This window comes from Chaetodon trifascialis, chromosome 16 (genome assembly GCF_039877785.1).
Source record: "Chaetodon trifascialis isolate fChaTrf1 chromosome 16, fChaTrf1.hap1, whole genome shotgun sequence".
Classification (NCBI taxonomy): domain Eukaryota; kingdom Metazoa; phylum Chordata; class Actinopteri; order Chaetodontiformes; family Chaetodontidae; genus Chaetodon; species Chaetodon trifascialis.
In genome coordinates, this window is record NC_092071.1 from 17,853,425 (window position 1) to 17,910,851 (window position 57,427).

At 41.9% G+C, this 57,427-nt stretch overlaps 1 protein-coding gene across 1 annotated transcript; it reads right to left on the reverse strand.

Annotated features, from left to right (window-relative positions):
- Window positions 1-10,593: 10,593 nt before the first annotated feature.
- fgf11b (fibroblast growth factor 11b) lies at window positions 10,594-46,884 on the reverse strand. The gene is made up of 5 exons (XM_070983005.1): window positions 45,842-46,884; window positions 31,166-31,276; window positions 29,349-29,452; window positions 17,264-17,462; window positions 10,594-17,172 (listed from the first exon to the last, which is right to left on the reverse strand). The coding sequence occupies exons 1-5, from the start codon at window positions 46,032-46,034 to the stop codon at window positions 17,036-17,038; spliced, it is 744 nt and encodes a 247-aa protein (XP_070839106.1). The 5' UTR covers window positions 46,035-46,884; the 3' UTR covers window positions 10,594-17,035.
- Window positions 46,885-57,427: the final 10,543 nt, after the last annotated feature.

Genomic DNA, 57,427 nt, shown 5'->3' on the forward strand with positions numbered 1-57,427 from the left:
ACATCCTACAAAAAAAGCATTGTTATTCTGATATTACCCATTGTACTCGATTTTTGCTTTACATATTGACTGTAAATAACAGCATGTTTGCTGCATATCTTTGTGTATTTACAACCCAAAGCTAATTCTAAATTTTAATAGGTCAGAGTTAGTCAAGTGTTGCTTATAGTTAGTTATAGTTAGTCTCCAGCAAATGAAGTGTGTATATTGTCCTCAAAAGTGATGGGAAAAGGGTGGGGGAAGACTGGGGTTAGGGTTAGGGAAAGGTTAGGGCAAGTCTCCAGGAAATGAATGCAAGTCTATGAAATGTCCCCGTAAGTGATGGAAACTTAATGTGTGTGTGGTCAGCAGAATTGAACTGAACTCCACTCTGCCAAGGAGGAGGCACCTTCTGAAACCAGGAAAATCAACATACAGCAGCAGGAGTGGCTGGCTGCTGCCCACACAAGCTTAATGTTAAGACAGGTGAATGTGTTAAAGCAACAATTGTATGAATGAACACTGTGTATTGATGGATCTTGTTGTTCTGGAAACATTCAGTAAATCCATTTCATAATAAGTGCATCGCATGTCCTGTTGACCTTCAGCAAAGCTAACCTTAGTAATCACTTGGAAAGCAGAGTGCGAGACAGAGAGTCTGCTCAAGCTGTTAACCAATGCCTGATTTTGTATTGACTCAAATTTCAGACTACAGAATTTAAACGTTCCCTTCCAAAAGTGAATGAGATAGACCAAAGTGTCCTGGATCACAGCTCTTTCCAATATATCTACTCACTGATTAATAGAGTGTGTTTTCACCTGTCAACGTAACCCCAACCCTCAGCCTCCTTATAAACACTTTTCTGGGCTGGTTCTATTTATGTGAGCATAAATATTACCAGTACAACAAAAGATTTCCTTCGAATAAATATCTATCTCATGACACACCAGCCAAAGGTGGAGATCTAAGAAGTAATCCAGGAAGCAGAGACACTGAGTTTTATTCTCAGGAGCATTGTGCCCTGAGGGAGAGCAGCTTCCAGATGACAGTTTGCTCTGACCAGTTCACTGTGACAGCAAGAGAGGAAATCCCGGGCCTTTCATGTTAGTTTTCAGCCGGCTAGAGATAAAGTGCTGTACACCATGTCAGATTTACTCTGATTTTTGCTTGAGAATTCAAATGAAATCTTTCTTATGTACAGTGTGAACATTACATGTGTATAATTATGAAAACATGAAGCTGGGTACATGTTAATCTGACTGAATGGTGCCTGTGAGACTCAGTTTCTCTTTTGATCATGTTGTACAGCCATGTTGTGATCTAACAACAGCGGCTTCTGAGTTACAGTTTGGGTTGATTCTGTAGCCTCGCCTGTCAAGCAGGTTTTTTTGGAGCAGCTGCTGGTATCTAAGGAGTTCTTGGGAAAAAAAAAAAAACAAGTTCCATGCAAAAGCAAATCTAACAAGCACAGGCTTGGGAATTTCTCACACACTTTTACTACGATAACATTTAAATATAGATCATACAGTGACTGTCAGGTTTCGAATGATACTTGCGCAACATTGAGTATTTTCAGATTGATACCTGCAGTCACGGTCTGAGTCATCATGTGCCGCAAGTAAGAGTGGAGTAAATATCTTATGCCTGTCAAAAGTTCCTCAGCCTGTCAAATGACTCATCTAAAGAGAAACAGATGACACTGAATGCAACACTTTGTTATGCTTTGCAGGGCATGTCCAGTCTTGGTCAGCTCCTTCACAATTTATTCACAATTTTCTTGAAGGTAAACCCCCAAGTTAATGACAAAAATCATATTTCAAAGCTTGATTTTGGTGGTTTGTACTGCATTGTTGACTCTAGAGCCAACTGAGGAGCAGTTACAGCCTTAAAGTAACTTCTCAGTTGGATCATGCATGGGCAACTAAGGGCAATGTAATTTCACAAAATTATTCTACAATTAAGAACTATTAACTCATCAGTATTTAAAAGTTTTTTGTTTTTTTTTCCAGAAATGCACTGAAGCTAAATCTCACTGGGCAATGTAAGTTATTAGCCACCTGGAAATCTTTCCCCCACATTCCTTTGATATTTTGTGTCCTAATTTTGGGTGGTTGACATCTTTTTTTTCCCCCTCTGATCAGATGTTTTCCAATTAGGATTTAACCTCGTCATCTGACGCGTGTGCTGATGTTCCCTTAATGACTCACTGTAATCCCTTCACCCTGAGTGTGTATGTTGTACCATCAGTCTTGGGAGCAGGCTGTTGGACACGAGGCGAGATGAAACGAGAGTAACTCTGAAGTGCAATGCTGCCACCTGGTGGTTACTGTGAATATAGAACAAAGCTACAGACCGGCCTGTTTTAGCTCTGGCTCAGGGGCTGTAAGTAAAGCATCATATACGCTGTCTCTGCAGAAGGACTGTGCTTATGGCAAATTTTAAGGAGATTTCTGAAACCATCTATGCAGCTCTGAAGTCCAAACTTGTCATGATATCATTCCTTTGCTTCTTTAGAATGAATAGGTGGTTTCTGGCTGAGGTTTGCGTGGACTTTATCAGAATATATTCTCAGTAGTCTCTTATACTAATACATACAAACTGTATGTTTGAAATATTAAAGACTTAACCTCACATAACTCAATTGGGGGCAACTGAAATAAATAAAGTTAAGTCACACAAAATAGAATTAAAAAAAACAACTAGACCATCAGTTTTGCACAAATCCTATTTAATGTCTCTTCTCGGTTTGTTTGTAATGGAGCAACATAATAAAATTCATGAGTTACAAAAAGTAGCAACAGGTCATGGGACACAAATAAAACTCCTGAACAAAGAAAAATGGAGGTTGTTTATTTAATTTGATTGTACTTTTCTATTACTAATTTGAACCATGATTTTCTCTGTTTCGCCCATATTGAATGTTGTGAAAAGAACAAACAAATGCATTCATCCCATCAGCAGTCATGAGAGACAGTGGTGGATAAAACTGTTGTCACCTGTCAGAAATTATACATGTATACTGTAAGCTAGGCTCATCAGCAACAGTAACACAGTTATAAGTGAATTTAAGTGTTTGAATTCTAAATTGGCACGTCTTTAATTCCTTTACTGCTATTTAATTATACTATGTATAAAGGCTTAATTAAAGCTTCAGCTGTGCAGTACTTGAAATAATCCTTTACTCATAGTATATTTCAGGTAAGCAGAAAAACTGCAATATTTGCATTTTACTACTAATAATGTTTCAAAAAGTGATAGAGTTTCACTCTGCCTTCTGCCACTGACTTTTGCTTCCATTATGTGAAATGATTTGACTCTGAGATGCAGGCACTCTACATGTAATCAGTCAAATGATGGGTTATACCTGTTCCTTTTATTGTCACATTTGTTCCTGTGATTTCTCTTGAAAATATATGATGAAATACCAAACAGTTTTTGTTCATGGTCTCAGCTGTCAGTTGTCTTGCTTTGTATAACAATAGTCTTTTACTTCATGGCAATTATCAATACTGAGATGTCATTTTCATATTTGTTACCCTAGCTTACACGTGCCTCTGTTGACTTTGTTCATCATTTCATCGTTGTTCATCCAGCCATCTGATGTGGCGGTATTGATATTAATATCAATGAAAGACCAGTTGTATTGTGTGTGCTCACAACAACATCGGCATTCGGTGTTTGGAAAAACATAATTAAATGCAGCACATGCACTTCAAACCTCCAAGGTTGCAATTTTCCCATGTTTGTTCAAATTTAGCATGTAGATGCCTATAAATGAAACATGCACATACTGAGGGTAATTGGTTCCTTCAGCTATCGTGAGAACTATATTTGGTTTAATGCCTTAATCCTTATTTGCTGAATTAAGAAGTATAAAGCTCCATTCAGTCTGCGAGCAGACTGCTCCTCTCTGTGTGGGTTTACTGAGAATAATCTTATATAAATGCACGAGTCATGCTTCCATGAGATTTGAGATGCCCCAGTAAAGCACAAGGAGGATCAGAGGAGGGAAGAGGACTGTCTGACCCTGGCTGAGGTCACGTCTCAAAGGGGAACTCGTTGTGAAAGTCGGTGACAGCCCAGAGCACACAATAATCTGCTCCCATCAGATGCTGCTCAACTTCAGCTTCTTCTAGAGTATGACTTGTAGCTTAATTATCCCAGTCTGTGGGACATGAGCCATCATCCATTTACCACGGCTCTCACTGAGAGATTGTAATGGTTAATTGACTTCTGGGTTGTGAAATAGAAGTAATTGCAGCTATTCATCCTCCTGATACATTTCAGTTAAATAATCCTGCTTCTTTCAAACGACAGATGACTCTTCAGTAGATCAGACAGATGGAGGTTTGTTAATCTCAGACAAGATGAACGCTATATTTTGTCTGGACTGGGTGTTGAATGCTGTATTTGGGTTTTTCAGCGCTGCAGATTTACATCAGCTTTTTCATACGTCATGTCAGTTTGCCTTATATGCTCCACGGATGTGTTAGAAAATGGAAATGTGAGCTGTCACTGTTACTCTGTCACACTTACCATTGACATATGTGGCAGATGACCTGTCTGTTTATCTGTTCAGAGCAAGTCATGCTTGATGCAAGGGAAGGGAGATGCATAGAGGAGTGAGTGACAGATGGCTTTTGTGAACGGTCATGAGCCGGATTTGAGCCTTCTTTTTAGAATTGATGACAAAATTAAGATTATAGCAAGTACAATTAATAAGTAACTCTATGTATTAAATCTTTTTAAGTTTATGGATGCTGTTTTCTGTCTCTGCATGACAATCCCCATTGTTCCACAAATATTGGTAGACAGTACTACACTGACAACACATAAATACACCAGTAAGAAAGAAGAAAAAAAATCAGTTAAAATGTTTTTAACTGCAAAGTTCTGATTTTAGCACAATGATGTGTGATTGTGGGTGCAGCAGAACGTTTCCAGGGTGGGCGGGTCGACACAATAATCTCCTCTGCAGATCTTCTTCACTGTCCATTACAGTCTGTTCTTCTCTTGGCCAGTCAGACTGTGATGGGTGCACAGAGAACAGGCCGAGACCTGTTGGTGTCCCACGAGTCCAGGAAGATTGTAGGTGAGGATTCAACTGCTGACACAGAATGACGTAGAGGGTGTCTTCATCATCTCTGTGGTTTTGAGCATGTCAGTACGGCTGATAGCTGTCAGAAGCCAGCATGACTAAAAAGCCCATCAGCCCATATTAATTGCACATGACACCACATAATGATAATCATTATAAATGAATGCTTCCAGTACAGAGATAGGGATGTGCTGCCTTCACTTGACTGGAAGACTGGAAGCAGAGGGAAAACTGCTCGCCCAGCTTTGTTAAAACTGAAGATGAACGCTAAGATGGCACATTTTAACCCCATTGTAACACGGGCACTCCCTTTGTTTCATACCATGAGGCCGCTCTCTGTAGTAAGAAAAATGCAAGATTCAAATATTTATTTGTCAGATAGGCCTCCTCATAATTTGGTGGTATACCCAAAGGGTTGAGCTAAAAGTCTGGTGCAATAATAATAACAACAACAATTAGAATTAGAGTAAGAAATAAGAATTAGAAAGGAAAGGATATAACTTCAAAGATTAAAAAATGATATTATGTACATATTTGTGTAAAATCTACTCTCATAGACAGATGCTCTGGGAAGGGCTCATCATCCTGACGGTCTGAGGGACAAAGCATTTTCTGCCTGTGTTGGCATTTACCTAAGCATAGAATTTGGAAGTCCATTGCAGGGGTGGTGAGGATCCGTCATAATCCTGCTAGCTCTAGTTATGCACCTTCTGATGTGTAAGTCCTGCAGGGTGAGGAGTGTAGATCTGAAGGCACGCTTGCTGAGCTCACCGCTCTCTAGGGCTCTAAGGTCCTGAGCAGAGTAGTTCTCATGCCAGTTGGTGATGACCCCTTTTTAGGATGCTTTCCACAACAGAGTAGAGGGACCCCCAGAGAGACTGTGGATATCCTAAACTGTAACTTTCTTAGTGATGAGTATGTTGCCGGTATCTGAATCCACTCACCCTGTCCCCAGTTGTTCCCAGGTTAACCATCCACGTCCCTTAGTTAGCTGGCAAGGAGGAAAACGAAGGCGTCTTAGAAGTCCACTCCTCTGCTAGAGTAAGTGCCAGCTGTTCCCTGTCTGCTTCTGTCCATTTCTACAGCCTGTCATAGAAAAAAAAACCTCAGTGAGCTCACTTTGTGCATTTCACCCAAGAGGAGAGGAGACACAGCCGAGGGATCATGTTACAATTCTTTCAAGGACAAAATGAAAAACACAAACGGCCTAAATCAGCTGTCCCGACTCCAAAAGTGTGTGAATGTGCTGTAGCAACCACGGATGCGGACCACATCCAAGATATTCTCAGGGAGAACAGGAATGGTGGTGGTGTTTCGCTCTCCTCTGTCTTTGCATTTAGACTGTTGGAAAGCATATTCTAAGTTAGAGCAATAACCAAAAACTACATTCTTCAGTTCACCGGTGTCCTTGCTTACAGAGCACAAAAGGGAGATCAACCCATGTCTCAGAGGAGGAAATATCAAGCTTGGGAAACAGTGTAGACAGCTTATATTCAATATATTCACCTGCTTGGTGCACCCAGGGAATTGATTTACATCAGTCAACCTGAAGGGTGCATATTTTCATATCCCCATTTCTACTTCAAACAGGAAATACTTGAGGTTCACATTTCATGGCATGGCATACAAGTACACTGCCGTGTGTAGCACCAGGTTCTCTCATTTGGCCTGCCATTTAGTCCGAGAGTGTTTCTGAAAATGTGCTGACACAACTATAGCTGACATAGGTTTTGTTGTGTACACAGAAATGTGTGTGTTAATACCAAGACAGGACGTAGCCTTTCTGGGACTGATATTGAATTTGGTCCTGTTCTCAGCCTGCCTGTCACCCACCCGAGTGGACTCTCAAATCAACTCTTGTACAGTTTGTCAGGAAAATGGGTCACACACGATCTACGTCTCAGGCTGTGGCCATTGACGGACTGGGCAGGCTGTAAAAAAAAGATATTCAATGCTGGGTCTCCCAAACTAGACCCCATGTGCCACCAACCTCATAGGGTGAATGTGGAATGAATGCACCATGTCCACTGTCTTCCCCTCTGCACAGTCCACTGGGAGTGGAAGCATCTGAATGTTTCCTCCTTTAACCTTGATTTCTCTCCAGCACTGTCTAGACTGAGGCAGAATCGTATTTCAGCCAGTCCAAACGGCCTGGCTCTATAGGCCTGACCCACAGGTTTCATTCCAGAACTGCTAGGCTATCACAAGCTTTATTAATACTATTTAAAACGCCAGAGCATCATCCCCCAAACCACTTAATGACTGAATGTAGAGAGTTCTTGCTGTGTTGAGGCACAGACTTAGTGTAAGAGTCATAGTGTACTGTCAGTTTTGATGGAAAACTGCTGTGGTGCGTACTCTGGTTTATCACTTCATGAAAGAGCCACAGAGACTATTAGCAGGTTTCAAGGCAATTACACAATCTTGGGATCTCACTTTAGTTCTGGTGGCCCTCACCAGTCGTCCCTCTGAGCGGCATGAACATAGAAATCCCATCTCTCAAGGTGGCTTTGCTTTTGGTCTTGGCAGATTTCAGAAAGACAGATTTCTAAACACATACTCATGCACTGATAAAAATGTCGACCAATATTTGATCATTGCCAACAGCTAGACCATTAAAGCTCCACAAACTTGCAAAAAAAAACAAAAACATATATCAATTACATTTTAGAATCGCTCAACATATCCATAAACACCATTGAGAGTAACAAAGGCTGAAAAAAAGCCTGATCAGACTTTTATTCACACACAGAAAAATAATAATATGGGCAAATAACAAAATGCACCAAAGCATGTTCCGTATTTTTAAGGAGTAGATGAAGATGTAAGCTTTGGCCAAGTCCCCATGCGCTTCCTCTCCCCGCCACAAGGTGGCACTGTCAGATGCATATGTTGTATCGTGTAAGACACTTATCAATGGCGGGCTAAGCAAACTGAAGTTAGTGGACAGGCTACAGAATTGACACATCTTCTGAGGACGACCGCAAATGACAGCTACAGGCTGAGGCTGATGATGGAAGCAGAAATTTTGAGGACGACGGTGAAGAAAGTGGGAGTAAAAACGTGAAGGAACTCACGCTATGAGTCACTTCGGAGTAGATACTAGCTTATTTTAGCTAGCTCCGCAGCTGACCATGACCCCAAAGACCTGCGACACCAGCTATGTTAACTTATGTTTGGCTAGTGTCTTACTTTAGATATGTGCAGTTTCTGCACAGAAGAAAAAGAAGACGCATCTGGTTTAAGGTAAAATAGTTTGCTCTGCTTTTGAGTGAAATTTTTATTAGCTGTGCAACAGGTTGAGTGAGTGACGTGATGCCTGTCTCTAAGGGTCTGTGCACAGCTTAATGTAAGTGTATGACTTTCACAGTGGTGATTGATATGTGTCCAGAGACATCTCCTCAGATGTTCCTGTGCGGCTGATAATGTTTTTCTAAATTACTGATTAGATCCTTAATTTACACGTGCGGGTGTTGATGACTGAAACTTGGTATGCACACAATGCAATCATCTAATATTACTGCATGTACTTCTGGAGTGAGTATGTAAACACAGACGGGTGTGTTGCTCTTAAGATACAGCATGAGTTTCATGCAGGCTGTAGGTGTTGTGTTGCCTCTGAGATGAAGTGGACATCAGAGGAGCTGAAGTGTGTGTTTCTGCTGCAGTTGTGTGTGAAAGCAGGTCATTCTCAGGTTTACACTGAGCTAAACTGAATGATTCCATTTCCTGCTGTTAAGTCACTCATTTATGTATGTTTTTAAAGCAGACTGCAGAGACTGTATTTACCTTCTGTAGGCCCTCTCAGTGATTTGGTTTTATTGTATTTTAATTGGTGGTAAAAGCTTTATGAACACCTACAATCTTAAGGAATTAGTCATAGTGTTACTGTCCAGTATCAGGGTCATAATCCAGAGGGACAGTTTGAATTAGACTGATTATCGAACACAGTCTCTGTTGAGTGGAGTTGCAGTGTGTTCACTGAAAGATTATGGATTAGTTTATCATTTTAATAAATGTGTTAAGAGCTGCAAGGATGAGTTGATTATTTGTCAATTATTAAACAAATTGACTGCAATTCTGATAATTGATTAATTGGTTTGAGCAACTTTTTAAGGAAATGTGGATATTTCTAGTTTCTTTACTCCTGTATGACAATAAATATCTCGGGCTTATGGACAAAACAAAACATAAGACTATGTCGTCTTGGGCTTTGGGAAACGTTGATGGACTTTTTTCACCATTTTCGACTAATCAAGAAAATAGCAGATAGATTAATCGACAAAGAAAATAATTGGTTGCAGGCCTCAATGTGATTTAAGCAGCCTCTTCAGTCAGTTCTTAGGAACGTTGTAACATTGCTTTTGAGTAAAAGTATGACATTTTTTGAATTACGTGATTATCATTTATTTTGATCTCCATGTGACTGAATGAATAAAGGTGATACACGGAGATATATGAGCTTCTCTCTCAAGCCACCCCTCCAAATACTTACAGCTGCTGCAGCACAACGTCCTGAAACCAACACTGCTAAACTTAATATTTAACCTTCTTGGAAACTGCTCACACTGACTCTGGGAAAATGAGGGACAAAGTTCAATCCCACACCCCCTTTAAAGATACTGCATGTAGAGGAAGGAAAGAAAGAATCGGGGCAGGTCAGCTGGTTCAGCCTACCCAGCTGGGACCCTTCGAGCCACCACCTTAAAACACTGACATACTTGCTAGTACAGTAGCAATCATGGCTTTCACTTTGGTATAAGACCATCAAAAATGTATTTTCTCATTTGAATCTATATTTGCTGATGTTATATTGTCTAGACTGTTAATTTATTATAGCATACAGCCCAAATAGAGGGAGGGCTAATATGAAGATACTGTAACCTGAAACACCTTCATCAAAAAGGAAACTAATACAGCATTTTAGGAGGACTTGAAAGGAACTGGGGGAAAAAGAAGACAAAACAGCGAAGGGCACTGCTTACAATCATACAAATATATGTTATTTTATTGAATAATATTCCAGAATAAGACATCTCCTTTCAATTCATGTAGGAGGTATTGTAGAAATGTACACAGGTCTGATGGCAAACATGGAGAGAGGGTGAATCGAGGGCTTGTGTCTGTAGATACTGAGTGGGAGTCATCCCTAATGAGCCAAAGAACAGTGACGTATGCATGCTTTGCAAAAAAAACTCCCATGTCAGTCTGGACAGTTAGCAGTTACAGTGTTATTGCAGACCCTGGTCGCCTTTGTAGCCTGCAAATCCTGATTGTAGTTTGTTAGCCCGTTGAATTCCCTTCCTTGAGTGCAGGCTGGTACTACTCATTGCATATTGCTGGTGTCCATTCCTGTTTGCTTCCTGAAGTGGTCAAAAAAGCCAAGATGTTCCTGCTGCTTGCCTTTGGCTCTTTTTGTATGGAGTCCAACATGTGTAACACTCTGGAGGTGCCTGAGGGTTCAGGCCTTCTTCTCTGTGGCTCATCAGTGCCAAGGCCCATTTTTCTTTATGGCTTTTTTTTTTTTTTTTGTCATTTTAATTTTTTTTTTTCATTGTCAGTTTTTCGGAAGACAAGAAAGGTGCTAAACCAATAAGAGTCGGAGAAACAGGTTGAGGGAACTTTCTGGAAGACTTGCGTGACCGTAACTCTGAGACCAGCAAGCTTGTTCCTGTGTATGACAGGACACACGCTGGCTTTAGGAGTTGTTGTCCTGCTGTTTGCTCTTAAATACATTGCATCTTTCACAAACACACAACTCTTGCGCACAGTGGGATTCAGTTTGGGTGAATTTCACTCGGGGGGACACATCAGTGTGGATACAACAGTGCAGACCAAAGACAAAAACACATCAAATAGGGGGGAACATTTGGAGAGCAGAAAACGATTCTTCCCCCGTCTGAGGAGTTCGCTTTAGAAAGGATGACAAAGTAGAGCAACTGAAAGACAGTAAAAAATCATCAACACAGACTATATAAGTACATATCGGAAAAAATAGACCTGACATGGTACATCAGATATACACGATCTGTATCACTGACAGAACATACATGTAAACTGGCAGCATTCCTCACATTTAGGCCATCCGGACAGGCTTTGTCGTCTGGATGCATGCTGCTATGTTGTAGAGAGATTAAGGGGAACGTTTTACATCCTTCACATTTTTAGCATTCCTCAAAGAGGCCACTTGCTTAAACAGAATAAATATGATGCTGCTGCAGCAAAAATCCTCCAAAATAAATGGCTTCTGGGTTGTGCCGTTTAATACGAATTCTTATTTAATTAGGGATATTCAAACACAGCGATGCAGCCAAGGCTCAAGCTTTTTGAGGAATCATGCTTTCGATAGGAAAACCCCCAAAACAAAACTGTAGTTTGTGATGTCAACCATTGTTTTGTATGTTCAAATTATTGTTGCATATTTACTGGGCACCTTTCTACTGTACAGAATACTGTTTTGTACAAACTTTAGTTGTGATAAGTGAATTAATTCAATAGGAGAGCACCAATTAAACAAAATGAGCTGTTACATTTGGAAGTGTTGCACATAATGTGTCAACACTGCATCATAACTGCATTTGTTATGTTCATAAATTGTAGGAAATCAAACAGTAAAGCAGCACATCGTTAGAGAAAATGTGAGCACTGTATCTCAGCATGGTAAAGCAGCTTGAAATGTGATTGGACTGACGATTAGAAATTCTGCATACGAACCAGAGAGGGTTTCTTTGTGCCCGTCATTAACAGTGTTACCTTTGAGCAACCAAGTGCTTCCATTAGAGGGAGCCAGTTATACACAGATTTTCCTCATAAACTGACAAACTGCATGGCACACGTCTCACTCTGTATATTGGTTAGAACATGTTGGCATAGCAGTGTTTGGGACAACATACTGAGAATGGCTGCATATAAGTGCAGCATTTGAGGATATAACAGTAGAATGAAGTGTGATGTTGGACAATTATTAGCTTCCATTTGGTCACAAGATTTAAAGTTGGATCATTCTGTTGGTTTTTGGGAAACTCACTAAAGGACCAGAGCATCACTTGACATTTCTTCTACACCACGTATAAAAGAAGGGCAGACTTTATAAAACCTTAAAATCTAAAGATGCAAAGCTCACTACGGTTGCATGTTACACATTAATTTTTGCCAATGGGAAATGGTATATTTTTACTGCACTCAGTATTAATGTGATTAAAACATGTTGATTCTTTATAAAACACTTCAAATCAAATGTCACCAAGGTTTGTTTCTAAAAGGTTTATGTGGATGTTGGTAGTTGTTGTACAATGCAACAAAAGCGTTCAGTGTCTGCTGCGCTGCTTAAGCGTTAGTGATGACTGAGTTGCAGTTTAATTTCATTATTGCCTGTTATCCCTGTTTCTTTGTTTGTTTTTTTGGTATAATCTCTTAAAAACCTCCCAAGACAGCGAGTTAACTTTTGAATGTTTCAAGCAATTGCCAGTTCTTGTAGGGTGCAATGTGCCTCCAGTTCTTCAATGACTTTTAGAGGCCAAGCTTAGGGCCGTGGTGTGATGTTATGCACCTGTGCTACCTTTAGCAGATATGTGTCTCAAAGGATAGTGTGGCTGCTGATGCTCACGTTGTTTCAAACAAGAGGAAAGTGTTTGTCAGGCCCAGTGTAGAGACACTGAGGAAAAACCCCTCTGCTGTTATCCAGCTTGCTTCTTTGTTGAGTTTACGGATAAAAATCAAACAACGGTCCTCTGAGTTCATTATGAACAAATGGATTTTGTGGTCTCTGGCAGACCTTGGGGAAATTTTTTGCACCCATCACAGGTTGGCCGTCCTCTCGTTTGTGTTTCATTGAGTCTATCGATCACTGTTTCAGTCTCCTGCCCTTTCTTTTTCTCCTTGCCTCTCTGTCTTGTCTTACCTTACTCTTAATCATAGATGGACACATACACACACACAAACACAGACCTTAAAAACACACTGTAAGTATACACCTACACAGGCAACATAGAGTTGAAAAGAAAGTTAATGGGCTGTAGCTACAGTAGGCTGCGGTTAAGGAGATGTGTGTAGGAAAGGGAGTTCGACTTTAAATCTCTCACAAACTGTATTGGTATTTTTATTTTCCACGTTACCACCTCGCTTTTAGCTTTGCACGATAAAAATTGTCGGTGGAAAAACAGCTTTTTCTGACTTCTTCAAACTCCACTAACAAAAACCCTCTTAATAACTCCTCTATTCCTTTCCCTTTCTGTCAACCTCACGTGACCTTCTTCTCCCAAAACTTTTACATTCAAGACCAGAACCAGTTTGACTTAGCAGCTGCATGACCAAAATCCTACCTTCTGTCACCTTCATTGCACTTACTTGTTCGTGAACCTCTCAACTTCCTTCACTTCACATTCATGGTGATCTTCCTGTCTTACATTCTACTTCGTTCTTCACTTCACATTCAACATCAGACTATTTGACATTCCCTGGTCTCGTCTGTCTACTTGCAGTATCACCGTCAAACAACTTACTGTGGCGTTCTTCAGCGTTATGATAGTAAGGACTGGGTGCTTTTTGGGAGAGAAATCTATGGAGGATTTGGCTCTCTGATGTGAAACAGAAGTGACAATGTGACATTTAAGTCTTGTTGAGGGTTAATTCCATAAGTTTACCGACTTTCTATCTGCTTTAATGCATTGTAAAGTAGAGCTGCAACAGTTGGTCCATTAAAGGAAAATTAATAGGCAACTCTTTTGATTCTCAGTTAATTGTTTTTGTTATTTTTCAAGCAAGAGTGCCTCCAAAAATTGTTGGTTCCAGCTTCAGAAATGTGATGATTTGATGCTGTTATCATTGTAAACTGAATATCTATTGGCTTTGGACTGTCAGTCGGACAAAATGAGACATTTAAACATGTCATGTTTGGGCTGCGGGAAAGAATAATATTTGGCAGATTAATTATTGGCAGATAAATCAATAATGGGAGCAGTTATCAGTTGCAGCCCTACTGTATAAATGAAGAGAAAAATGCCAGTATGCCAGTACCCTGCAAGCCAGTGTGTCTCATTTTGGCATGCTGGGTTTCCTTGCTGTCAGTCACTCACTGTTTTGCACCTCCAAGTGCTTTCCTTTTATAGAACGGACTTCCGATCAAGTTTGAGATGTGAACTGGCATGACGAGGCTCCCAGACGGAATACACAAATATTGCACACTGTATGAGTTCTGACAGCTAAAACAAGCCTATAGCATTGTGTACTACCTGCTGTGTACTCACTTTCATATCATACAGTAGACGCAACGCACAGTTAGAAGCCGAACTAGGCTGCACGAAATTCGCTAGGGAGAGGGAGCAGTAAAAAAAAATACACATTTGTAGGCAAAACCTGCTCCAAAGAGGAAATATCCAAATTTGAACTGGATGATATTCTGCCTGGAAAAGCCCAGAAAATTAAAGACTTAATGAAAAAATGCAAAGCCCTCCAAGTAATTTCCTCCTTAGACCCCCTGTCATAAATAGCGCACAGTGCCTTACATGCCTCTTTGTCTTACATTAATTATCATATCCACATGCCGCAGAAAACCCTGCCAAGAATTCTTCTTACTTACTGCAGAAATTCCTTATCAACATTCCTCAAGAATACACCTGCTAATCCTTCAGTCTAAATAACTGTCTGCATACGCTGACCTCTTTACAATTCATCACCCTATTTCAGACTTACTCTCACCCTCAATGCAGCACATTCACAGAGCCTCTGCTTCACATTCTGTGACCCTCCTTCACATGATGCTACCATTAAAATTAGACGCCATCCCGGCGCTTTTAACCTCCTGGAGATTATCTGTGATTCTTCGCGACCACATAATGAGCATTTTTACAGTTTGTCTTTCACCTCTGCCAGCGTCGCTCTTCCTCACATAGCAAGGGTGGGACTTACTGCTGTCTGTGTTTGTTGGTGGTATCCATGCACCTTCGCTTTGACTGAACATTGTGTTGACATTTTTTTCACTCAGTGTGTTATTGAGCAGACAGCACCCTACAGCAGCCGGCATTGACATGTCAACAACCAATACCCTGACAGCTCCCATTTATAAACCTCAGCTAATATCAGGTTCATTTTTCTAAAATTGTATCTGATGGAGAAACCCTGTTCAAATCAAAAAATTAGTTCACTGCACCTAAATAAAATAAATTAATGAAGTGCCTTCTACAGGTTCAGTGTCCAGCAGTTTGCAAAGGGATCACACTTCATGCTTTTTTTAATGATAAATGGTACACAAGACGGATGTTCCCCTAAGTATCACCTAGTCCCAGACATACCTGAGACACAATGTCGTGTCCTGTCTGAAGGACACGGTAGAGGTTACCCACAGTATCTCTATCCATTCTCTGCACGGCCACTCATTCACACACAGCACCTTACAGTGCATCCAAACCGCAGAAGACGTCCACGCGCTGGGGTCAAAACACAATCACATCAAGACAGTCACTCGGACAACTACGTTTTTGAGGGAGATTCTTCCAAGGTGATTTAATAAAGCTAGCGAGTGGATAAGCTGCCAGACATCCTCCGAATAACAAGTGGTGCAGCTCAGAGGCTCCTCTGGCTTTGATGTTTGGCTTCAAACCTGGCTTTATGCTGACAGCGGAGCAGATGCTGAGTGAAGTACACGCTACGGCTGCTTTTTCAGGTGACTGAGTTCAGATCCACCCTGGATTTAAAACAGCAGTTCATTTGTAGCCTTTTAACGAGCTAGTGCAATATCGTAAGTGGTCACCTGGTAGACAAGAGAGGCTGAAAAGAGGGTGACGCTCACTCTCACACTCATTCACACACTCTTTTTTTTTCCTCCTCTGAGAATAATCTTCTGGCTTGTTGGTACAAATATTGCTCAGGCGTTTTGACTCTATCCACAAGAGTCTGGAGTAACTACTCCCAGTATTTAACGCTCTATTTTATGGCTCATCTTCCCAGGAAGAATAGTTGTTTTGTCTTATTTTATATGACTCTTATGCAGGCAGTGTCTCTCTCCTGAGCTCCATAAACTTTCTGTTATACTCATCTTCACTGTCATTTTCATAAGCATCAGGATCACCATCATCTTATTATTATTGTTGCTATTTTTTGAGCTTATGCTTTCAACACTATCATCATCTCTTGCAGACAGAATTACAACATCTGTGTCCATTTTCATCTGGGATGTCATGAATTCAAATACTCATCACAGGAGTGACAGAAATATTCACAAAAACAGAACAAAACCAAAAAAAAGAACAGTTGCTATACGTTTAAATGTCATAAACTCGTCTTTAAATGCAGCTGTTATTTAGTCCACACACCTTCTCATACACTCCTCTGGCTCAGCTGACCTGGCCTGACCCAGGATTCCTGCTGATATCTTTCCTCTCTGAGCTGTTTCATCTCACTTTGAGCTTTAGTTGACCTTGGTGATTAGCTTAGCTGGTCGGCAGATGGTGGGTGGAAAGCTGGCTGAGCCACGCTGTCACCAACCTTAGGGCTCGAGAGGGGGCCCGTGGGTACGGATTATGATGCAGAGTCAGCGCTGGAAATGTGTGAGTGGTGAATATACACTACAATAGGGCAGGCGGGGGGGGCTAGGCGTGTGAGAGAAGGTGAAATTGTCAGTGGGACAAAGAAGCTTGAGCATAACAGAGGAATGAGGGAGACTGCATTAGGATGTCACAGGGGGCAGAGGAAGACACAGACAGCGGGAGGGGGAGGTGGTAGTAGTTCTGGCTCGGGCCCTGGGCTTTCTCTCTGTGGTGACAGGTGAGGGGGGGACTCCTCTCTCAGGCCGTCTTGGCTGCTGATGGACTGCTGACCCTTTTCATCCCTCAGCATCTTTTAGCACACTTCTGGAATGTGGTGGCCAGTGAGGGCCATTCCCTCAGCCACCCTCAGTGCATAATGGGCGACTGTGTTCCCAGTGTCACTGCTGCCCTTTGTCCCACCCTCAGTCTCCTGTGCTATGAGGCATCAGCCTTGGGAGCTTCTTTCCGTCCATTCTTTAGGGACGGCGAATCTGACGTCTTCACTGTCTTCCGAGGAGGACTCACCGGTTCACTGGCGAGCTCATGTAGCGATGGCTCCTTATACATCGCAACTGTGTGACAAAGATAGAAGTTATTGGTTAATAATTCAGGAGTTGATAAATAACCAACATAAACTGGTTTGTGTTAAAAAAGGACACAAACCCTCTATAACTTTAGGCAGGAAGTGTGCAGCTCCTTTGGTCTTCTTTACCCGGTTGCCCTTCATGATCTGGCCATCACGGTTGATACCGATATACCAGGAGCGGCCAGACTGGGTCTGGCGATAGAGCATGGAGGAGTATGTAACGTAGTAGTTCTCAAACACACTCTCCTTGAACTTACACTCTGGAGTGAAGTGCTCCTGAAAAGAGACATGCAAAAGAGAAAAAGGGATGCGAAAAAAGGGGAGGGATGCATCCATATCAGCAAACAAAGCAAGAGAATAAAAATGAAATGTGCACACGTCATGAGAAAACTGTAAAGAGTCTTTGAACGTGAACTCCAGTACAGGTCAGCACACACTTGAAAAATAAATACATGGACACAAGCATTGAAGTACGCTAATTAGGTGACTATTTCCTGAGGGAAAGGATGGATAGAATTATATCTGGACTTGTCTTTCTTTGAAAGCGTGAACATATCACTCCTTTGGGACCAGCAAGACAAGGATGCGTACTATATGTTGAGAAATAGGATTAACATCTGTGCTAAACATAACGCATTCCCGAAGGTAAAGAGCGGAGAAGATGAAACACTCGCACACCAAAACAATAACAAATCCAATCTATACACATACATTGCATACTGTACATGTAAATAACATGTAGAATTCTGACATCAAACTCAGTGAAAGCTCAGAGGCATCCTGAGTTCAGAAAACCAACTCGGCCAGCATGGAAGATCCTGGATCGGTCTTCAGGACGTTTGTAGGTTGATGTTTACGAACAAAATCCCGCAAAACACAACAGTATATTAGTATATATTTTTCACTGTTTGAATAGTCATTAAACTTTGAAAAAAAATAATAGTTTATGCATCATCTTATCTTAAAAAATCTATTTTCTCTTGTTTTTAACTTCTGTGGGTGCGACATAGTTCATAGGGTGTTCGGGAAGTAGACCTCTCTCTCTCTCTCTCTCTCTCTCTCTCTCTCTCTCTCTTTCTCTCTCTCTCTCTCTCACTTTCTCTCTCTATCTCTCTCTTTTGTGTGTGTGTGTGTGTGTGTATGTCTGTGTGTGTGTCTTTGTGTGAGAGGGAGAGAGTGAAGACTACCTGCATGTTACAGCTATTGCAAAGTACATGTTACAGGCAGTGAGCAAAAATAGTCACTGTACAAGTGTCCAGATAAGCTTAAGTTGCAGCCTAATAGTGCGTTCTCTGCTGCGGAGGGAATAACGTTCCTCTCTACGAATGCAGCTGTTTTGCTACCACCACTCATCTACTGCCCAGACCACTCCCCCCCGCCAGTTACTAGCTCCACTTGCCTTATTTGATCTGATAGACCTTTGTGTATGGAGCTCACCATTAATCATACATTTTAACTTCATGCACAACAGTAACAGGTACAGGCCCAGTGGGGGTCAGGACCCCCAAAAGGTCACAAGGTAAATTTGAGGGGTTGCAAAATGACTCATGGGATTTTCTGAGCTTTTCTCAAATCATTGTTTTTTGGTGAAATATTAATAGTTTTACACGTTTGACCCTCAAACAATTGTTCATATCACGCAATCTGAAGTTTAGAGGGGACAGAAAATAAAGCGTCAGGCAGAGCAAGGAGAGAAGTTCTGTTGGAAGTAGGGCTGCAGCTAATGAGTATTGATTGATCATTACAGATTTCACTATTAATCACTTAATTGTTTGGTCTAGAAAATATTTTAAAAATGTAGAGAGCGCAGAACAACTTCTCAAAGCCCATATGACAATTTCAGTTCGTGTGTTTTGCCTGACCAACGGGGTTAAACCCACAAATAATAAGAAGAACACCAAATAGTCACATTCAAGGACCATGTTGGCGTTTTTTACTTACTGAAATTAAACTAGATAGTGAAATGATCATTTGATTTTCAAAGTCGTTGCTAGTTTATTTGATCAAGGTCATCAATTAAACAACTGATTTAATTGTTTCAACTCTAACTGAAAGACTTTTAGTTGGCATATTGATTAAAAGGGTCTTCATCAATGTGGAAGAAGTAAACAAAATGTTTAGAGGAGAAGCTGACTGCTCGGTGGAACTGCTCAGACCTCATGGACATCTAAGACCTGTGATAATTGGTTGTGAATAGGCACTGCTTTGCTTTGGGGTAATTCAGCTGTACTACATACCCCAGTAGCAGGTTTTTCAGACTCTAGGTTTGTTGAAACAGGAGTACAATTCATCCTACTTCATTCCCCTAAAGTAGAAATTTCCCTCTAGTATAGGCCACTCCTGTGTACGCTCAACTGTCCGTGACTGGTTGAATCTGAACAGTTATTTCAGAATCAAATTAGGCAAAATCCAACAGCATAATCTTAAATGATCATGTTCCAGCAACACTTCCCCTGCCTCTCAGTCCTCATCATAAGGACTACTGAACCCTGCATAACGTTGACTGGTGATATTAACCAATAGCGATATACATTTCTCTTAGTCTCCATCAGAGTCTTGACAGGGTCCTTCCCCTGTCAGAGAGCAAAGCCAATCTGCTGGATTGATTAAGTGAGAGCAGGAGGGCAGAAATGGCTGAGTGGAGAATTTCTCTGAGACTCAGGACAACAGAAGAGGGCCAGAGGATCACAGCTTGGCATAGACAGGCTTTAATAAAGAGCCAAAAGTAGATTGAGAAGGTATAAGAGACCTCCAGTTTCACACTTATCACAGATCATCACCTTTCTCCTTCACAGGGAGGCATCATGCTTTAGCTGAGAAGGCAGTTCATGACTTTGTGCCCTTTCTCCTGTCCTGCCACTCCACCACAGTTTATGCCTTTTTAACTTCCCACCGTAGAAAAACAAAACAAAACAAGCCCCCATCTTAACTCAACAACCTCTCCCACTACCATCATCACCACATCGCAGAGCTATTTTAAGATCCTCTGACAGGTTTGATATCTTCTGCTGTGCTAACACAAAGAGGATGAGATCGATAGATGATCTGCTTCATTCATTATTAATCAGGCCAGAGAGCAAGAGGGGTGGGAAGTGCGGGAGACAGAAGGGGAAAGGTAGGAGAGACAGGAAAGAGAGGAGAAGATCACTCAGAGAGGACAGAGGGGTTGCTGAGTAATAAAGGAGATTAAGAAGAGAGAGAAGTGGAAAGACCTGCTTCTTTGCATCTCCCCCAGGACCAAAGCAGGAACAAGGGCTTTATTCGCCAGCACCCTACGATCTAACACTCATGTCCCCGTGGAAAGAGAGCCCATCACTTCAGCAAGATACCCTTCAGCTCAACCTCTGTAATGACAGCAGTGATAACCCCTCTCCCAAGTCATCCTATAATTACCCTTCATAATCAGTCCCCTGAAATTAGCCTAATGATAGAACCCACACCTTCTGGATTTCATTCAAGAACTCTCCAAAGGTCTGGAGGTAAAAACGCAGACAAGGCAATGTCTTGAAACCCAGAGGCAGGACTATGAAGTGATTTTTCATGATATACCTTCCCCTAACTGATACAAATATGTTGCTGTAATAACCCCGATCTCTGAAACTCACCTTGAGGTAACCTACAGACCCCCAGCAGAACTACAAAGACCACCCATGGTGTACTGACTGAAGGGATCACTCAAACCACCAGATGTACCAGCACAGATGAATAAGTGTTGAGGATGTGTTGAGGGTTGCACATTTTTAAGAGCGATGGGGGAATATTTCCATCTAAATGGTGGGTGCCTAGAGTAGGAATTAAATATAAACCTCTTTCTTCAACCGTGACTCATTGAGAGACTTGGGTAGCTTCCCCTCCATGTGTCTCAAGCAAAAAATGAATTTAAATGAAAGCAGACGAGAAGGGTAACGTAGCGTCCGTGCTGAGAATCCCCAAGATGGGAAGAACCATTTTATGATGCAGAGCAGCAGCATTCCCCCACCCCCAACCCCCCCACCCCTCCTCATTTCTCGTATCTGATTACATCGATTCTACCTGCTTCAGGAAGCTTAACTCTCCATGCCACCATACACTGGCACTGCACTTAGCACCAAATAGGGACAGTGAAGTACTAATAATACACACTCATAGGGCAGAGTTCCCAAAATCTGAATAACGTCTTTCCCTGCATATAATTAGGACATAAGAACAGGAGTGGCAGTTATGACTAAAAAGATGAAGTGAAGCCATGAATAAAATTTAATATCTTGTTTACTTTCATTTCACTGTGCATGCACAAGCATGAAATCAGAGCTAACACCCCTGAAAATGTAGCTCTACTTCTGGAATTCAAAACACGTTTTAGCATATCTGACGTGCAGCTATTTGCAGTCCCCTATTTAGACAGCAGGGGTCACAGTGTCATACAGGCTTCCTGCATTTATTGACTGTCCCACCAAGCTCCCAGTGTAATCTATGGGAAGCTGCAAAATCTGCCCAGCTGCAGTAATCCCACCATATTTCCACAGTGCTGCATCACAGCTGCAGCGACCCACTCATATGACAATGTGAAAGCTCATTCACAGCAATCCTCCGTTACATACGCACAGACACATGCACTTAATCTGTGTGTGTCTATGCAACACAGAACGCCACCGCAAGGGCATGCTGCTGATGTTGTTGTTGAAGCCAGATGTAGATGCACTGTGACACGCCACGTTACGTAAGTCAATAGGGCAGAGACATGCTTATTAAGAGGGGGTTTACAGAGGATGAGACTGGCAGTTAATACCGTCTAGCACCACACATGTATGGCCTGCCTCTAATGTTTTATGATAGCTCAGGGAGGCATGATGCTCGCATGACAAGAGCAGAGTGGGTAGTAATGTGCAGTGTTGAGTGACAGCTGGAAGGCCCCTGTCAATATAATGTATCAGAGAGCGGTAGCTGACATTGCCTCTTTGACCCTCAATCACAGAGGTGACACGCTGTCTGCTGCCTTTATCTGAAATCCCCCTGCTTTTAATTTTCTAGGGCACAAAAAGTGGTGGTTGATTGTGTATCATCATCACCGCCAGAGGACTGCGCTCTAATATATCCCCGAGGCAATTTTTGGAGAGAGAGCACTGTTGCAAGGTATATCATGAGTCAATCAGAAAGAATAGGTTTTGCCTCCCCTAAGTGCTCTTAATTGGCTGCCTGGCAAAGCGTCTGTCTTTATTATTGCATTTCCTCACTTCATCTCTTTTCTCTCGCTCGGACCAATTATTTTCTTTTTGCTACTTTTTTCTAATGTCCACATTTTCTCCTGTCCTGTGATAAAAGTGATGCTATCTTGCTGCTGGCGTTGTCCTGCATCTCAATGCAATCCTCCCATGAAAAGAATAGAAAGGACACAGCGTTTCATCAATAGGTCTCACGCTTTCTCTTCCTTTATCCCTCTCCTGTGTCTTTCTGTCTGTCTCTCTCTTTCTCTGTTACACACAAGCATTGCAGGCCTAAAGCGATCACAAACAATTGTATTTACTGTGCTGTTGTCCTTTGAGTATTTGTTTAATGCACTAAAAGCCCATATACACTGTGTGATTGTGTGCTGTCCCAGCTGTGAGACACATCCACAACAGTCGATTTAGAGCTTTGGCAGGGTATGGAGTAGCCAGCCAGTGGCAAAAAAAAATGCCAGCTAGGGGGGTCCAGGGACATTTTAAACTCTAAATTTACAGTGTGAGGCTAAGACATACGCTATATTTCCTCATATGATATAGGCGTGTTATTTTGCCCACGTTGCCTGCTTTAGTGTGTGCGTTTGTAATGCATGTCGGAGCTGTACAGTTCTATATATATAAATTGCATGTGTTATGAAAAAAATCAGTCTGTTTGATGAATAAAATTGCCTCATTAGCACCTGTGTGAGCTTTGCAATGTGTGTGTCTGAAACGGTGCTAAAATGCTCGTCTGGAGGGAGATTGCTTTCAATTTAAATGGCACTTTAAAATGAAATCATATTGTAGCGGCTTGTTTGTGTGAGGTGAGAGTTTGTGTGCTGGTTTGAGTGTGGTGAATCAATGGCACGTGGTCGTATATTGCACGCTTAAAATTCTGGTCCCTGGCTGCGGAGAGTCCATACATCCAGTGCCAGTTCTCACTATTCTTAGGGAATGGCGGCCTTATTGGTACAAGGAGCCGAGGCCTCATAATGCGTGTTGAGGCAGCAGGTCGATGATGTTTGAGTGTTCTATGGTTTTCATACCAGCAGACTTTATAAAATAAATAATCTTGTGTCACTATATATTTTTTTACTGCATTTGAATTGCTGCCATAATGTAGTTTTGTTCATAGTTTTTGGAATAAGTAAAGACTTAATAAAAAATTACATCATTACAACACACTAAAATTAAAAGATTAAGTAAATTTAACAATTCTGTTAGTCTTTACATTTTTAGTGAATAATTCACATTTTGATAATTTACATTTTAAATCACACATTATGTTCAGTTTTTCCAGTCTGACAGCTGGTTTGTGCAGATTGTGCAGACATAATAAAACAAATGACTCAGGGCTGCATCTTTACACAAGAAAGATGAACAGTACAAATTTAGTGCCAATCTCATATATAATAAATAGTAAATGTAATAGAATGATTGTTGATGATTGATAAATATAATTTTTAGCATCTGACTGATGTATTACAAAAATGTTCGTGTTTTTTTCTTTATCTGGCATAGACATTAATCTTAACTTAAACATAAAATGAGGATAACTTACTCTGATAAATCAAATTCAACATGTTTGTCATATTAAAGTATTAAAATAACTTAATAAATATTATTCCCCATTGCTTGCTTTTCACATTTCTTTCATTTGAACATCCAAAAGCAGCACGAAAGTCTGTGGCATTTCCTCCTATTTGAACAGGACAGAACCTGCTGCAATATGGCGGTGGCTTAGGCGCGTCACATGCTGGATGTATACACCAAAAGAGTAAAGAAGTGTGAAGTTTTGCATGTTCTCCCCGTGCTTGTGTGGGTTTCCTCTGGGGGCTCCATTTTCCCCCACCATCAAAACATTAGGTCAATTCTCCTGTCAGTGTCCTTGACCAAGGCACTGGCTTAGAGCTGGAGTCAGGCAGTGCACGCTGGCTGCCTATTGGTCCTCAGGGATGGTTTAAATGCAGTGAACACATTTCATTATGTGGCGTTGAGTATGATTGTTTGTGACAGTAAAGAATCTTCTAATAGCGATAGCAGAGCCAACAGCCAGTAGAGCTTCCAGCTAACAGAGCTGAGCGAACAGCAGGGCTGAGAGTTTCTGTGCAGAGGAACATGAAGTGTTAACCAGTGAACTGCAGTTTAATGTGACCTCACGACAAGTTTACAGTAAATCAATGTATTGAAGTATTTCAGGTGACTACAGTTTGCAGGTGAAAGTGCTTAGTTTGGAGTTAGCATTTTGGACATAACAGTGTTAACATTTTAAGAGAGCACTTTAACCAGACGGCAGTCAAGTTTAAGTTTGGCCTGCCATCGACTTACTCGCAGAATTCATGTTAATTAGGGACGACTGAAATCACCTGCCGTCGGCCATCCTTGTCGTTCTAACCGGTGAAAATGACAAACAGCACCAGTTAAACTTGAGAAGCTGCTACTTGAATGTTTGTACACTGTTCTGTGCTGATAAGAAAGAGGGAGGAGAGATAAAAGATTCTCTAACATCTGAGTTCACTCATCTGTGCGTTTCACCATCCTCTCTGCCTGAACTCACAGTCACTCACTGGTGCACCCAAATGATTTTTTTAAATCACACGCTCTTAATTTTCACTTAGATTATGCAGTGAAATGCTGGTGCTGTAGAGCTGTCTGTGGTAAAGGAGAGCAGCACTGCAACACAAGCCGGCTGAGGTGAACACACACAATACAGGACAGCAAAGAAGGGATCAGGATTTGATCTGCTTCATTTTGGCCGATACCAATCCTGTGAAATATGCCCGGATCAGGAGTTCTAATTCTGCGCGTTCAGTGACCAGTCTGACATGCCTCAAAGTTGATATTTTACAGTCTGACACAACAAAGAATCAATCATGTGTCGGGACCTTCAAAATGTAAAATGTGCACAAACACCTGCAAATATTTAAAATAAGAGGCAAAGCCCACGTCTAAATCTTGACTGGCACAAAACTGTTTATGTGAAAACTTGCCTGTCAACAGTCATGTCAGCCTCCTTCAACACAAGCCATGTTCTCTCTCTCTCTGTCTATGAGGAGTTTTCCAGAGCACATAGATTATAAAATGGGGCACGAATGAGCCAAGCTCTATTTTTATATCAGAATCAGCCATTTCCTGTTGTCACCTACAGGAAGTGAGGCTACAGGAAGATTTATGTCTGCGACGAGGCAGCGGTGGACTTCCTCTGTTTGTTACAGAGCCTGGTCCTGCAGTCTGACCACTACGGGGCATAGAAAGAGGGATGCAAGAAATAGTTTGAGTTGTTCAGGAGAAAAAAAACATCAGAAAGCGGCAGAAGAGGCACTACATGCAAGAAGATGAGAAAATAGATGTGAAGGAAGCGACTCGTCCCTGTCAGTCACCTCGGCTCTTCTGAGAATGACAATGAGCTGAGAAGGAGCTCCTTTATTGTAAATGAAAACATTTCTCGTCGGTGTCATGCGCTCCCGTGGCACGATTTTAAATGTGAAAGCAAATATGAACATGCTCTTAGAGCCCAACGACATGTCTAAAGGGCCATATCATGCCACCTGCACTCCCTCCTACACCAGCAAATTAGCACATCAGACACACTACAGAGAATAACATGGGTCATAAAATCAGACATGCATGATATTACACATGAAGACAGATGCTCTATTGCACAGCGCCTATATCAACACATTCTTGTAGCTATACGTGTGTGTGCATGTGTGAGAGGTGGGGGAAATTCTCTGGGAGAGGTCTGTGGGATGCAGTGCAGCTATTGACTGGTGCTGAGGAAATCCCTTCTCAAGGCACCAAAGTCTACTGCATGCTAATCAGGGGCTCAGAAGATAATAGGAGATGGCGTATTTGCCATAATTCAAGATTTAACTCTCACGCGGACAGATGATGCTCTTTCCTTTACGTCTCATATGCATAAAACCACTTTCACATAGAATTTGTACAGCAGCCAGCGCACACTGAAGTCACTGGCATCTCTTTTTGCTTAACTGTCCAGTAAACTGCGCAGAATTATTTTTTTATTACACAGTATATATTATGCAGTATGTGCATATACTGTGTACTATATATAGTGTATAGTACTACTGCTGCTACTACTGCTACAAATAACTGTGACTATTGAGCCGTTATCTTGCACACAAGTGGACTGATAGCAATGGCAGCCATAATAAGGTGTAATAGTTAGCTTTAGGGTTGCAAAATAGCAGGACTATTCAAGGTTGAAACTTTACATGGGAAATAACAGGAATTTATGGGAATGAACAGGACATAAAGGGAATAAAATGGAAAAGCAGTGGTTATTTGCTCAGTTTGTATTTCCCATGTCACATGCAGATGGAAACAAACATTTTACCATATCAGAAGCGGACATAATTGTAAAACCTTTGAATAGAAATTAGACTCACTTAACACTGTATTGAACTTTCATTGAGGGGGGAAAAAAAGACATTCATTATGACCCCCATCCAAAAAAGACTTTTGCCCTACGTATCCTTTCCATGTTAGACGCTGATGCCTCATGGCTTTGTGTCAAGCTTAAAGAGCCCCACATTTGCCCAGATGGACACCAGTTTTTCAGCCTCTGCCCTGGTGAGTATTCCTAAACTGGAACCAGTTGTGCTCAAAGGCAGATGATGTTGGTGGACCTGGAGGATGATGGAGGCAACAGAGAGGCTCGGGTGGCCACCGAGATATGTATATTGCATCTCATATGGTTTTATATTGAAATTCCAAAATTCCCCAAATACCTTAGTTTAACTACTCTTGGAAAATTATCAGAAAATTCCTGGAAATTTCCAGAAGTTTACTGACCCTTGCGCAACCCTAGTTAGGTTAAGGGATTCAACACTTATCATGTGTAAGCAGTGTTATGAACACCCGCCCTGAAAGACTCAAAAGCTACTGTGATGGGTGTCCACCAAGGATTTACTTACATGATATTAAGTGTTTCAGAATATTGTCATGCTTACTATCATGCTAAAGCCATTTTACAAGCACTGTCCAAAGTCTCTAGAGCTGTCCATGGTGCTGCTCAAACTGCACACTGGAACCGGAGCTGTCCAGTGAGAGCACGTCTTCTCATCAGAATTCCCACTCACGGCTCAGTTTGATGAAGACAATCCCTGCTGCTAGATGAGCAGCCTGTCTCTCATTTGAAGTTGTGGATTCAGTCTAGTAGTAAGTTTACTGAATACACTGAATTTGCACTGAATGGAGCCCTTATGGCTAATTGGTTGATACCCTGTGACACTTAATTAGACATTAATTGAAATGATACTTTAGCACTAATGAAGAGCTTTGTCGCTCTGACTACATGAGACAAAACAAGTTGTGATTATGACACTCTGTCATGGGTATTGCACTTCAAGGAGATCCCCAGCTTTCTTTTCAACCTCCCGCTGCTGCGACATTTCCGTTTCCTACCTTTGTAATAAACTAGACTGGAAAGCCACCTGGACCTGGTTTAGTGTGTGTTTATGTAATAAATCAGTCAGACCATTATTGCTTTTTACGTGCCACTGATTACAGTGTTTTTTATGACTCAGTTATTCAGAATCATTATGACAACAACATGTTCGCAAATGTTCAGTCTTGACTGGCCTGAAAGTACATGGCACCCTAATGACATCTGGAATATGTAATATGTAAATGAGTGAGGCTGTGGGGCTGCTAAAGGTGCAAAAGACTGACTTAAAATTCTAAACAAAACCAGCATAACGTGCATACTTTCTACATTCCCAACTGCCATGGACCCAAAATCTGTCAGCAACAGACAGATAGAGACCCCAGATTCTCCCACAGTAGTTTCACACCCACGTTATTTCCCTCCCTCCCTCCCTCCCTCCCTCCCTCCCTCCCTCCCTCCCTCCCTGTCTTTCCAAAACTAATTGGGATACTCGTGCAGGTAGTCAAACAGGTTGTCACGCTATCTTTAACTCCCCACCTGTCTCTGTCTCACTTTACTCTCTCAAACATTCATACACACACAGCTACCACACACACGTCATTTTTCTATTAGTATGTTATTATGTTTCTCTTGACTTTTTTGTTTGAGTAGAGAATTTATTGCCATTAATTCTGCATACACAGGTACAGTTTTAATAAACTCAGCGCTGTTTTTCAATACACTGACTCCTAATTGTTGATTGTCTTCTTCATATGTAATTGTCACTTATTGTTATTACATCATAGGTTTTGACCTCGGTTCCCTACAGTACATTCTGGCCGCAATGCCTCAATAAATTTGTTTTTCTCAAAGGCTGAAGTGGCCTCCTCCTGAAAATGACATAATTCCAGGCCTGTTACTGGATTATGATTAATGATGCATTCATGTGCTCATCATTTTAATGTTACAGATGGTAATGATGGGGATAATTTTAATGATTCTATATAATGCTGGATAGCTTAATCTGTGATAATACATCAATTTATGAGTTGATTTTTATTATACATGAATAAACTGAATCTGCAAAGTAACTAATAAGTACTCCTGCAAAATTTAGTGGAGAAGAAGTATTAAGTAGCAGAAAATTGAAATACTCAAGTAAAGTACTACCTGAAAATTATACAGTGCTTTAGTACATGTACATTTTCAGTGGTGTGACTGGGAATATGGGCATGCTTGTCATCACAGAAATAGATTGTGGTATTTTTGCAGCTTCATCGGAGCTGCTCCAGTCTGCTAATGTGTTCATCTGTGCCTGTCTATGGCACAGTAGTCTTCAGTGTTGATAGGCTTTAACTTGTGACGTGTAACCAATCAGACAGTGTTGTGTGAGGGACATTGAAACCACAGAGGGATGACTACAGACAGAGGCTGTTGCGTCAGAGCCAAAGTAGCACATTTTTAAATTCATTTATCAGCAATCAGATAAGAAAGCACAGATTCCAATAACTGGAAGAACGCTGCATATCAGACCCAATAATCGATCAGTGCCTTCGTCTCTGTTCACACAATTGATCTTTTGGATGTACTTACCGAGGTGTAGAGGTATCCCTCACTATTCATGGCAAGGTACAACCCTGTCTTTGCGCCCTGGATTGCCACAATCCGCAGTCCCACTGGAATTAAGTTGAACTGTGCTAAATTGGAGAATAAAATAGGAGAGATAGGGCACGACAGAGAGAGAGAAGAAAAGGGAAAGTCAGAGAAGATTGTGAAATCAAACTACAATACTGTACAGCAGCAGAGTCTGCTCCTCTGTCTTCATCACTGCAGTACGCTCGATCTCTCTGAAGCCCAAATGCTGTGACCTTTTTATTTATGTAAACACGACACCATGTCACCTTCACTATGCTTTACGCTGCCCCTAAACCTGGATCATAGTAGAGACGTTCTGCCACAAAGGAGCTCGGAGCTCCTGGAGCTGAACCTGTTAACTGTTAAAGACTCTACTCGTCAAGGAATAATGCAGGTTGTGGAATAAACTGAATTTTAAAAATCTGCCATGTTCAAACCACAATCTGAAAAAGGGCCCCCGTCTGGCTCTGGGGGGTCAAATTGAGAAATACTGACAAGAGAATGTTTCTGCACATCATCTCAACAGTGGCAGTATGTCACTTAGAAGCTCTTTAACATTCAGGCAGCAGCCTTGCTTTTTGTGATTTTGTGAAACATCAAATCCTGAGACGAACCAGTGTGCGATCTGAAACACAGCATATGTGGCTTTAAGGATGAACACGCATGGCAAGAATTTCTGCATATGACAAGGAACAAGCATTAAATTACCAAAGATTGACAGGAAGTTTGACGTGATTGTCCTCCCCATTAAAGACAAAAATAACAGTATGAATTGGAACAAATATGACAGATGAGTACAGTGCAGCTTTAACTCTGCACTCTCCAAGCTTCCATACAGCTATGTGATGTTTGTGCAGGGAAAACTGCAGGTGCTGCATGCATTTAGAACAGTATGGCTTCTACACGGTTCCTCTAATTAGTAAGAGAGAGAGACCACATCTGGAGGTAGTCTGGCTCACATTTTGTTTGAACCTTACGTAGGTGTAAATGTGCTTGCAGCCGTGCACAACATACCGATTTTTGTTTTTAGCCAACATGAAATATAGGTTCTTGTTTAAGTTTGGAGAGCAAGCAAGCCAGAAGAGACACCTATTACTGATTATATGTCTATTCTGTGCCATGAAAGTGCCAAAAAGTGCATTATTCAACAGAACTGTGTGAAAAATGAAAGCAATACAGGTGGGAAATTAACGATATACAGTAAGAACAGTGCGTGCGATGGTGTGCGTTGCACTCACCTGTGCAGCTGATCTGCTGTTAAAAAGTCATTAAATTTATCTGGTACAGAGTAGCCTACCTACACACCAGTGCTGCAACACGCTGGGACAAACTGACACAGTATTTTTTATACAAAGAAAGGAATAACTTAGTGTGTTACATTAGTTTCACAATCTTTGTGAAGCTTCCCGTAGCTCAACCACTCACAAAAGTGTGATTTTATTTTTAGGAAGCCGGGGGCTAATTTGCCACGACCTCACGCTCAGGTTTTGCTCTGGATTCGATCTCAATGAGGATAACAAGAACACATTAAAAATACCCAGTGTAAACACAAAAGCAAGATTGGGTTGTTGATTATCTGGATAATGTATCTGAATACATTTTCCATTTTAATGCCAGGTGTACATTTGGTGAGAGAGACCAGACTGTGGATAATTTGGTTAAAATTGAACTGCAGAACCACAAGCAATAACATGTAGGCAAACACACACACACACACACACACACACACACACACACACACACACACACACACACACACACACACACACACTCACAAAATGAGCTGCTTTCATCCCTTGTGCTGTCCATGGTGCCGTCGGGCTGCATCTGCAGGTAGTATCCGTGTTGGCTGTATAGCCGAGTAACAATGCCCTTCAGCTGGGGCTCTGCAAGAGAGCACAGGAAAACAACATCAAATTAGACAGATGCCGTCGGCAGAGGTTGAGAACAGAAATGACATTCACTGATTCAACCTGAGAAAAGGAAGGGTTAGTCAAATATTTCAGAGTTTAAAGACACAAGGCACAGAGTTCGAACAAGGATTAGTATGTATATCTAAAAAATGGGTTTGTAATTGTATCTTGAATAGTTTCTGTTTAAAGTTTACTGTACTGTGGGGGATGGGGGGGGTTCTGTCACATCATGCCCCCGCCCAATATCTGTAATGGACACAACATCAGATTCCCCCAGAAAGCTGAAAGAAAGCTGATTTGTTTCCCTCATTTTCCAGAGTTAAACTGGCTCCAAATGCACTGGATCTGTGTCATTCACAGAAAAACCTTCGCGGCTCCTTTATGTCAACAGCAGCAGTGAACAGAGCAGCTTTGGGTCCGTCCTGCAGGTCTTATGGACCGCCGCCGGAGCCTAGCCCCGCATATTTCTGCTCCTCAGAACTGATATTTTAATGTAACCTAGCGGAACTTGACATGGAGCGTTAGAAGACGAGGGAGAATACAGTTCATAACAAGACGTATAGTACAGGTTGTGGAAGAAGCTATTGTAAGATCAGAGAAGTTATTTTTACAGTGAGCAGAGTCGTTTCCAGAGCTTCTCCACCTTTTAGCACAGAGATTGGTTCATAATAAAAAAGTGCTGAGAGCACAAAAGCCTCAGTTTGCATGGCTTTAGTCAGCAGAGGAACGCACACAGCTTCAACATCACATACCGACTTTCATGTATTTTGCTTCCTTTATGTTTTTATAGTATCACATTATGAAATAATCTACTGAAATGTCCATCAAAATACAGCTTTCACTGTGATTTAGCCAGGTGTGAAACATGTTAAATTGATGTATGGATCTTACAATAATGTGATTCAGGTTTCGCTGAATATATCCGGGATCACAGTATTTGTTCTGTTTGTTTCCCTCAGCTGGCTCTGTGCCACATTCTCTCCTTTGGGTTTCTGAAACACCTGCAGCATCTCACAACAGCTGGAACTATAAGTCTGTCTTTAAATTGAGAGTGATGTGCGCATGTATGCACATGGTTCAGCAGCTGTAGCTTTGGCCATAATCTAACAGTAATTAATGTTCTGTGTCCTGCTACACAGGTCAGCAGTTACACACAGGGCCCAGATTAAACTGGAAGTGTTGGTAAGAAAACAGCCCTTATGGATGAATGCTGAGACCCCCAATGTCTGACTGAAGATTTCACCCTCTAGCTATGACATTACCATCATTCTCAATAGTAGTTTAGTGTTAATCAGTAAGTGTTAGCATGCCCATGATTGTCTGTGATCACACTGTGAGCATGTTAACACGCTGATGCTCCATTTTCCTCACAGCATATAGAGCTCATAGCTTTCCACTGTGCAGTGTCAAACTGCTTCAGAAACATTACATACAAGACTAGTGAACTCAACCCTTCCTTTAGGGTCTACTCCTTATTTTCATGTATTTACTCATTTAAACATATCAAAGGCCTGTTGGGCATCAGTGTAACGGCTTTAGGGAAGATGCCCGTCAGGTGATGATTGATCTCTGATATCATGACAATAATAGAGGGACACTGATCCAACCTTAAAACGCTTCACAGCAGTAGAAGAGAATGCAGCCATTTGTGCTGCGTGTTTCTTATTAGAAGTGAGAGATTTGCTCTCTGGAGGAGAAAACCCATAAAAATATCCAGCACAAAACAAGAGAGTTTCTGCTTTCAGTATTCAATAACAATTTCTTAGTTAATTAGTGAATTGCTCAAGGTACAATCCTGGTCTAATTCACCAAACACAAGGGATGTATCTCATGCAATGACTCTGAAATTATGTAGCAGCCAGAAATTCAACGAACTGATGGATAAAAGGCCTTTAGAACTTAAGCTCAGGCATCAGTCCACTGTCTTGCGACCAGTGTTATTTTTAGCAAGAGCCGGGTCCACCAGAGGATGAAGTCAAGTGAGAGTCTGTCTCCCGCTAAATAAATGATACATAATCAAGAGGGCTGGGTGGCGCAGGAGAGGATGAAGGGTGAAGAGAGAGGTTGAATGTTTCATGAGCGGAGTCCCTGCAGCCTACTTTGCGTTCATTTAAGAAACAGACAGAATATTCGCAGCAGCTCTCAGACATCACCAGCGCTCCCCTCAATTACACAAATCACTCTCTGTGTTGTGGAAATCTAAGTCGTCTCCTGACTCTCAGCACCTTGCTGCCTCGGCCAGGCTACTGCAACGAGCAGGGAGAGCTCTGCAGGTCCCCTGACTTAGCTTAAAGCTCAGTCATTTAGTCTGGTCAGTGAGCGGACCAATCTCCTTTGGCGCAGCTTTAACAAGGGAGATGAAACATGGATGACAGAGCAGTTCATGACGGAGCCTCTGGAGGACTGAGGGCCGTCTGGGACTTCCCCCTCTGCTATACTTCGCCCATGCCCTCACACACACTTCCCAGGGAGGGACCTAGGGCACTGCGCAATCTTCCTGTCTTCTTCAGACTAGCACAGGGAGCAAGAGAGTGGCAGAAGATGCAGGGATGAGATCTGTATGACAATTTCCCAAAGGAAGTGTGCCAGGGTTGAGGCATCAGTGAAACTGTGACCTACTCCCATTGTTACATGCGAGCATTTGCAGCACTCCCCGTCCTCTCTCTTTCAAAGCTGCTTGTCAAAACATTTCAGTGTCTCCACTGCTGCACTTTATTCTTCTTTCTCTCTTTTTTTCCATTTCATACCCTTTGAGTTATGTGCGCTTTCATCCCACCTAATGATTTCATACATCATCCAATCAGAGTAGGGAAGCTGTTCATTACTTGTCCCCACAGATGCAAAATAGAGAGATGAGAAAGAGAGAGAGAAAGAAAGAGAAATGGGAGGATCAGGGAGGAGAGCAGTGAGCACAGGGACGGCAAGGGAACAGAGTGAATGAGATGACACTGTCGTTTCATTAAGAGTGACGGCTATATGTGCTCGAGAAAAAGCACATTTAGGCAGAAATTCAATAGACAGCTTGTGCAATATGGCTGCAATCAAAACTCCCATGCCTGGCGTCAGGGGCACTAAAACTAATGTTTCACTTAGAGGAGCTGGCTCTAACTTCAAAACCTTCATTGCAGCACACAATAAATTGTGATCCAGTGTAATGAAAGCATGCTTCCAGCAAAAACTGCAAAGAACCGAGAGCTGAGATTCTGAGATGATAAAGCCCAAAACAGCTCTGGCGTACTCGTGTTACCGTTAAACTGTGGTGCTTTAGAAGTCAGCATGCTGTCATTACACAGTATTATTCCGGTAATCTGGACATAAAGGGCGCACACTCATGCTTTACTATTGAGGCTCAATTATGAAGTTGTTGAAAAGAGCATAAGTTGTTAGTACAATCCGTGCAAACAATAGTGCATTTAATCTGAACTTTCTTGACTTGAATTACTTGATGGTGACATCTCAAACTTTCTACTGTGTGACTGATTTAATAAAGACAAGTCATTCTTGATTTTGTTTATTGAACCGGATCCACAGAATCATGATTTTATACCAGAAATACCTGTAAGATTGAAATATTGACATTTTTAAAGAGCGAGATTCACACTAAACTCACTTTTTTGAGTTTGTATATGGGGCCTTACATATAGTTATTTTATGACACCATCAGTTAATGCTGGTCCAATTTTATAGTGTTTGTTGCATGAAGTTCTCAGGAAAAAATAAACACTATAAAATGGGATCAGGATCAATAGATAGTGATGAAGTGACTACATGTAATACAGTAACTAAAAGGTTTAGCACTAAGTTGTGTTTTGCATTTCTCCACATGTATGCTTTTATCTGCTGTAACATACTGAAGCTCTTTGGCTGTAATAGTTCAGCGCAGCTACAAAGCTTTTAACAACATGCAAATGAACAAAACTGTGCATAATCATAACACTGACTCGACTCAGTGTCATCAAATAGCAGAGATGCACTACATCCCCATGCGTATTCTGCAAACTGCTTCCCTCTCGCTGTCTTGACAGCATCTGTGCCTGCATAATGCGTGCACACGCGCACACACACACACACACACACAGTTTTTCTGCCATGTGTTGCAGTACATTGGCATTGAGAGTGAATATATCAAGGCTTCAACAAACATGTCACATTGTCTCCTAAGTACTGTGCACCTTTCATCAAATTACAAAGTAAAATGGAGCACATCACACAACGAAAACACACATCTGTGTTAAAGGTCGGAGGATCTGTTCTATAAACAAGAGCCAGCGCTGAAGAGCTGTTTGTACCTGGATCTTCTCTCCTTCTTCACAAAATGTGTAGCCTTTTCTCACTTTGACAATAATTCCTGTAAAATTATTAACAATGCTTTCCATTTATGTCAAAAATATCATATTATACAATATTATTACATGACGTCATCAAGGTTATTTTTTCCGACTTCAGAAAGCCCCCTCCAGAGCCACAGAAGACGTTCCACAGTGTGTTCGCAGGCTGAGTATTCCTCCGCGTGACGACTGAACCCAACTGTATGTGTAAAACCGCTGGAGTGCCTCTCTAAACTCAATGGTTTGTGTCCAAGCCACACAAGAGCAAGCGCACGTTACCAGGCAAGCCAACTTTCTTTCTCCTTCATAAGCCCTGGAGAAGCACGCTGACAGATAGTGACACACTGTGACAGCAGTCTACCTCTGGTTGGATTAGCAAAGCACACAGAGTTGTTTACATGAGCAAAAAGCCTGTGTATCACGAGGATGCATGGTGTGCACATGCAGTCTCTGCTGCTCCACAGGGGTAAACAGAGGAGATGATAACTCGCAAAGCTACTGACTCAAAGGTCATGTTTAGTGATTTGGGTATGTTAGGGCATGCTTGTATTCAAACAGCAAGAGCATATTTTATATGGCAGGGAGCCAAAAGCAATAATAGTTTTAGAAGACCACAACCCAGTGGTTATCAAAGTTTTTCTGTGATGCCCCCCTCAGAAGCCAAGAAGAGCTCATGCCCCCCTGTAGTTTTCAGCAAAATTTACAAAAAGCTCTGTCTTGTCAGGCCTCTTTGTCAGATTTTAGATGCCCATGAGTTTTAGTTCAATTTAAATACCTCTAACTATACTAGCAACAAATAACTCTATTTGTACCTTGTACCTTGACTACAAACTCTATAATTTTACAACCAAAGCAAAGATTAGAGGAATGTCCAAAAAATGACTGCAAGTTTGTGTAGCAGAACTTTATTTTTCCTTCTTTCATACCACATTAATCATCTGACCGCCACTGACATTTATCTTTTGAGCTTTTCAGGGGCCCAGCTCCTCGCTTGGGAATCAGTGGCTTAACCTACTGAACTGTACGCAGAGCAGTTAAAACTAGCTCAACCTCACCCAGTTACAACAGTAAAATGCTGATTGTTGCATCAGTATTAACAATCTAATAATGTCGCATATGGTAATATATCAGTCTCACGGGCCATTTTTCCATTTACTAGATTGACTTTTGATACTTTAAGTAGATTTAGGTGACAATACTTTGGTGCTTTTAAATTAAATTGAACTTGTTCTTTTCAGGGTGTGTGATGGGATTTTAAACTTCAGCTCAAATGAACAGCCTTAGATTCCCAAATCATGCAGGTTTCTGTCTTCTCAGGTTTTCTGTGATTAACCATACAGCAAATGGATCAGCACTTACTCTTGAGCCAATCGAGACTGCTCATAATCCTGATTAAATCCTACAGTATGTATCCTATCAGGTGTGGACGTCTCCTGTGAGGCACATCCCCCGTTCTGTTGTTAAAAGAACAGCAGGGACTCCATGTTATCTTTCAGGGTGAGCACACCCACAATTGCCTCGAAACTTCCACTAACTCTGCCAGAAACACAACCTGCAGCCTCGACTGTCCTGGGTATTTCCCGTGGAGAGGGTGTATGTGTGTGTGTGTGTGTGTGTGTGTGTGTGTGTGTGTGTGTGTGTGTGTGTGTGTGTGTGTGTGTGTGTGTGTGTGTGTGTGTGTGTGTGTGTGTGTGTGTGTGTGTATGTGTGACTACATTCATCACTCCTGGGACACGTGTGGGCCTGAGTGACAGAAAACATTCGCTTATCCAGGTCAGTGGAGTGTGGGTCAAAGAGTGCTCCCTGTCTGTTTATGTACATCAACGCACAGGTGTTGTCAGCGTACCCGACAACATGTTGACTCATCAGTAGGCCCGTTTCCAAGTGACCTCTCCACACATGAACAGATATATGAAGTGCAGTAGACAAGCGGAAACGCTCGCGTGTAGAGACGGTGCCTTCAGGGACATGGCTTTAAAATATACAGTATGCACACTGTATGTCAGACAAATTGCTACAAATTGCTTGTTTATTAACATCTTATTGCAGGCATTGTATGTTTAAGTGACAAGAAGTGCATTTCAGAGTGTGCTCACTAGTCACATGGTTGATAAGTCTGATGCATTTCCAGAGACATTTCCTTCTGCTTCTGTTATGTTGTGGAGAAATAGTTCATTTGCAATTTACAGACAGAGGTAAACGGATTAACAAGTGCAACTTTTGTAAAAAGCAGGAGAGATCACAGTCATAAGAGCATTTTGTTTATTAAATTGGGTCCGCCTCTAATCCAAGCAGTAACCTGTGCCTCCACACAGGGGATGCCCTCATCAGTTTACATTCAGCACTGATAATCACTTTGAAAATCACCTGGGGGAGACTGGAGCCGACTGTTATAGTACAGCCATTCACACTGCAATTATGTGTGTGTCTGTATAAATGAGGTCAGCGCACATAAGAACCCAAGGTAATCACTTCATGCATCACGGCTGCCATCAAGGACACTTAAACCCTTCGCTGTAATGTAATTGCTCCGAAAAATAAGCAGTTGTTGAGGTTTATCGCTAATCAGTGTAGTGTATGGCTCAGTGTTGGTTATCATTACACTAATGTATTTATCTGGCTTGATTTGAGCTCAGTATGCCACTTACTGATCTCCCTCTAGCCCAGCTCCTCTTGATAAGGGTGGAGGTAATTACTGGGGGCCTGCATGACTGAGCAGCCAAGGGCATTTCTTCTTCTGCTCTGACCGAACCAAACAACAGGGGTTTTCCTTGGCTTATATTTTCAGGACTCCCTGACTCTCCCCTCCCTTCTCATCACGCTGTCTTTCACTATCAGCTGCCTCTCCACACCTCTCCTGCTCGCTCTTCATGTATGCATGCATGCGTACACTCATGTATGTTTGCAAGCATGCATACGCACGCTTGTGTGCATGCGCTCTGCACATATGCAAGAGCGAGGGAGTCTGTCTCTTGTGTAGCATTTGATTCCGCTTCTAATAAAAGGAGAACATGGTTCCTCCTTTTTTTTCCTTTTCTAAACTGGGCCATGAGCTCGACAGTGCTGCTAGTAATTATCAACCTTGTGGGAAGATATAGAGGGGGAGAGAAGGAGAGGAGCAAGGGAGGAATGAAGTCGTGAACGCTAGTTAACAACATGGAGGCGAGACTGAGGAATGCTTTACATTTGTCCAGAAATAAAAGAGGGGAAGATAGCAAGAGAAAAGGGCAGTGATGGAGTGATAGAGCAACACAAAGATACAGACTGTGACAAGTGTGAGAGGTAGGGACAGGAGATAGGGGAAGACAGGCTGAAAAAGGATTTTGTAGAGGAGGGAGAAGAGGGATAGCAGGATGAGGGCGAGGTTAGAGAAGGAATAGAAATGAATGAGGTGTATCACATCACCTGCAACTCCAACAATGGCCTCTTAATTTAAAATTCAAGGCCTCATAAATCATTTCCTGTGACATTGGCAGCCGTTCACATGAGTGAGACAGAGTTATTGCTGCTTATTAATGGTGCTGACAAGAGCATGTCAAACACGAGCACAAGCTAATGGGACTCACGGTGCTTCCCTGACACACGTTCAATATTCACATATGTGCTTCATTAGCATTATGACAGGAACGTATCAGTAATGGTTAACAACATGCCCAGCGTAGATTTGGTTGTGATGTGGCGTGGCGGCATACAGCGGCCTCACGGCTTCATCAGTAACATTAAAGCACACAGTCTTATTTTGAATAGAATCTCCTCAATCACTCAGCCGTGCTTTCACATGAACAGCGTAGAAAGACTGAGAGCAAGACCGCTGAGCCTAACAGCTCCCCAACCACCTCACCTATCCTTTTTCCCACGGACCCTCCAGCAAGGACACAAAGAGACACTTTAATATATGCAGAACAAACAAACACAAACATTCCTCTGCACTCCCACAGGGGTTCCGATCTCTGTCAGATCATGTGATGATCACACGGGTAAACAAACGGCTAAGCTAAACAGCACAGTGATGGACAACAAAGGAATACAAATTTGGACGTGCATCGATTTGCTTGCTGAAACACTTTGATATTGTCCTTCCACGGCGTGCTTTCCCCACACAGAAGAAGAAAACCACGAGACGCCTAAGAGCAGCTTGGCATGGGAGGGAATCCATTGTAGATTTCAGCAAAGCATTGTTTGAGATTAAGTTTAGCTGACACAGTTTCGATACTCGCACAGCTACACAGAAAGGTACAGACATGGGAGTAGGAACATTAGCATACTTGAACAAATGAATGTATTGCATGCATTGGGTGTTCATAGGAACTTCTTCCTGCACATACTGTCTGCACGTGTCCACACAGACATATCCTGGTATCTTATCAGAGTACTTCCTGGTTCTCTTGTCGTACAGCTCAGCCCCTCTTCCTCTCACATTCTCTCTTCCTCTCCATCTCCTTGTCTTCTCATCATTACCTCTATAGCTGTCCTCCATCCTCACTGTCTTTCTCCTGTTAGAGGCAAGTTCAGTCTGTCCTCGTCCGCTTTAATCAAAGCACCCACACATTCAATTTAGCAGGTATGTGTGGGAGGTGAAGGTGGCATCTTCAGGACGACGGCAAACAAAAGGGTGCTCTTTCTTCGTGCACACATCATTCCACCGCCTCATTCTGAATAAGACTTAAGGCCATTGTCAACCGCCTCTCTACAGCTCAGCATTTTTTCACAAGCCAACTCTGAACACTAACTGCAATAATACTCATGGAAAAAGTCACTGATCTCCCTTGATCCCCTCATGTCCATTGACTTTATTTGCAGAGTGTGTAAAGAGTGCCTGCAACCCAGAGACATAAAGTTAGATAAGCCTTCAAAATTAGAATTAATCCATCCCTTAATCTCTGAAGGGTTTTTACTTTATGTAAGAAGGAAAAATTGGAACTCAAAATTGTCTTGTTTCATTGTGTCTTAATCTGATGTGTACATCTTGGGCAAAATTTTAGGGGAGGAACAGATCACCGACCTCTACGCATCTGCATCCCCGTCCTCTTCATTTGACAGCATTTTGGAGTAGATATTTAAGATCCTCTGATGAAATAAGGGTTGTTCAAAGCTGAAAATCCCCAGAAATCGGATGACCTCAATAGCAACCAACCGCTAATCTTTTGTTTGCTTTGTGTAGATGCAGACAAACAGAAAGCTGTTTTTGTTTGGAAATCTCTCAAATTTTGATTAGGGCTGGATATTGTTTGAACATTTTCAATATGAGCACTTTGACGATGACCTAGTTTCTGATACAAAAGAGGTACTTTTCCAATACCTCACTTTGAGACGTACAAAGATGTTTTTTTTACAGAACCCTGTTTTTCATTAAGAAACGTGCTTTGGTGTTGTATTTTTACAAGAGCCTTGATTGCCAAGAAGAGAAAAAGAGAGAGTGACTGAGCAGGAGGCTGGGCAAAGGTGAATCCTATATTGGCTTTTAGTTGGTGAGATCAAAGTTCTCGCCATTAGCTGTAGTGATCTCTCTCATGGCCAATGGGTCAAAGCACAATTTGGATTTACAGTTTACAGTGGTGTAAAAGTGAATTTCACTCTGAAAATATCAGGACGCCAAGTCATAAAAAAAATACAAATTCTGGTATAATATGACTTTAAGGAAAGATCTTGGCCTGATCTTGGATCATGGAATCTGTGGAAGTGGTTTGACCAGACCTGCCTGGCAACATGAGCAGCAACTCACTGACTGTCATCAGATTTTGATCAAAATTTTGGTAAATCATGATAGGAAGTAAGTAGTGTTCAAACAGAAACACAAATATGTGAAGTAACCAAACTGTCCCAACTTAAGCAGAAAATTGTCTTTTCATGAAGGAGCCCATTAGCCCATTTGAGGGCCTTTAACCAGACATGGGAGTCAGGATGTGAACACAACCTCCTTCACCTCTCCTAACCACCTGTGTGTTGTATGAAAACACAGCACTTCCTATGCTCAAAAAAAAAAACACCAAAACAAATCAAGCATAACAAATAAGCAGCATACAGTCATTTTTTCCAGCAGACGGGGCTTCTATTTTTAAGCAGCACACCACTCACGGACATGACCCGCCCACCCAACTTTAAGTAAAACACCTGCAACATTCATTAAATAGACGAAAAATGCTCAGCTCTCAATTAAAAACAACCTACTTTCTAGACAGATTATTAAACAAGAGCGGAGCTTCATGTCTGAAGGAAGCTGTGACAGTTAATATCCAGCCCCATGGTTTCCCATCTCATGTTCTTCTCCACGTGCTGCCGCTACGACAGGCTGATCCACAGCTCATCCCAGTCCCACCCACCTTCCCTTTAATCTCCACTGCCATCTCTCCTCACTTCTCTTCCCGTGTTTTTGATTACCTCTTTATCTGTGTCCACCCCCGTCATTGACACACACCTCCACCATTTCATACAATTTTCTCCAGCATCAGTATTAGCGTTGCTTTTCTCTTTAAACTCTCTGTTTACCTCCACAGACGCTCCCTCCCTCCTGCCTCTTCCTCTCTCTCTCTGTCTCTCTCTCTGACCCCTGTCACAGTCAGTAAAGTTCTGATGAGAAGCTACCTAACACTGCATCGTCTGATCAGGTGTTGTTGAGTAAGCGAGTTTGCCGCCCTGATCTCTTGGGGTCAGCTTAATGCTATCCTCTGCTGGATCTCTCCTTGTAGCCTGGTCTGCTCCTCGCCAGCCGGGGCCTACATTTGCGTCCCGACTGTGGAGTGGACCTTCGGATGCTTACTCCTACAACATACTACAGTGTGCCTCCATGCCAAACAGCCCACTCACTGCTACAAGATGTCTAGTTCTGCACTCTGTTAGCATGCATTATTTTGTCATGACTCAGCTAATAGTGCTGCTATTTTGAATGCATATTTGTATTTTTATGGTATTACTGGTAGACATTTCTCTTCTCCTAAAGTCCAGATGGCTTTCAGGCTAATTTTGGTTATTAATGTCTGATGAGTGTTCTTTTTTTTTTTTTTTATTTCCACACACATGTGTTTGTGCATAGATTGTGTGCTCATTTGATCTATCTTAACGAAAGGTACTAAAGGTGATACACGGGGGCAAGCCGCTCGATATCCCTCCCTTTTCAAGTCAGATTCCACCTTGAACAAACTAAGAGGGTGATTATTGATTAATTGCTGTACATTAATGAGCTGAATTGATCTGAAAGAGGGCAGCACTGCAGATCACTGACAGTGGGAGAGTTTTTTCATCAGTCAGGCCACAACTTGAAGAGGTTTCTTGAATAGGAGGGGGGGTGCACAGGCCAGCCAGAGGAGGAGGATGAAGAAGAGAGAGGCAGGTAAAATCAGGCAGATTCTGTGGTTTGTCATGGTTCCAACCAGCAGCAGGGTTTATGTCCGTCCCCATCACTTCTGTAGCCCATTGCTTTATGGCAGCTGTAAATATAGCTTATGTGTGCGGATGTGATGCTAATATGACAGCTGACAAAAAGTCTCCTCTCAAAATGAAACGGCTAGAAGAGAATCTACAGCATCTCCACAGTCCTGTGATGGCTGCGCTGCGTGGAGAAAATGTAGACGTGTATTTCCTGGTAACAAGGTATTAACTTGAGCAAATGACACATGCACCTCTCACTGAACATAAATGAGTTACATAAATGTGGAAGCATAATCTCTAATCTAAATCTTTACAAACCGTAACGGTCATTATCTGTTAATTAATTTAATACATTTTTTGTCAACCTCCACCTTAGTTTTCATAAGAATACATAAAATGTTAACTAAAGCTAGCCAGCGCCTAAGCTAGTACTTTTAAACAGTAGAACCCCAGTGTTCACTGCTCAGTATTATGATAAACACGTCACACACAGCCTCATGGCTCATCTGAGAACAAACCAACACACTTCTGATTCTATGCTCATGAAACCATAATGGTGTATGTGAGCATGAGCCTTATCACTCTATGTACACAATCAGTCCCTTTGCCATCGTCACACCAGGCAAACATCTGGTATTGTTATGTAAACCACTGACAGCCAGTTTCATGACTAAACAGGGATTGTCCAGACTGCGCGGAACAGATTTAAGATGATGCTTTCAGCAGACTTTCTCTGAGCAATAAAAATGTATTATTAATGTATGAAATCATTTGTATGTCACATTTACTAAGTCTGAAAATTCAGGTGTTGTGTTGGCATCATAGACATTACCATAGAGGATTCAGGTGACATGTCATTGGCCGGAGAGGTAATCAGGCAGACGCTGTTCATCTTTAAGAACAGAAGGACTTAAATGTATTGTGTCAGTACCAACAAGTCTACTGCCCAACAATACCACAGATGCCTTTGAATAAACAAGATTATTTAATCTCCAGGCAAATTTCAGCTGATTTGAATTTGAAGCTTTCTGCAGTTTTCACAATAACGACAGTACAGTATCTTATCTGCAGCACATCAGTCCTTTGGCCATGTTGTGGACTTCAAAGTTTTGGAATCACAATGCTGTTTGAAGCATAGTAGGCACGTGAACAGAGCGCTGCAGAAAGAAATGAAAGTCGTCATCAAGCAGAAAGCCCCGCTCATCGCTCGTCATCCTCATGTTGACAGGAATTCACGCGACGCTCTAAATTCACCGTTTCTTCCCCCAATCAGCCGTGAACCTACTGTACAGTATGTGGCCTCTTTATGAAGGATGTTGGTTCAGCTATAATTCTGTAATATGCATAATTTAACTGAAGCATACTACACCTACTAATTGTGCATGTATAAGGCAAAACATTTCTCAGTCATGAATTAAATAATTCAGCAGTCTATCAGTCACACCAACAGAGAAGATACTGCACAAATAAATGAGGAAATTACGTTTTTCTCTCTCTTGACTTAATGCAATAGTGCTTTTAGGAAAAAAAAAAACTATTGTGGAGAAGGTACACAGGGGTTTCCTCATTAAGAAATTAAACAAAAAAAAAGCTCGCTTTCCATTAAATGTTAAACATAGCAACACATTGTATAATTCATGAACAGGAGTACGCAACAAGAATGGAACAACACGCACACTGCACCCGCAAGCACAACATCAAGGAGATTGGATACTTTTAAATGTGCTAATTTGTGTTGTAGCACATTTTTCTTTTCCACTGGCAAGTCGCACGTTGGTGAGAGAGTAGGTCGTGTTGGCAACACATCACATAATTCTCCATTCAGAGCCTCGGCGTTGAAGTTGTGCTTTCAAAGAGAAAGCACATCAGAGGAGCTGACAGAGTTTCCCAGCACAGGAAATTTCTTACACCGATGTGGTTGTGTTGAAGGTGTGGGTGTCAAGACAGTGAGATTTAACAATGAAGTGTTGGCATACATGAGGCTGATGTGACACTGTGACAGAGGACAGTCCACCTTTGATTGCTTGTCATAGAAGTGGATGTGTGTCTCTCATTGGATGCTGCATAAATTCACTTAAAGCAGAAATTTCTACACAAACTAGTCAGTCTGACGGTAGGTTTGAGTCGTTCGTGCATCCGTTAACGGTTCAGGAACTCTTTGTGGTGCAGTTGTGTGTTTAATGTGTTTGCATTGAATTCCACAATCTGCAGACGTGCAAAGCCGCTGATGGTTTTTCCCTAATTTCACCATTTATTGTTCCTGCAGGTTTCTGCATAATTATATGTCTGGGAACGCAAAAGCTCCAATAGGAGTATGGAAAGTCATTTCGGCTGAGTTATTCACCAACTTGTCTTATTTTGATTTTGCAGAGCTGAGTGCAGCAGCTACCATTGGTCAATGTATCAGACTAGTGAAGCTGCCAGAGGTGGCTGCCCTGAAAACCTGCTAATGGAGAACTATTGACGTTAGCAGATGGTAAGTTGATAACTGCGAATCTTTGACAAACAGATGGTTTGTAAGTGATTACTTGTTCTGAATGGAAAGGTGTTTCGATGCAAATGGTGATCTGTAGTTTGAAATGCAGAGGAAAGAAAACTGAATCATATTAAAAAGCAGCTTTTGGATGGATTCAATAAATGTCAGCAGACTCCTGTTCAAATTGATTTGAGTAGAGAAATTGATTTAATTTAGCATTTTATTAATTGTGCCTATTTGCGTCATTTTCAGTCATTTCAAAAAATGAAAACATACATTTGCTCGGCGTTCACTTCCAGCCAAACATCCTGACGTACCAGCGAGAAAAGGAACAAGCAGAGAAAGATGAAAACGATAGCAGTGACTCACCCGGTCTTTTCTCGTTTCGACCTTTTCGACCCCCGCATAGTCGTACTTTGGAGATCAGGACCAGGATCTGTTTCTGGCACAAGGACTTGTTGCTCTTAGGACAGGGCTTGCGCTTGTTGGCTACCGGTCGGTTGGTTTGGTCGTCCTTGACCGCCCGTTTCTGTCTAATGAGAGAGCTGGCGAGAGCTGCCATCTTCCCCCCCTCTCACCTTTGGGAGGGGGGTGTCTTCCTTCCCTGTACCCCCTTTGCTGGTTTGGCTTTTTCTTTGCTCAAAAAAACTAGAGTAGGACGGACGTTTGAGAGAAGCCCCCACAGGGGAGATCGGGGCGTCTAAGTGGGTTAACCGGGAAGAGTTTAGTTTGAGGGTTCCCTTGGAGAGGAAAGAACAGGAAGAGATTCAATTTCACCTGCAGTCCAACGTAAATCCTCCACTCTGACCGAAAACAAAAATCTGACACTAATAGAGCCCACAAAAAAAGTGCCACAGTCACATTTTCAGTTTCAAAAATAACAGAAAGGCCAAGGTTAGACTGGCTGACTTTTAAAAAGGTGAGGACGGAGACATATCTCTACCCCTCTTCCCCACTCATCTTTCACATCCAAATGCGCCTCAGTGGCCGAGTTCAAAAGATTAGATTGCAAAAGAAGTAACCTAGACAATAGCAAAGACAAGGAGCTCAGTTTATTTTACATATAAAAACACTTTTACTGAGGAAAAGTGAAATCATTTTGAATGCTAGGAAGCTCTTAAAAGCGTGAGAAAAAAACAGTTTGTCACCATTTGTGCGGTCCACGGAGGTCCAACTTTGCCTCCCATTTAAATGTGGCAGCATGGAATAATGAGCTGAGAGTCCGAGCGGTAATCCAGCCGACTTAAATCCAGAGGTGGAACAGCAGGCGGGACACTGACGGTCTTCGCGGGAATGAAGCCGGGAACAGAGCAGAGACATGGACACAAACAGACAGAGATTCCTCTTCTGCTTCCGATGGCACGCTCCTTTCCCACAGTCCTCACCAAACCCCCCCTCTCTCCTCCTCCTCCCCCTCCCCCTCCTCCTCCTCCTCCTCTTCCTCCTCCCATCCAAAGTCAGCGAGTGGTTGTGAGAGTATGTGTGCGTGAATTCCAGCAGCCACCATCAGTAGAGGTGACATTCATGAGAGAGAGGGAGAGCAAAACAGAGTGAGGGAGACAGAAGGGGGGGCTCGGGGGGGGGGGGGGGGTAGAGGCTGTGATGTGTGAGAATGAGCTTGAATGGGAATGGGAGGGAAAATATGGGAGAGAGACGGGCACCAGCCACTTGACAAAATCACTGCTCGTAAAAGCTACAATTTTGTTATTTCACAGCAATATCTGCCCTAAAAAAGCCTCAGTCATTCTGACCGCCTGCTGAAACACAGTGCCAGGTGGGTGTGTGTGTGTGTGTGTGTGTGTGTGTGTGTGTGTGTGTGTGGGGGGGGGGGGGGGGGGGGGGGGGGGGGGGGGGGGGCGCTTAAGGTGCAGATTGTGACAGTTCTCTGTCTCCTCGAGAGGAATAGCATCACCATGTGTTACCTTCCTGCCACATGCATCTGTGCACACACACACAGCACATCAGCATATTCTGTAGTGGAGTCTTCCCTGCTCTATAATTGTGTCCCCTCTTCATCTCCCTCCCTGTCAGCCGCTCATACATTAGTAACCTCTACAATCTCTCCGTGATTTGTTTCCTTCACCCTCTACATGTGAAACGGAGGGATGAAAAATGAATCAAATAAAGTGACTTTGTTCCCTGAAACTGGCATTTAGTGTCTGACATATCTGACTGCTGGCTTACGCTAACCCCGACAGAGAAACATGAGCTTGGACAGATTGAGTTTGACAGCTAACCCTGCCAACACACACACACACACACACACACACACACACACACACGAGCAAACTCATATCACCCTTGCTCTCCCTCAGCCCCCCCCCCCCACACACACACCTGCAAAATACCCAGACAAAAACAACAAACAATCGCATACGTTGTAGAACATGTTCATGCATTTGTTCTGCTTTCATTTTGATACAGTTTCAAGGGCTGACGGAAGAGATTTCTCCCAATGATTTAGGACAAAACAAACTTCCACAAGAATCAGTCGAGAGCACAAATCACGCTGACATACTTTTGCACAAAATAGCGGCTTGTGGTAAACGACAATGCCCTGCAGTCAAGCATTTCTCATCTTGAGAAATGTTGAGTTGCAGCAAAAACAAGGTTTATGCTTACCGCTTTCATTCTGCAAAACAAAGACGACTGGAATTAAGACAGAGAGTATATTTGGAGTTCTGGAATATCGATTCAGACGTTTACAGTGATTTCTGTAACCTGAAATTCGGCGTCAGGCATTTGTCCACCTGTCTCGTGGGGATGTTCATGTTATGGTCATGCATACATTGTTAGATTCCTGCAGGAAACATGCTTTCCTTCAGTGGAAAAAGACATTACCTCGATAAATCAGGCCATAATGTGGAAAGCTCATTCAGAAGTATCATCACTGAGCATCATGAACCAGTAGCCAGTAGTTCTGGTGTGGCCCCTCGGACTCGAACCCAATAAATCAACTTATCTAAGAGGCAATCAATCCAATTTTATTTGGCATGGCGTCTCTTTTACAGGCCAATTTCTCGGGGAAACCAGCACTGGAAGCATCTCGAAAATGCAAGGTCGATTCAAATCGTTTCTAACAATGCCGATGCAAGGTCACCGCCTGTCAGGGCTTGATTGACAGGTGACAGCGGATGTTTGGTCTCCACGGAGGGACGAGGGCATAGCGGGGGCCGGAGGACAGGGAACCACAGATGAGATAATACAGTTTGCATTGACAAGGAAACAGAAAGATATCTTTCTCCCTTTCTAATGGTTCCTTCCCCCCCCGCATTCTCCAAAACATCCTCAGCCACGCACTCGTCTTCTTCCTCTGGGTTACGAATCAATCTCCTAATGGACGTCACATTGCACACATTGCCAAAGGTTGTTCTCCTTTTTGCTTTCTCCAATCCAAAGTACATGCCAAGTTACACCAAAAGAAAGCTAAGTGGGGATTCTTGGGACATTAGGCAGTCTCAAGGTTAAAAAGTGTTTCCATCATTATAATGAAATTTCATGCCAAAAACTAAATGGACTCATTAAGACTAAAACCACTTTTCATGTCTTTCCAAGAGCTATTGCCTATATGAACACACACCCATCTAACTACTAAACACCCATTATGTTACTGCCATTAGTTAGTTTCCAATTTCTTACCATATAAATGTTTCTCCTTTGTTTTGCTTAAATATAATTTGAGGTTCTTAAACGCACCTTTAGGATTTACTGTGCGGGCCACCTCAGCCCTGGTGTCATAAAATAAAATCTGCATAAATTAAAATGAAACTAAGAAAGTTTAAAATAGCAAATAACCATTCCGTCACATATCTATATATGAATTCTCATCTGCTGCATAATGCACCAAAGGGGATTAAATGCAGATGTTTTGCTAAAAACAATCCATATCACAATCCCTGCATGCGTAGAAATTTCCATGGGAGCCGAGGGTATTAACAGCATATCCTCTTTGAAAGTGCTCTATGTTGAAATGTTTTTCCCAGTATAATGGTTCCCAGGCTTTGGTGTATTCCATGTTACCTAACAAAGACTATAATCTTCACTAGATGGTATGAATAGATGACTATACGTAAGAGTTAGGATATGTGGGTTTATTGCTTGAGGGATAGTGCGTTTCTTTATGCATCCCAGTGATTGAAAGTAGCCAAAACCTTTACTCAAGTACTGTACTTAAGTGCAGTCTATTCCATTGTACTTTACATGAGTATTTGTGCTTTATACTACTTCATACTTCGACTCCACTACATTTCAGAGGGAAATGTTGTGCCTTTTACTCCACTTCATTTATTTAACGACTATAGTTACTAATTACTTCACCTTTTCTATTGAAGTGCTTCAAACATAGCTCGTTAAACAGCTTCTTATTTTGAGCGATGGCGTCCCAAGTCAACACAAAATGATGCGTTTTTGCTTGTGCTATTCTCACTGGTTTGCATTTGGGGTGAAAGGTGATGTCACGTCACTGTCGCATCAGGTCAGAACACATGCACATGGTCCTGATGAAGCAGATTAGCTGGGTGTTGAACCCTTAATAAATAATACCCAAGGATACATGAATATGTAATGTTACTTCAGAAAACTTAAGACTGGAAGTTTTTAGGGTCCTTTAAGATTAAATCAGTGGTTCTGGACCTTTTTACCTTGTGACCTCTTGATGTTCATACCACTGCCATTCCCAGGTTTTGTCACGCCCCTCTGCTTCTGTTACAGAAGATGCCCGTTAGCGTCTGTATGAAACACACCAGCTTTCATCTAACTCCAATGTAAAACCCATTAGTAGCAATATCAGACGCTAATAGCGACTGCTCCCGCTAACGTGACAGAATGATCCCAAGCCTGGGAAGCACTATATGTCGTTAAAACTAGCTTCATCTCTGCAGTTTACGCTATAATCTAATCATGTAAAATGTAATAATGCATCAATTTTTCAGCAAAATGAGTGTTTGTTTATTTTATTTGAAAGTTAATTAAATATTATTGACTGTTGTGTGGACAAAATGAACCGTTTCAAAGGGTCACCTTGGACTCCGCGAAATTGTGATGGCAGTTTCTCACTGTTGTTTGTTTTTTTACTCAATAAACAATCAAGTAAACAATAGATGAACCTGATTAATCAAGCACACAATGACTTTATTAAGAAGAGAAAGAGATTGATCATTCGTGAAAATGAACATTACTGTCAGCCTTACACACAAAAACAAACGTCTGACAATTAAAAGGTTTATGTAAACACACACAAACACACACACAAAGAGTTAAACACGTCAAAACAATTGGCCTAGTTCTGTCTCTTTCTCCCTCCTCTCTTTCTCACTGTCTCTCTCCTTCAGTCCCCTCTCAGCTCATCACGCCGTCCACAGATGACAGGAGGTATTCTTCGTTAATCCCCCTCCATTATGCCACCGTGTGGAATCTGAGGCCTGCCTCTTGCATGCAGAAATAATATTTCCAATGTCCATGACCCATGGGTGAGTTACTCATTAACTTAGAGTAGCACATATCATCCTCAGTTTCATTCTTTATTCGGCCCTGTTCAGATCAGTCTGTGGTAATTAGGTTTTAATCGTGAGAATTACTCGGTGTGTGAGACAGATGCATGTTCTTTTCCCTGTATACAACTGCTCCTGATTTCCACTTGCTGCAATTTTTCTTTTTTAACCACAATACATGTCTGAAACGCTTTGCCTTTAAGCCGTGCCAATCGTGCTGGGTTTTCTAAATGAATGCAGGACTCAGTCTATTCATTATTGTTTCACATTTTGTGTTGTCCAGCTGTGCTGGGAAAGTAAATCAGTCAGTTGCTCAGTTTATAATAGTATTTTTCTCCCCATTCCCAACTTATTGACATCCCATTAGCATAACAATGCTCGTCATTTTTTTGTTAGCCTTAAAACAAGTTTCGTTTGTGTTCAGAATGATATTTCCTTCCAGTTTCCGTCATCATTTCCGTGTGTAAACAAAACATATTGTCAGTGTGTGTATACTGACAACATAGCGCACTGCATTTAACTGTGTATGTCTGCTGTCAGGTGCTGAGCGGAGTGTGCAGTCGGTTTTTGAACTTTATTGCTGAAAACAGCTGCCTGCTGCTGCCGTAGAGCATGGAGAACGAGCTAAAAGAGTAAAGCTTTGAAGCTCCAGATTCAGGTGATAATCCTCTGCGGGTTCATCACTACGGGCGACCCCTGTCACATCGTCATTTGATACATTTTTATTCCAAAAATGTAGATTATTATGAAATAAGTACACTCAATATAAACAAAATGTGCAACCCATAGTAAGATCAGCTTCCATTCAGCACGTGGGACGGACTCAATTTTTGCACTTCCATCTCGGATTACAACCATTTGACCTGAAAATAATATTAAAGGTTCAACTTTTCGGAAGTTATTCTCTATCAATAAACTCTTCCACTTCCTCTTTGGAAGCAGAGCGCTACTTGTTCTCATAGACTTCATCTTCACTGTTGCCTGAGGTAAAATCTCAGCAGGTAAAGCTTTAGGATTACACTTGCCTTTCTCAGAGTAGCTAAAGATTGCTTGATGAATGAAAATAAAGCCCACCGCCCCCCCAGCGGGTTCAACTATCACCTCCCTAACCCCCTCCACTCTCTCCTGTGTGATCCCCTTCACCACTGGCAGCTACTGCTGCAATGACTGATAGACCTGCTCATGTGGAGGGATGCTTTTTCATTCATTGTATTTGCTCTGTGTCTTCATAAGCATCCTAAAGACCCTTAAACTTTGTCTTACCTTTGCATGCAGAACTTATACTTCCACATCTGTCTGTCACAATCTGGGGAAACACACTATATGGCATATATTATTATGCCCAGCACACTCTGGCACCTTCTGGTTCAAAAAATTTGATTAGCGTTAAGTCAAAATATTGCACGTCAGTTGTAAGGTGATTATTAAAGAAGGAGCAGCTTGATGGAGCTGACGCCCAGCTGTGCATAGTTGCAGTCCGTCAGCCTGGACTGAACACCATGGAGTAAATTGCTCAATTACTTATCAACTAAAAATAATCGTCTGTCACTTAGCATGAGGGCCTGTTTAATTCAGTCTAATGATAACCATTTCTAAGGCTCTTACCTATGTCACATAGAAAAAACGGCGTCTAAACTACCAAGTGTTTCATCTGTTTTGTTTCAAGTCGCTGGATTCATGTAAAAGACAAGTTTAATTATACAGTCGGATGCAACAGTAACGTTCAGTCTGATTAATGCAAGCCAGGGATGATCTCTGCTGTTCAATCCTCAATCTCTTTTTCCCTGCCCCACAATCTTCATCCCTCATTTCTATGAAGTGAATGAAAACCGAAATAGGCCTATGTCAGATTAGGATGACCTTTCATTTCATGGATTAGGAGTGGAAATGAAATGTTTGGGTTCAAATAATGACTCCCGATTTACGAACTAATCTAGCTAGAGCCGAATCTCATCATCCTGACCGAAAATGTTCTGGGTAAACACAAACAGTGCGCAGAAATGTCGAAATCAAAGTGTGTTTGCGTGTGTGTGCAGCGTACACAAATGTATGGTAATACTGCAGTTTTTTTTTTTCTTATTATGATGTATTCATGCATATATGAAGAGGATCCAGAGAGAATCAAAGCTAAGCAGCAGGAATGCAGAAACAAGTTTTATGCCAGCAAAATGAGGCCACATAAGTGGGTTTTGAGATTGGCTGTGTATTCAATATAAATATTGATTTTGTGTTTCTGGAGGTCTCTCAAGTGTTCCATCAGTTTTTTTGGCATTTCACCACTAGACACGTACTGCAGATTATAAGAGTAAGTCTTCCAGAATAGCACATTTAGAGTTCAGAACACATTATTGCATATTGTCTATTGAGACACCTAACCATGGTTAAATGAACAAACACAGAAAAAAATACCAAAACTACACTTACTGCATGTGCGTGCTTCTGGTCGGTGTTTACACACAGGGTGTTCCTGACTTTGGGGTGAGAGTGATGTAGAACTGCAGTGTGGATGGTGGAGAGAAGTGGTAGGTAAAAGCTGGCATGTCCTTGGGGTTATCAGATGGGCACCTCCCATCACAGATGTTCTGCTGAATTAGGATCATAACACCTCTAGAAGGCTCAAAACTAACTTCTGGCACTGAAACAACCCCTCCTGCTCTCAACACTGAGCAGTTTCTCTGTGTTTTTACTGTTATTTTACATATTTGTACACGATTGTGAGTCAGACAATCTCATTGCTGTGCTTCCCGTGTCTTTTCTTTTCAGTTTAAAGGTTATGTTACACAATGAGGGCAGCTTAGTTTATCTCAGTCCCTCTCAAATGTGGCGACAGACACCTTCTCTAGTGCTGAGGGTTTCGTGCTTTGCGCTCATTAGCCTAGCATTAACAGTTTTTAAACAAAGGCTTTCATGGCGTACATGCCAAATCCATGACAAGATTCTGTGGCTTAGTGAGTCAGAGAAACAGCAAGTAGGCACAAACAAACTCCACCTCCTCACACTGAAGATCAGTCAGGAAGAGCAATTTATTAAAAAGTGTTTTTCTCCTCATAGCCAAACCCCTCATAAGCAAAGAATATTAACCAAATTTGGCAATGAACAGATGTTTGTACAAATGTTTCAGCCATGCTAGCGGCATGGCTTCATGGATGGTGCTGTTGGTCTGTTGGTCGGTCCAGACTGAGATATCTCAACAACTGGATGGATTGCCAAAATATTTGGTGTAGATATTCATTGTACACAGATGATGAATTCCAGTGACGAGTTTTCCTGTCCACAGTGTTCTTTGCCACTGCAAGACACTGAACCCCAAATTGCTCCTGATGGTCAGGCCATGGTAGCTTGCTAATATTTATGAGCGTGTGTGCTTGTGTGTGAGGGGGTGAATGAGACTAAAGGCCTTTGGATAGAAGCGCTGTACAAATGCAGCAATTTACATTGATGTCTTCCAGGATGAATTGTAATACCTTTGGTGATACCTTAACTTTTTATTAGGTTAAAATACAGCTTATGACAAAATATCTACAAAACTAATGACTTTTCCATCAACCTCAGCTGTGCTTTTGGTTTAGTACCAAACATTAGAATGCTAACACGCTAAACTGAAATGGACAACATGGTTGACATGATACCTGCTTAGCATCAGCATGTTAGCATTATCACTGTAAGCATGTTAGCATACTGATGTTTTAGATGTAAAGTGCAGCCTCTCAGAGCCACTAGTGTGGATGTAGACTGTTCACTGTCTCTGCTTTGCTGCTTGAATTCTGTGAGCTTTGAGCTCTCTGGACTGAGTGTGACAATAACGTGACATTTTGCAAATGAATGAAAGTATTTTAACTTCTGTGCAGGCAAAATGCATTGCAAGAGAGCTCTGACTGTGCCTCTGGAAAGCAAAACCTTTGCTGGTGATTTCCCCATCAAGAAGTACCACATTTAGCTTTAACATGAGGTTAGTTGAACTAAGCTAACATTATCTTAACCATCCTGCTGTCTGATGCAGTCTGCTCTTGCTGCAGGGTTCTTTTTGCACCCCTGTGCTCTGTGCAAAGTGTACAGCTCATCTGTGTCATTGATACTGCTGGCATGGCCTTCTGTTTATGGTCACTATAGACTGTATTTCCAGCTGTCTTTCTCATCTGTCACACATATCAGGTGGCCGCAGCAGCGATTGAACAAATCCACTTAAAGCCTTCCATACTCGTGTAATTATTTCTAGCGCTGCTTTTTGATGTCCCTGGGGTTGAGTTGGAGGAAAGTGAGGCTAGGTGAAAGCAGGTTTGTCATTATTTAGTTTTTAACCTTCATGTACTGAGGGGTAGTTTCACTGAGAGCAGCGCTCGCTTTTTCAGGAACACCCTGGACACCCTCACACAGTTCAGCGCACTTACACCTGGAGGCTGCCCAGTGTCGCCAGTCTGATCTGCTGGCCACTGAGCAGCCTTATTGGAGCAGCTGGGGGTTAAGGCTTTGCTCAAGGGCACCTCGCAGGTTGTAATGCTGTAGGGGCAAACGGTGTTGTTTCATTTCCCTCACCAATGCCGCTGATTAATCTACACTACTGGGCTAAATGTGTTATTAGCACTTGTCCCTTCAGCGAGTGTGCTGTGTTCGTAAGTCGCACCAGTTAGTTTTAGTTGCTGTATTTTGGCAGCACAATAACCATAGCCCCAAAGTCTGCTTTATTTTTTTCCCCTAATAATTAAATATATATTGAGAGCTTTATATAAAAGCATTAGTGGTTGTGAGGCTTAGCGCAGTGGGCATTTTCAGTCAGATTACAGCTGGCGACAGTGTGTTCACAGGGAGACTGCACATGCAGGATTATAGTACGGCAGAGTGCTGTAAAGCTCATGAACTTTCATGAAACAAACATGACCTTTACAGATGTGGAGAACTACAAGGGTGAGGTGTCAAGAGGAAGAGATAAAGGGAAGAGGAAAACAGATGTGGGAAGATAATCATCTGGAGGATGTCACATGACTAATTTATTCAATTAGGTTGACACCACCACCCTTCTCGGTTGTCTAAATAAACATATTATTTCATTGTAAGATAAGATAAGATAAAATTTTATTGATCCCACAGTGGGTAAATTAAGTCATTACAGCCTGCAAGTATTACAAAAAGCAAAAAAATTGGTACAGAAGGGTCAAGATAAAATTATTGTAATTTAAGTTAATTTTTAGAAATTAAGATTTACACAGATCCACTTAATACTAGTACTTAATACTAAAACTAACAAATGAATCGGCAACTTAAATTGGCTATAATCAATATTTTTATGCTGAGTAAGAGTTGGTAGAGACCAAAAACACCTTTTGTTCCCAACTGCAACAAGCAAACATTTTGCACTCACTACAGCTCTGGTTCCTTCTCCATAGCAATGGCTGCTGAGGATCATGGGTATTACAGCATTACCGATTCTCAGACACCAAGTTGAAATAATTCAAACTAATGTGCATAACAGAATCCTATAGAGTCAATAAGTTATCCAAGAAAATACCACAAGTCAGTGTTCAGCGACATTGCAGATATCATTGAATGAAACATTCCTCCCACTTCTCTCATATGGAAAACCAATATGCCCCTAAAACATACTGTAAGCACGTCAAATGCACGTGTGGGCAGTCAAATATGACATTTCCAGGCCTTTGTCTTGGGTGTGGATAATGAAACTGTTGGGTAACAGCGGACTGTAGATGACCTGACATCAATCGTACTTCCTTTTTCATGCCAAACAGTTGTCCCCTTAAAGGACTGGTGATATCATGAGAGGGCTGGAAGCAGAGGCAGCTAACTATCTGTTTCACTTCACCCTTAGCAAGTCTTCAATGCAGGGGTCACTTCAATCAAACCAGTCTTAATTGCATCTCTTGGTGAATCCCAGAGACTCCTCTGCAGCATGCTAGATAGCTGAGCCGAGAGTTCCACATTTCACTGCTACCCTTCATAAGAGAGTACTCTTTGATGTTGTAGAGCTCCGCTGCAAGACAGCCTTTGAACCAGTGGGAAACTGCAGTGGATTAATGGATATTGCAGTCAGGTCTCTTGCTGGGGGCTTGCTTGTGCTATTGTGAGCAGACCATGCAGATCTTTGTTATTATCAACTTAACGCAAGCCATGCCCTGCATATGGCCCAGTCACAGGCAACGCCGTGGGCTCTTATGTTTGTTTTTCAGATGTTAAAGAACGGTTGTTGTGACACGGCCATGCTCAGGGCAGCTGGGAACATGAAGACATTGTTATCCATGTTTCAGACTCCATGACAGTATTTTTTGCCAGAGTCCATGTGGGCACTGGAGTTGTAGCAAAGACTGCAACAGCAGTCATAAGCTGTGAGTAAACAGCAGTTTGTTACTAGCTTCTGTCCTTTGCTTGGCAGGAACAGATTACAGCCATTCTAGATGCAATCTGTCTCCTGGAAAACTGAAAATGTAACTGACTTTGCATGAAAAACACAAAATAT

Coding starts and splice junctions, on each gene's coding strand:
- fgf11b (XM_070983005.1), bottom strand. CDS start 46,034: ATGGCAGCTCTCGCCAGCTCTCTCATTAGACAGAAACGGGCGGTCAAG. Junction 17,463..29,348: donor AGGGATACCTCTACACCTCG/GTAAGTACATCC, acceptor GTCTCTTTTCAG/GAGCACTTCACTCCAGAGTG. Junction 17,173..17,263: donor CCTGCCTAAAGTTATAGAGG/GTTTGTGTCCTT, acceptor TTTGTCACACAG/TTGCGATGTATAAGGAGCCA.